The sequence below is a fragment of the Malaya genurostris genome, chromosome 2 (assembly GCF_030247185.1).
Source record: "Malaya genurostris strain Urasoe2022 chromosome 2, Malgen_1.1, whole genome shotgun sequence".
Classification (NCBI taxonomy): domain Eukaryota; kingdom Metazoa; phylum Arthropoda; class Insecta; order Diptera; family Culicidae; genus Malaya; species Malaya genurostris.
The window spans coordinates 244,037,520-244,109,608 of NC_080571.1; the positions used below are offsets into that span (position 1 = coordinate 244,037,520).

Here is a 72,089-nt window from a genome sequence, read left to right on the forward strand (position 1 = left end):
TAATGATTGCCCGTCACACAAAATCGGTAGTGATTTCGAGCTAAAATGATTCTTGACTCTTGTGTAAGTAAATCACATATGAGCAAGATCAAACATGAGTGCCGATTGATTCACGAAGGGTTGAGGGGTGTAAAAATTAGTGACGATAGTAATCCTACAGGAATTTATAACTAAGAATAATGCGTGTCAATGAGACTTGAGTTTGTTGCACCACGTGTTCGATTTCGTAAACGGTTGTTTGATTTGCAATAAAATGAATGCTGAATGCAGGGAAATGAATGCTAGATGAAGGTTTTATGAAAATAATAAATTTGGATTGTAATCACATTGATAATTTGACAGATTTCATTACGCAATAACAATTTTACTTTAATGCTGGTGATGATATTCATGCATTATTTTGATTCAACCAAACAAAACGCTATTTGACTTGATTTTAATTTATAGAAATAACAGAAGCGCAGGATTTGATATTTGCAAACACACTGCAGACGCAGCGTTTGAATGATGAATTTGAATTGGCATAACAAAAACTGCACTCCTGGTCAGAGCTGCAAATTTTCAGTCATGTCAAATGACCTTGACAGACTGACTAAAATCATCGTCAACTGTAATCGTTACGATCAAAGTGTCTGTCAAATGAGATTCTTGATGGTTCAATGACCAAGTAGAAGTATACTCAGTCAAAGACAGGCGACGCATTTTGTTCTCTCTCTCATTCTCCTATTCCCTGTTGAAGTAAAAAAATTCCATGAGAGTACTAACATAAACATAAATTGATAAAGTTCATTGTTATTTGTAAAAAGTCATCGGATTTCGGAGTTTATTGGTGTACATGAATTTAATTCAATGTTTATGTTGCTTGATTAATATTTAGTCACATCGTAATCAAGCAGTGACAGGAGAAATTAAGATAATATCAATCGCATCGGCAATCAATGAGCGTCCTGGTGAGTATAATATCAAGAGAATTTAAGTTATGACAGATCGGCTATCAGACACTCAATATGTTATATGATGATTGGTAGAGCCTGGTTGGCAGCAGTCCAGTGACATAAACTTTCCAATCTTCGTCGTGCAAAGTTGCTCGTTGATAGTGACATTTAGCAGCTCTGCTCCTAGTACATATGTGTATGATATTCAATCTAAATAGGGTAAATTAATCAGCTGCATAACATGCTTTGTGATTGAACATGACCATTAACATCGATTTTTCTCAATTCCCAGAGATTGGTGCACCCAAGCTCATATAAATTGACTAAAATTATCAGTGTATAAGTTTTGGTCAACTGTGTGAAGGGATTATCTTAGGCGATATTTAATAATTTCGCTAATTTACTCGCCCCTCCGTGCACTTTAGCTGATCGCATCTAAACGATTTTCTGCGTCAATCATTTCCGATCAAATCAGTAGTGATTTTTTTATTAGAATTGAGATCTTTACTGATCTCGACAAAATCATTTAGAAATCAGATCAGTTGTGATTACGCAACGATGATTTTTTCCTTGGTTAAGATCAATTGTGATGAAATCAGTAGTGATTTTTTTAAGCACGCGATCAGTGATCTTAAGATCAGCAGTGATTTTTGATCACCAAAGATTTTTTATTTTTCCCAGCCCTGTTTTACACTGATTTTTTGAATTTGCTTCGTGAAATCCGAAGTCAAGCTTAAAATTTTCATTCTTGAGTTAGATTCGTCTTACTAGTTTTACGTTTTGTAGATTGCATTTATTCCTTTTGTTTATTTGTATCTGTATCATAATAGTATTAATCTGTTTCATCATTCTGGAGATAAATTCTAAATTCTCACTAATCTCACTAAATGTCCGTTCAATCGGTTATAGCTCCACTGCAGTGCCATGAGAAAGCAAGCAAAAATTAAAAATAAGTCACTGCTTCCAGTTTTGAATAAAAATTTATTGAGATTTACAAATTAAAATAATTATATCACCACCAAGTTACATAGTCTGTAAAGTGTTATATACGGACTAAATTCTACGTTTATATTATTCGATACCTAATCGTGCTAGTTTGATTGTATTTTTAAAAGAACCATTTCAATAATATTCAATCATTTTCTTTTTAACAAAACCTGTTTTTATTGTACCAACTTTTTCTTTCTGCCCAAGAACCCCTACTTCGCCAGAAAATCATCACCTAACGAAAACCTGTTGTTGAAAAGGGGCAGTGGTTCGAGTTAAGCGAAAATATCCTACACACCAGTTTTACATGCGATCCTTGTTTTTACTGTGTTTCATCTAATTTGGCATTGGGAATACAATCGTATGCTTTAAAAAGTCTTATAGGTTTTTTCAGCTTATCGCTTTCACAGTAAATACTGTGAAACAAATCGACAATTCAAATAACTAAATTAAGTAACTGCTTTCAAAAAGTAGTTTGTACCTTCTCGTTGGATCATCGCCTATAACTACAAAAAAAGCGCACAGTACGTTCAGAGACTGTGCTCATACAGCAAATAGCTCTGCAGCTCCCTTGGGATGAACAAGCTGGGTACAAACTCTGGCAGATTGCGGCCAAACATTCTCCTGAAATGGGCACGCACGCGAGATTTCAGCGGGACTGGTGTCGTGGCGCGTTCCAGTAAAAACTTTCTTTGATAATCACCGAGGTCTCGATTCCGGCGGATCATACAGGGATCGAACTCCTCCGCCGACTCCAGGATAATGCGGAACGATTGTGACTTAGGGTCCATATTATTAAGGCAGTTAAGGAGACCGTCCGAGTCGCGGAATTGGGTTTTTAGGATCACCTGAAATAGTTAGGAGATGAAACGTTTCAAAGGGTGAGCGTTTTGGTACTGCTTATTTCTAATTAGAAAAAAAAATTGAAATGTAAAATTTAAATTGCAAATTTGAAATGCAATTTTTGATAGTGGAGATTTTCGTTGCATTATTATTAACTTATTGGTAATTTGTCACTTACTCTGGCACCATATCTCAGTAACAGGCGGAGCTCTTCCGGGGTCACAACTTCGTTGCTGGCAATCAGTTCGGCTAACGGAGGTCTCAATATGGCATTTGTAGCTATGTCTCCGACAACGCGGACATTAGGATCGGCCCCATATGATAAGAGCATCTGGAATAAACGCGATTAGTATTGAAAGCATCAATACAGGAATGCCCAGAAGGCGGAAACAAACCTTCATAATTTCAACTCTGTGAGGAATGTTGTCCGCACAGGCCACGTGCAGTGGCGAGCCTATGACGGGACTGCAGCGATTCACATTTGCTCCGTTTTCTAACAGTATTCGTACCAGGGCAGGGTCTCCGCGCAGCACAGCCAAATCTAATGGGCTAGGAGAATCAGGTTCGGGCAGTGGTGCAGGAATATCCACTCGTGCTCCCTGTTTAATAAGCAGCGTTACCAAAGAGGCGTTACCTGTGGAGTGCAGAGAGTTGCAATCGTTTTGTTGTTTGAACATCAAAAAAGTTGATTATTTCAATTGGACCTGACATCCGAATAAATTTCATAACAAAAACCTGTACCTGAAAGAACGGCATAATGAAGTACTGTGCGATAGTCATTTCTGACATCTGTCATGGCATTCACATCCGCCCCGTATTGTAGAAGCAACAAAACGGAGTCAATATTTCCGTTCGTACGGACGGCTCTCATCAGTGGTGTGATTCCGGATCGATCCCGAGCTTCCGTTTTGGCTCCAAACATAAGCAAAAGTTCCAGACTTCCGATATCCGTAGCCAAATTGATTTCCGATCCAAAGAAATATCTCTTATTTGAATCAGCTCCACGCTCCAACAAAAGTCTAGCTACGTCGTAATGACGATTGCGAAGGGCTAAACGAAGCGGCTCGTCACAAAGTGTAGTTCTAGGGTACGGATCATCGGTTGGCTCACGGTAGTCAACCTTGCAACCAGCATCCAGTAAAATTTTTGCCAGGTGATAGTAACTGTTGAAATATGGTATTATGTAAACTTTACAGTAGTAATTTTTCAGCACGTTTATCACATACCCATGCTCCGCCGCTAGGTGGAGCGCACTGTATCCAACCTCATCGATTGCATTTATGTCGGCGTTACGCACCAGAAGCAGATTAACGGCAGCTTCATTGTTTTGCCAGACCGCGTAATGCATGGGACGTAGGCCTTGGGTAACCTGTTCGTTGACCTTAGCTCCGCAAGCTAACAGTATTCGTAGTTCATCCATCGGTACCATGCGAATGATGGCGTCAGCCAAAGCCCTCTGTAGAGGGTTGGCGGCACATTCGGCCGGCATTGGAATAAGACGACCTGTAAGATGTTAATAATTAGTTTTAAAATCCAATATCTTTCATAAGAATAAAATTAGTACATTCGAAAATTTGTCGAGCTATCGTTAAATACCAGAACTGGAACGAACTATCATGAACCCGTTTCAGTTTTCTCATTCATCGCGCACTTCCATAATCACAGTTCCGAAGGAGACGCTTGGTTATTTACGACATCGAAAAGTTTATTTCTGCTGCAGACTGAATATTATCACGAAAACACATACAATGTAAAATTTACAAACATTCATTTCGTTTGTTTTTTTCCTCATGACAATTTACAAAATTACATTTCCTGCCCACTCGAATGAACGGCGTCGATATATTTCGGTATCCACTGCCGAAGCTCTCACGAAAATGTTGCTCGTCAATTGTCGAGTCGAGTATACAAAAGTGTTACAGCTATTATCTAATCGCTTCAACACGTCTGTTTTTTATGACACTTGAAAATAAACCTTCGAGAGTTTCTCTGGAGTGTATCGTCTATTTCTTCATCTTGCTTTCTGATCGTTAATTCCTGGACACATCGTTTCTAATTCACTGACCTCTTTCATCCATGATACTAATGATCCCTTTATTGGATCGTGCCCAATTGAAAATACAGTTTTCCTTCCCGATGCCGGTTGAGGAGTAAACTTTTTGCGTTGTTGCACTCCCGCTACCCTAGGAAAATCACATGTGAATCCAGACGCTACCCGGTACGGCGAAGATTGTTTCAAACAAAGACTTTTCTGTATTGCGTTCTAGGGAAAATATTACTGTACTTTGAAACTGTTCTTATAAGTACACTGTGCGACGCGCGCACGTTTTCACTCGTTACTGATGGTTGTAGAAGATTTACTTATTGGATTCAGCTCCCTAACTGTGCTGCGTGAGCATAGATGATCAGCTTGGTGTGAAACAGAAAATAGGAACGAACGAGATGTCAACGGGGATGTCCCAATAATGCATGTCTGTACGGATGATAGCGGTTACGAGAGGTGTGGAAATCGTGAAAATTGTTCTTCAATTTTGATTTTATTTCCTTTTATGATTAGAAAAGTGTTGCAATCTATTTGAAATTGATTTCATAACCGAAGTATAAAATTTTCATAAAGGATAAATACTTGAAAAAGATAACTGCCATTGATTTTTCTCCTGATAACAAATCCGATACTGGAGTCAGATATTGATAAACTGTTTTACAGTCGTTGTACTGATTATATCGATTCAAATAATAAAATGTAAGGAAATAATAGATTACAAGCCAATCTACTTTAAATTTAGCTTAAGGTACGAAATCTCCAGAAAAAAACTCAACCAGATTTCTTAATAATTTATTTTTATATGACATGTTTTCAAAAACCTGTTTTGATCCTCCAAGTGGAAAAAAGATGCCTTTCTCATACCACTCATATTCTTATACATAATATTGTGGTACTTTTCAAAATGTTGTTTTGTTCATTCTCAAAAGAAAACAAAAACAGTGTGATTGCATCAACTAGTATAACCTACGAAATGAACCAGTTCTCGAATCGGTTAAGCTATCTCTAAGAAAACGAAGTGAGAAACAGTTTGATGGGCCGTCTACTGACAATGACTGCCGATTTTAATAATTTTGAGTCCAGTTTTTTTTACATAGTGACTGAATAAAATTTTCAACACTCTTCATACTGTAATTCAGGAATGCGGTATGCGACCATAAGACCTTTCATTTAAACCTAAGTTTGTAAAAATTGATCAAGAAAACCTAGTGACATTATCTGACACACAGGCTCGACGAACTGAGTCGAATGGTAGAAGATACTTGGCCCTCGGTTCAAAAGTCGGGTTTCACAGTGATTGCATAATCTTTCTATATTAGAAAGGCAGAACATGAAGTTTTGTATGATCACAGTCAAGGATGGCTTTTCTCGTTAAAAAGAACGCTATCTAGCAACTTTTCACACGATTCAATCAGTGTCATCAAAGAGAGGCGGATATCATCGCAGCAACAAAAAACCGGCATTGTTCATTTAACATAGAATGGACTCCAGTGCGAGAGCGAATTTCTCTCGATGACCTGTCTGAGAATCAAATGTTAGCACGCTGCTGTGGGGATTCTCTCTGAAGCAACAAACGGTCGCTGATTCTCGTTTCGCGATCCGATTCTATATGAGCAGTTGATAATTACGATAGAATCATTTTACTATTGCCGCTTATTCTAACTATGTGCATATAACCTTTGTATAAGTTGTGTCTATGAAAATGTATGTGAATGCTCCACACAAGGGCTTTAAAATATTGCAACCCAGTATGAGAATCATCAAGTCGAATCATCGATTCGATTTTCTGCGATAATTGTCAACTTGCAATTCTCTCTTGGTAAGTTCCATACAGCACCGATTATTATCAGACGGTAAAGTTTTTTTAACGGCCGTGAAATACTCAGAGTATGAAGTGGAGCAAAGAGATTTAGAAAAATTCTCTCACGGTTCATGCATTGAGAGACACAAGTTCTTGTAGTATCTTCTACCGGGTTGAAAATGTATACAATATAAAGAAATATCGAGCAGCTTCTGTCGAATTATCGGCAATCACCAACTCTGAATTCACAGTTCTGGCTCTAGATCGACGTAAACCTTTTGTCATAAAGTCAAAGGAATAAATCATTTTTTTCTTTCTCGACGATTCATCTAGCGGGAACTGATGTTCCAACAATGGTTGTTTTCTTTCGTTTTTATGTAGCACCTTGATGTAATAGAGAGATCTATTCCATCTTACTTGGTTTTCGGAGGAGAAAGTACTCAATTTAAATTATTGAGGATACATACGAGAATCAATGGGCCATATGCCAATGCTGTGAGAAATCGAACAAACGAGAATCTGTATTCAAGGACATCGAAAACAGTTCTATACTGGCCCCAAGCAATCCCTGAAAGTTGACAACAATGGAATAAATTTAGCCATAATCCTTCGAAAGAATCTACAATCAATTCAGTAAGTATAAAAAAAAGCAAAGCCTTGGTATTACATTCCTGTAGTGGAGCTCGAACATACGACAACTGGTTTGTAAGTCCAGTGCCCTATGTATTCAACCGCCAACCCGGGACGCAGTAAGTATAGTTACTTCAAATTAATATTGATTATTTATAGAAAACACCTTTCAGATATAGCTTTCACTGTAGGGAAATCATTCTAGGATATGTCGAAGTGCTTCAACGACATGTCAATCAACGATTTCCTCTGACATTTTTAGGCGTTGACCTTGTAATGTTAGAACCGGATGTCAGACTCGGATATATTATGGAACTATAAGACCTGTTAATTTGAGTTTGAATTTATGATAATCTCATATGAGTTTATGGCACTAGAATATCTGCAAAATGCAGAATAGAAAAAAATATTAGCCAATTTAAAGAATTCGCTACTTATCACATGGTACTTATGTAAAAAAATACTCTTGAAATTGACATTTTCTCTCTTAGCAACCTATCTCCGGAACTGGAAGTTGAATTTGAAAAACAATCGGGATATTCAGTCATCTTCGAAAAAAGCATTATTTTTTTTATCATATCACCTTGCAATTCCCGAACCAGAAGTTGGATCAAAATGAAATTAGGGAACTTTATATGAAATCGCAAGTTTCATCTAAGTGTGTGAAAGTTGGTTCAGCCGTCTCCGAGACAGTTGAGTGTCATTATTTTCACTTTTTTGGTTCATATCTGTCACTGTCATTCCGGAACCAGAATTCGGATCCAAAAGAAATTCAGGAGCTTTGTATAAAACCATAAGACTTTCAATTTGAATCTAGGTTTTTTGAAAATTTCATGGTTTTTCCATCTTTAAGAAAATTGAGTGACATTATTTTCACATTTTTGGTGCATATCACCCTGCAATTCGGGAACCAGTCTTCGAACTGTAATGATATTCATAAATTTTGTATGAGACCTTGCGACCTTTATTTGAATCTAAGTTTGTGAAAATCGCCTAAGCTATATTCGAGAAATTGAGTGGCAATATTTCTCACACACACATACATTCGCTCTGTTCGTCGAATATGATTGATATATGACATACGGCCCTTTGGGCTTCGGTTGAAAAATCGGTTTTCACAATGACTACATAGCCTTTCTATATAAGAAAGGTAAAAAATCCGTTTTGACTGTTACGTCACTCAGAGAAATTTGTCGATCTCGTCGAGCTGAGTCGAATGGTGTTAAATAATAGGGACATTGATCAGAGCTTTATCATATATATTTGGTTGGGGTCGGGTAAGTCGATGCCTTTCACGCAGCCCATCTGCACACTAAATTATTCTTGCCAGGTTTCGGCGAAATTTTGCTGAAGTTTGCTGACATTTCAGCTACTCATAGCAGTGAAAATTTCTCTGAAAATTCTGCTGAACATTTCAATGAGCTTGAGCTTGAGCTCGAGCGACCACCCCTGGTTGCTACTCCGTTACTGATCGGGATTAGCTGAAATTGTACAGGGAGTTTCTAGATGATCCATCCTGGGACTGGTAAATCATCCTTCAGTGTACATTTTCTGGTAATCCCAGAATTCATTGATCAGGCCCGAACGTGGATCGTCTAAGGCGCCGGCCAGGCCCGAACGTGGATCGTCTAAGGAATGGGAAGGGATGTTAGTCCAACACTTGTTGTTACTAGAGGCCGTATATACTACTGCGCACTCCACAAGTGTCACGGGAGAAGGATATTTGTTAGTAAAAATTTCAGTATTGGTATTATTCGCGCGCGACTCAGTATGTTCCGGTTTCAAGATGCTCGGATGCACCACTAAACTCGCTGATTTCCCGAGTGAACGTTTCAACAATATTCTATATTGAAGTCCCGGAAAGTCTTGATCCACAGCTCTTATTCGAGTAAATTGAAGAAAGATTTGAAATACTATCACGTAACGAATAAAAACTTACCAATTTTTTATAAATGAAATTACGTGTTACAAAATAAACAAGTGAATAGGATTTAGACAAAATAGTTGATTCATTGCATTGACATATTCTAAACAGTTGTTATAAAATCATTATTTATTATTCTTTATTATTTCCGCTTTATCATTTTAATTACTTATTAAAATTAATAATTGGTTATATTGGTTGATCTGGGCAGCCGGCTACCAAGAAAAATCTTAATTTATTGTTTGAAATATTAATATCAAGTGTTTTTTTACTACGTGTTCAATATATCGATATATGTTATCTCTGTTATTAACTTTGTAATATCAACGGATTTGCGCAATAGTTTTAGATTATTTATTTTTTTATCATTCAATTTATAATCCTGACAGACAATCAATAACATGGAAGAAGAAAACATTCCAAACAAACCTTTTTTTCGAAGTTAGACGGAAATTGACAGGTTGAATGAAGAGATAATTTAGTAAAATAGAGTAATCAGAAGTGAAACATTGAAAATATCTGATAACTGAAAGGAAAAAGAAACTCCTGCAATTGTCGCCTTTTACGACATGGAAGCAGGAACCCAGTGGATCTATTCTTGGTTCATTTTTTCCGCCGGATTCCACACGGCATCTAGGCTGGTACTGTCCGGAGAGAGCTAATAGGTACTATCAATCTCCTAGTGGACCCCAGCCCCTGTCTGCTGAATATTTCAATGAATCAATGCAAAAATTAATGACAGCATTCTACTAAATTTCAGCAATTACGTTGTAATTAATAAACACTTTGGAACTCATTGCTTATTACTGCGTTTACAACAAAGAATGTTTTACTGAATGATATATAGCAAATCATTTTGCTGAAATAAATTACGAAAATTTGGTGTATGGGTTCGATTCCCAGCCCCGTCAGAAAATTTTTCTGGTCCGAATAGGCGAGTGACCGGTTGAAGCTTCTATAATCGAAACGAAAGAAAACAATTTTAGCGCATGTCTGCTGGACAGATAAATGTTACATATAAATACATACCGTGGCACCAGCGCACTAGTAAACATCTGTGTGAGAAATATGTAAAACTTGATCAGTCTTGACAGAAAATCAGTCTCGACAGTTCATTGAAAATATTGGAAATATATCCAGTTGATATGTGATAAAAAATGGAAATTTATGTTACATTCAATGGAAAATCATGTCAAATATAGAGTTTCATCTTCACTTTTAGGTCACCTTACTAATTTCGTTATGTTTAAGTATGTGGTTGAAAATTTTTAACTGAAACAATCAGGGCAGTAACAATTGTCACATTGCAATTTTGTGACTAATGATGTTCGTATATCGTCTGCAAACATATCGGCTTTTAAAAAAATCACCAGACTGCTTGACGGCAACGCCAGTTTTAGAGATAGTAAACAGCTCTAACCGACATGCCGATAATTATACTTGAGGAATCGTCAAACATTTGGAGACTGTCGTGAAGTGGGAAAGCTGCCAGAATAAACCGACTTTTTGCCAACAACACAGGCAGTTATAGTTACTCTCGGTTTCGATCTCGTAAGCCTGAGGTGCGCAATTTGGTTCCTATGAAAATCACATCATCACTCCAGAGAGACACACAGTATGCCGTTTGATAAATTGCTTTCAGTGTAATTGATTTAGATCTACGACAACTAAACAAGATTGACTTCATTCCAAACACTGGGCTAGCCTGGGAAAACGGATACAAAGACATAAATTTCAAAACAGTATATAATATGTCGTAAAGATGATGAAATGCGCGTGTGTTCCACTTTAGTTGTCAAAACATTACGAGAATATACAACAGTAATTTAAGTCTAAAATAGCAATGAACATATGCGAAAAACGCAATATTTCCTGGCTGCGCATTTGCTTACAATGGCTTACAGGAGAAGAGACAAGAAGATGTGTGGAACCGAACGAGGATGGCAGTTTAGAAATGATTCGGGACACACCCGATATCATAGCGTAACTATTAGATTCAATTTATATACCTATGAAATTGGAAACTAATTATAGCTTTGCAGGGTCAATAACAGTAAATGTGATTTGAACATAAGCTAATTTTAGATTCCTTTTTCAAAGAATGGAGAGCTCTGGGAATATATGTATTCAAAAAATCAGTTTATATTTTTTAATGGTTTACTTGATATTATGTGTAAACCGAACTATATTATTTATTAACTACTAGAGTTGAATAAAACTGTGAATAAACGAAATGAAAAGTGCGCTCACCTGATAAATGTCGACAATGAAAAACTAATCTGTAACAGTTATACTTCACAAAAATACTATTTGAAAACCAGCCAAATGCACTATGATCACAATAACATAAACAGTACGAAATAATTTTAATACACCAAACAAGTTTTTAAACCCGTGTTCCAAGAACGCCAAAGTTAATCACTATTCAATTTCGCCCTAATTTTGAGACAAAGAAACTGCTCTCAGAACGGCTTATTCCGCATTACAATTTTTTGATCTATTTTCTCCACAGCGAAAATCAGTTTCCACTTTCTGCTTATTTTTCTCACCCAATCTAAGACTAATAGTAGTAGTTTGTTCACTTCAACTGCTTTCCTCCTCGGAGGATCGATGTTGACTGTTTTCTGTGCTCCAAGATTCAATTGGTCAGGTCTGTTGGCTTTCTCTATAAAAGCGGAAAATCCCTACTCAATACTAACAACTACTGATCATCTGGGTGAGAATGAAAGAGATAGAAAATACGCGCAAATTTAATAAGCCGCAATACTTTTGCCAGAATAAACATAAACAAACATGCAGATATCCAAACGAGTCGCGATTTCCGCTTTTCCCAGACACTGCTTCCTTCGTGCGATGAACCCCTCATGCAGAGTAGCAAGCGTCGCGACGCTCATATTCTTACCGTATACAATTCCGCACGACATTTTGGCACCCATATGATCAGAATGGTCACTGCCTGTTCTATATATTGCACAAAGACGCTTCTGGTATATGGACACGGACTTAGTTATTATCCGGTACAATCTCACTATTGGGGTACCACGCTTAAGCCTATTTCAAATTATCTGCCACCTAGAACAAATCACGATTTATATATAAAAAAAATTGTTGTGCCAAAAAACATGTCTTGTGTTCATACGTATTTTCCTTGCTTTCGCGGTAAACTGTAATTCGGGGAAAACACCGAAAATTGACGTCGCAAAAGAACATACGCTTCAGTATCAGCGCATTTCAGATTGATTGAATCACGTGGTGTCTGGGGCTGGTTCGGAATCAGGGGGATAAATTAATATGCGTCGGTTGCTGCGACGAAACGAAATCAAAACAAAAGTAATGTTTATTCGCCTAAAATTGTGACAATGCGCTCACAAACAGAGAAATATAAACAAAAAAAACATTGCACCAGATTCATGTCCTACTACCATCATGACTTTTCATGGTTCTTATTTTTCGAAGGTCACTGCAGAAAGGAAACGTATTTTTTCATCATCATTATCTGGGTTTCTTCGGCTGAAGATGGCGACTGATTTTCCTGATACGATGACCCTTCTTTCTATTTACGCATTTTCACATTTCCTGCATACAATGGAAGCTGATTTAAACTGACTGAGTTCCGTGACTTGTTGAGTTGAGTTTTCGAGGACTAGGCTTAGCACTAGAAGCAAGCTATTACTCCCAAACTCATTGTGTAATATACCTTCTACACATCATACTGGCTTCCTCTTTGTGTAGTCTCAATCTCGACCTTTTCGAAAAAGACAACTTATTGTTTAGGAGCATGTGTTGAGCTGAAACTCGTGCTTTATTTTTTTCTTCCGTGAGTGTCTCAATTTGTATACATTTTCCATGCGTATAGTCGCGTTTGTATATAGAAATTTATTTACGGTAGTACATTTTACTAAAATGTGGAACAAGAGCTCAACGAACTGTATCGAATTGCAAATATTCGATCAGTGTTCCCGGGCCTTCAATCGTGTTGATGGAACAGGTTAACTGTGCTTTAAAAATAAGTTGTTCCTAACCTTCCTACACGGAGAACCCTTATATCATAAAATTGCGATATCGCAACCAATATGGTTTTTGATTTGCATATATTCAAGTAGTTGAAAAATATGTTGTTTTAAATGCTGTCAAATGCCGGAGACAGTTGAAAGCAAAACAATAATCGCAATGCAAAATCAACAACTTTTTTAGTTGAAATCTGTTCGCGTCGCTTCAAAATGTCAATGAAAACAACATCGATGATTAAAGCGTTTGGTGAAATTCGATTTGAGAAATTTATGATTCCATCACAAGTGTTTATCTAACAGCGGTGTTGTGATAAATTTAACCTTGTTTAAGTTGAAAAAGATTTGGTGACCAATTAGAAAATGTTAATGAATGATCATCTCGTAATCTTTCAGGTATGCGCAAAAATTCGATCATTGATTTACTTCCAGTGAACTGTTTTTCTTCCGGCTGTTTGATACCGATGATGATGTTCATGCATTAGCAATAAAACGCTTATTGACATGAATTTAATTTATAAAAGTAACAGGAGCGAAGGGTTTCAAACACACAGAACGCGCTGCGATTGAATGGCGCGTTTGAATTGCCGTCGCAAAATTCCAATTCCCAGCGGTTGATACACACAAGCTCACATAAATTGACTAAAATTATCAGTGCATAACTTTAGTTCAACCGTTTGAAGGCATCATTTTAGGTAAATTTAATAATTTCGCTAATTTACTCGCCCCTCCGGGCACTTTTGCTGATTAACAACGTTTTTCTACACCAATCATTTCCGATCGAATCAGAAGTATTTTTTTTAGAATTTAGATCTTTACTGATCTCAAAACAAACAAACAAATAAAACCGATTTATTTTTCTATTAACAGAATTTTGTTCCAATAACAACACCAGTTATTTCAACTAAAATATTTGTTGAAATTGAAAGGTATGTGTCCTCACTAATTGACAGCATTTTTTTCAAACAGTTAAATTTTTTGTTTCAACCATCGTTTCTGCTAATCGAAAAACAAAAATGACAGTTTAGTTAAAACAACAGTCGATTAGTTGTACCAAATTTTAACCAATCGAATTCAGAAAATCAACTAATATTCTGGTTGAAATGGGATCGCGGGTGGTTCCGTGTGGAAAAAACCTTTTTCATGCTCAATTTTTCATGAAGGATAGTAAATACACTTCCATATGATATCTGTGTCATCTCAGCAATCTCACGGAGCTTCACTTCACGATCTTTCATTATAATTTTTGTCACTTCACTCACATTTTCCGGTGTAACGGCTTCCACAGGTCTACTCGAGCGTTACGCGTCATTTGTGTCTATACGACCACGTTTAAACTCGGCGAACCATCCACAAATCGTTGCTTTTGATGGACAAGAGTCCGGATAACATTTTTCAATCCATTGTTTCGCTTGCATGGTGTTTTTACCCATTAAAAAACAATGTTTTATCAAAACACGAAACTCGGCTTTTTCCATTTTTTAAACAAACTACAAAACTACTTTACTCCAACCTCGATAACTCAGCTGTTTCTGGTCGGATCGACTTAAAATTTTGACCCGTTTCAAGCAAAGGTTAGTACTCTAGAAAGACGTGATTACTGGTTTACTATGAGCGCCATCTCTACTTTAGTCTCGGGACTTATTGATCCATGTGTTACATACACACATTCACACACAGACATTGGATCAGTTCGGCGAGCTGAATCGAATGGTATATGATATTCGGCCTTTCGGGCCTCGGTTAAAAAGTCGATTTTCACAGTGATTGCATAGCCTTTCTATAAGAGAAAGGAAAAAAGAACTTCGTGTGTTGATCAAATATAGTTGTTTAATTTATTCACCATTTGAAATGAAAAATTGCATAAAAATCGTATTACCTTGAAAATTTCCATTAAAACGGTAAAACTTTGGAAATAAATCGCCTACGAAAGTGGGTAGGTTTTTGACAGTAGAGCAATTTCAGAAATTAGTAGCAAGACATCAGATTTCATATACTTTGATTCGGATGAAACTCTGCACACGTTTTCAGTAGTACAAAACATTTGTTTTGCACGAATGCAGGGATCAATTCGTCACAAGAATGATTTTTAAAAAGGGCGTATGCATTTTTGTATGCACTTTCTTCAAATCGTGGTAACTCGGAAACACTAAATTTTACAAAAATGATGTCTATTGTTTAAAAAGTAGTTGTGCCTTCAGGCAAAAAATATATGGAATTTCATAATGATATCTTATGGTTTTTAGGCACAATAATATCGTATGAGAATCATAAGACCGCCTTATGAAGTCACAAAAATTGGAATTCCAATAACAAACTTTATGAAATTCATACAAAATTAACTTAGGGCCATCGTCCAAGTACCATGCACGCGGGTGGTTTTAGGAATTTTTCGATGGAAATTTTGAAAAATTTGACAAAACCAAAAACATATAGACCTTTGAAATACTTTTATCTATCTACAGGGTGAAAATAGCTGGAAAATTCGGAGGATTTTCCGTGTCTTATCGAAGCACTTAGCACTGAAAAAATGAGCTTTTTTGTAATCTTTCACAATTATTTAAAAAATAATGAATTTCTCGTATACCTACTGTGAAATTCATAAGTTGTTCGTAAGAAAACTCTAATAGTGATAGATGAGATGTATATTGCAGAGTCATAAACATTATAATAGAGGTATATTTTTCTTATCAATCTTTTGAAATGGTGATTTTTGATGCATCATAAGATTTGCCTTATGATTTTCACTACAAGGTGAAATGACCTGAGTGTAGGTAATTAAAAGGGCATTTCTAACAAAATATACAGTATAGAAAAAGTTGAATACTTTTTCAAGAAAAAGAAAAATTTAAATTTATACAAAAAACGTGTCATTAATATTATTTTAAACAATTTCATTTTCAATCTTAACTAAAAATTCACATTTTGTTGCGAATTTGATAAGTATAAAGATAAAATCCGGTAAGGTTATAGAGGGTTGTAAGACCTTTCATGTGAGCCTAAGCTTGTGAAAATTTGATGAGTGGTTTCCGAGAAAATCAAACACACTCTTTTAGTTCATTTTGCACATTTTACCCCGTAAGTTCGGAACCGGCAATCGGATCTAGATAAAGTTCAATTACAACCTTTGGAACTAAATTGAAGGTTAAGCGGTCTCTGAGAAAATCTAGTGCGCTATTTTCTTTAACCGGAATCCCGATACGGGTAAATTTTAATAGCAATCTATGGAACCAAGAAACATTTCATTTGAATCTAAGTTTGTGAAAATCGGTTGTTACATACACAGACACAGACATTTTGCGTTCTCGGCGAACTGAGTCGAATGGTATGTGTCATACTCGGTACCCTGGGCCTCGTTTCAAAAGTCGGTTTTCATGGTGATTACATCAATATGAGAAAGGCAAAAAGAAGTTTTCTGAAAAAAAGATGTGCATCGAATGATGATGTCATCGATAATAGGAAGGAGGTTTTCGAAACTAATGAACTAATGTTGAAGAGAAGATATCTGTTATAATTGAAGCGCACGATAATTCCCGTCACACCTTTAGTGTATCGTTACCGATTAGTAACGCGGGACTTGCATAACTTGGGAATTGATGAGGGTCGATTCAGTACTTTGAAGAATGTTCAAAGTACAAATTGTATTGTATTTTCGGAGAATGTTACAAATGATGATCATGAGTTGGGAAAATATGACTGAGTCTACAGCACATCCGCAACATGGAATTGCTATGTTGATTTTTGTTTTAAAATCCATACCCAAAAAGAGAAATAGTTGAATTTTTCAAAAAGTATTTTTCATTTTAGTTCCGAACAGTCTCAGCACCATCAGTAGAATGGTTTCCAAAGATTGTTTAAATGTATTCAAAGAGGATATGAAACATATGTTATTTTGTTTTCCGAAACAAAAATCCATAAAATAGGTTTAGAAAACGGCCATGCACTAGCTAAGCCCCTTAAATTATAGTTAAGTATTCGAGTGATCAATACTGTAAATCGAGAAATTATTGACCTGAACGCCTATTGTCATGTGGCAATCATAGAGCCATATTGTAATCCGTTTATGGGAATTAAGACGCTTGAAAGATGACGCATATTTTTACTATTGGATAAACGTATTTGTTTCAAGGCCTCAGATACCATTACCAACGTCACCCCTGTCACTCACCGAAAAGCAACACATATGAGAATATTGCGATCACAATATTAGTAAAAGAACTTATTTTTTAAATTTGATGGTCATTGTTTAAATGGTAAATTAGGATAATATTCAAGAAAAATAATTGAACATTCATAATAATTTACTCGGTCCAACGATGACAGCAGTTTGGATTTGTACAGACATAGTAAAGTCTCATTTCTTCTTCAGCTCGTCGGGTTTGGGCCTGAAAAAATACTGCCTCTCGATGCGAACATTTGGGACATGCATGTTCCTCTGTCCGCGGGAGAGTTGGATCTGATATCACATCCGGAACAATATGGGTTAATTCACTGCGGAAAAATTAAAGACATTACTGAAATCTATCATTACTTTTATGATGTAAAATAACTAACTCGATTTCGTGCATAATTTTGTTCACGTAAATACAGTTGGAATCTGCTTCTTGTTTGTAGTCACAATTCCGGCACGCATACAATAGAACTTTGTTTTCCTTGTCTTCTTTTGGGTATAACATGTTATTGCTGTAAGACAATACTTTATTTTGTAAGTGGAACACATCGAAAGATTTTCCATACCATTCTTGGCAAAAACGAATGCCGACAAACCCTGGTCCATCATCGTGAGCAGCGTCGTATGCCATTTTCCTACTTTGATTTCAATTATTTTTACAAACGAATATGTTTGTATCTTTCAGTTGGAAGCAACCAATGAGACCGTCTAAAGAGGATAGAAAATAATGTTCTCCGTTGAAGTTGAAGTTCATATTGTCAGGGTTGTAATAACCGGTTGAATGTTCAGCTTGGGGGTACAATGCGCCCATACAAAATTTGTGTTGCCAAATATACTGATTTAAATCCCAATTAAAAATCTGGAAATCATCACCAATGCTTAGTCCAAAGTTTTTCACTTGAGCCGCATATCGATCGCAAAAGAATTGGGTGTTTATTTATAACGGAATTGGCACATTACTCAAAAACCTGTAGCGACACCTGCAAATGAAAAATGGAACCAAGAAACGGATTCATTCAAAATTTCTATATAATAAGGCACAATGCCTTACCTTTAAGACGCCGAGGGCATTTCTTTAATTTCCAGAGTTATAACAATGTTGTATTTGGTTCTGATTGTCGTATGTTGATCGTCACAAATCTGGGGGATCAAGTCTCCAGTTGATGGTCTGCAGTGGGTACTTCGATGGTTCCTTTTGTTTCTGTGGGTCCACAAGAAACAGCTCCAGGCTACGACGACCCACCAGTTGGCCCGCATATGGATCATTCCGAAAATTTTCATGTCGATAGTAGCGATTTTTTCGATTATTCCATCATACCATGCCATGATTTTTTCGATTATCCAATCATACGAATAGATATCAGTAATAAAAGTAAGCGCGTAGGAAAAAAATGAGTTAAAAGTGATTACTAATATATTTGCTAGAGTAAACTACGATTTAAAAAAGAACATCTTCAGAAATGTGTAAAAATTAGTTAGGTTAGGACGGAACGGAGGAACATTTTTTTGAACAGAAACCAGTGCTATGTTGACATCTCGAGTACTAGAATGTTAGGCGATCGAATACCATTTATTTTAGATACTTGTTATTCCCAGGCATTTAAAAAATGGTATTGCACCAAGCATAATGTCTTATTCTAAATAAACTTTAGTTTTCGCACAATGAATGAAGATCGACATTACCATCTTTGAGTAAAAATGTTTTCATCTACTTCTGTTGTGGTTTTTCTACAAAATTCTCACCATTTTCATCAAAAATCGTTGAAATCAAGAACTTATTTATATTTTGATTCCGATGTGACAGCTCTTGCTGAAAGTATCATCTATAAACAAGCTGCGCTATTCATTTCAACGTCAATGTGCCAACAAATATTCAAGGTGCATTTTCGGTACGGTTTATTTTTTGTTGGAGAGAAGTAAGGTTAATGTTAATAAACCAATTGTCAATATCCACTTTAGAGAAGAATTGGACGCGAACGATTACCAATCGAGTGGTACCAACACCAGATGAATGCAAAGACTTTACATTTCCGTGCACTGCTACGGCAAATAATCAGAAAGCTCCAAATCAATTGGAATTTCTCTTCCAAATGGAAGTTTATGGCATTTATCAGAAAAAGGTGTGATTTGAAGTAAACACTCAAATACGGCAGCACTGCTAGCGAATTAAATTAAGACCAGAGATGCCAGATATTTTCATAGAAAATCTGTATTTTCTTATCTTCAAAATCTGTATTTATCTGTATTCACAACTAAAACGAAATTTTCACAATAATAACACCATTTCACGATTGAAGATGAATATTAGTAGATATCTGCAATCTTTTTAAATATTTTCTCCTTCTATTCTTACTATCAGCAATCCCTCCCTCCAAGTCTTTGAACAGTATAATGAGCTTTGCAAAACTTTTTGAATATGCGCAAAACTCTTTGAGTTATTGAGTCGACATGGCATTTTAGTGCCTAAACTGTAAATTCAAGTCAGGTCATAGTTTCTCAGTTTGATAATTACATCGATTTGCAGTTTAAATCTAAGTTCCATATTTTCATATACCAGATGTGTCAGAGTCGTTTTATTGTCAACATATAGTGATAAAATCTATTCGTTTCGTTTTTTGTTTGAACCCCACTCTTCAATGCGGATATTTTTGTTTATGTGGTTTCGAGAAAAAACTTGCTATTTCTGAATCTGAATTTCGAGCCAAATAAAAGCATTTGTGTGGCAAGCAGGCTTCCCAAATGTACCGCCGCGCGACATTATTATTGAGGATGTCATGCTACTCTTTCCATGACAGCCTTGTGATAGGTTTCATCACGACAGCCCTTAGACAAATAGTTCTGTACAGCCAACGTTGCCGTCATTCACTTCGTTCGACAGTTCATTCCATCTCAAGACATTTTGTCGTGGTCCACGACAGCCGAAGAAGCATGAAGTTCTCGCTATTGCAACAGTTAACTTCGGGTATCAGTCACTGCGTTGTTTCTGTCGAGAGCAAAATATTACTCTCCCTTGACCAGGTCTGCGACAGTAGCCGGTGCGGTCGAATATATTTCTCTAGGTTTGATATGACGATTCGAGGCAACATGGGGGTTTTTAGTTTTGCCTTTGGTGATTGCTTTGCGCAACGGTTGATCATTGCACATAGCAATCACCGTTGTTAGGGCATTGATAACAATATAATTGATAATTAATAATATACGAAACTACTAATACGAAACGGATTGAAGAACGGACTTTGGTTTTAATGAAAGTTAATTTTTATATTTTGGTCGATCTTCTATGAATCGATCGATCGATTAATTAAAGAGCAATATATTTCAATAGCTGAGACAGTTCGGCGTGCTCCTTTCAGGCAGTTTGCGGTCGGTTTGTGGGCTGTAACATTCATAGTGTATGCGCGTACTGATGTGCGTGGAGCATTATTTTCATCCTCTTTATCTCTTCCTTCAGGGTAGTAAAGACGCGATCGTTCCTTATACGAGTGTATAAGCCAATTGAATCAGATTTTAGATTTATATGTTAACGGTAAATAAATGTTGGTAGCGAAAGATATATTCAAATCAAAGATTCCATATTCGATACTCGTTAGTGTTAGCTTTGCAGTCGACTTGTAAGTCTACGGGACTTTTGCATGGCCAGTGCTGCAATACTACGGACACTAAGAATCCTTTCAAGTCAGGACTGAAACATACAAAACCTGGCTCGTTAAGTTCGTTATACATTGAACCACCAATCGAATAAAAACCTTGAGTGTAAATTTTGGAGTCGGAATTTGCAAGGCAAAAATCATTTAGAAACATCTTATTTTCAGGTACCGTACAACAAAGCTTTGAATGCAAAAACTGAATGGAAAATTCCGGTTCTTCCAAAAAATATGTTTCCAAGCGTGGAATGCAGCATGGTTGCCCATAACAGATTCGAATGTTTATTTTGTTTTATTTAGAAAAAAAAAGTTTTAATTCCCCAAGTTATGTAATAATGTCTTTCTTGAGTAATGTGGTCTCAAGCTTTCCAGACATATCAAGTTCTCTTCTATATATGAATAGTATAGTGTTTCTATTACCCTGGAATATATTCCAAAATACATATCGGTACTGTACGGTTACTTATATGATATAAGGTTGTGCTGATAATCTGCTGAATCATTTTCTTCCTGTTATGCATAGAATTATCTTATTTCCAGAAACAGCATATTAACTATTACATTATTTTGGTCATAGCTACCAGAAGTTCGCGACTTTTACACACGTTGAAACTGTCACTTTACATTGTAAAATTTGAATCTCGGTTAAAGCGTATCTTTCATCAAGTAGAAGCTTGTATTCAGTATATTTTGAATTCTTTAACTTAATGTCGTTGTTTGCCACAAAACTTGCTATAAAAGTAACTGAGGCCCAAATTTATATCTACAGTTAAAAGGACAATTTCATGTAAACTTCTAGAGGTATCTCAATCATTTCCTCTATGTGCTTTTACGCTCAATCCAATTTTGGAAATGTAGATGTTGCAATCACGAGCCGCACGCAGAAGAAGATGCGGTGCATTGAAATTTCAAACAGCACATCCAGTTTATATGCGCTTGCTACAATTCTCGTACACATTTTTGGTTTTCTGTTTGAGTAGGCTCTCACGGAAAAGGAAAGTTGTTCGTGAATAGCAAAGCGAACTATTGAATTTAATTCGGATCCGACTTCCGCAGTTACAAGTCTAATAATGTCGAAAATTTTCTAAAATCGAATTGGCTTAGTAGCTTGTGTCTGCATTTAAAAAAAATCAAACGTTTGGAACTATAAATATTGTAACTAAATAGTGAAACATTCTGAGAGCCGAGTTCATTGCACATATTAAACAGTTTTCTTTCTGAAAAGAAATTATGTTCTGAAAAATGTAGGTGTAAATCCCCGGTGAACAATTAAGTTTGAAACCGGGAATAAATAAAAGATATAATAAAAATTATAATAATAATAATCATAATAATAATAATAATAATAATAATAATAATGATAATAATAATAATAATAATAATAATAATAATAATAATAATAATAATAATAATAATAATAATAATAATAATAATAATAATAATAATAATAATAATAATAATAATAATAATAATAATAATAATAATAATAATAATAATAATAATAATAATAATAATAATAATAATAATAATAATAATAATAATAATAATAATAATAATAATAATAATAATAATAATACTAATAATACTAATAATACTAATAATAATAATAATAATAATAATAATAATAATAATAATAATAATAATAATAATAATAATAATAATATTAATAATAATAATAATAAAAATAATAATAATAATAATAATAATATTGTAGCAGTCATTTCCGGCCCTAAGAAACTCATTGTTTTAGTTATCCTAGGAGAAACAGAAGTATATGACACGAATTTGGCTTTCATTTATTTAAAATTCAAAAATTAAATTTTTAAATTCCCAGTTTTGGTACTGATCATCTCTTAATTTCGAAACAAGAAGTTGGATATGGATGAAACTAAATGGAAGGCTTTTAATTAAATGATTTGCGATTTGAAAATTTCTTCTGAACTTTTCTTCACATAAACAACCATCTGTTGAACTACTTTTTATCTGAGGGCTCCCCCAATCAACTTCATGGTTGCGGACCCTGTATTTGTGTAGATGGTATTAAAAGATCTACCATCTCAACGAAAAAGAGCTCAATTACAAGGTCCGGGGAGTACATAGAAACTTGCAATGAGAGCAAAGGGAAAGTCAATTTCAGCCGCAATGAAGCTATATTAATAGGCACTGAATTCCATATAACAAAATTATAAACTTATTTTTCTAGTTTTGTGATATTTATGAAAACAAAAGAGGTTTATTGAAGATCGGTTTTCAAAGGTAGTAACAAATTAAGAACTCAACGTTTTTATATTCTCATTCCTTCAACTGCTGCAAAACCTATGTGAATGTTAAATGAACAACTAAATTTAAGCTATTTTAAATAAATTTAAGCTATTAGTTGATTGATTCCTATGTGAAAAAGAACAATTGAGAATACTAAATTTGTAACAAAGTTTGGGGTAAACCAAAAAATTTGATGCTTTTGGGATAAATGATGGTTTCATCATATATTTCTTTTTAAAACACTTTTATCGAAAATCTGAAAGCACATGTTCACATATAAACATAAAAGTTGCTCATTCAATTTTATGGTCGAAAACTATTCAAAGTGCACCAAACATCTTATTTGGGTTAAGAGTATCATATTCTATAGTTTCAACGAAATCGGTGAGGCACGGGTACCAAAGTGTGCCGACAATTGGTAGAGTAACGTTAAATACACTAAATAATTAAATAGTTGTGAAAAGTAGCTACGATTCGATCCAAAAATCAAACGTCATTATTCAGGATAAGGGTGAATAAGACATTTTCGGAGTATTATTAATGAATGGAAGTGTATCTGTTTCTTTAGGAATAAGAAGGAAGCACTAAGGATGAATATTTTAGAAATTCATATATATGAGCCGTTACACAAAACTCAGTGCTTATCTTTTAATGTAGTTATTAAAATTCATTGCCCTCGCCGACAGTATATATAAATCTAAAACAATTTCTTTATTTCACAATGGTAATGTGTAATGAAACCCTAATGTTTCCTGCAAAGGTAATCCCAACAACGCAATCGTATGTACTAGTCCCGTTTCATTGAGGCAATCGAAATAGTGCGAGCGCACTATGAACCACAGCACGTCTCCAGAAACAGCCGGTTTATTGCTTCAAGAGAAATTGATGAGACAGCCGGCCCGCGACAGCCCTTCGTAACAGTAATTCCCTAAAAATCAAAGGATGTCTTCGATTTTCAAAGGATGTCGCCGTAACAGTTCATGCGAATGAGCTAACATAAAGAAACAGGATACAAACAGCCCGTTCTGTTTGACTACTCTCCGGATAGAATACTCTCATCAATCTGGCGAGTACAAACTGTCTCAGTGACAGCATTCATTTAGGCATGCGAGCGCTGTTGCCATTACAGTTCGGCGTATGCTTCACACATATTGTAGACTGAGCTTTCGACTTTGCGCTCAGACAGTTCATGCTATCTCGTGGCGGATGTCATTGAAGAGCAGTACTGCTGGGAAGCCTGGTGGCAAGATATGATATTATTGTTCATTTAAGTGAAAAGGGTAACGAGTTCTTGTTGAGACTTATGGGGATCTTGTTGCAACTGTCAAAGCTTGTGAGCTTTAGTTTCAACATTTCAAAACAGGTTATTTTTATGTTATTGACTAAGAACTTTAAAATCGACCACAAATGTATGTAGATGACGAACTACAATTATCATTGGACTAAAATGATACAAAAATAAAATAAATTATAGCCTAGCATTTCAATTTCATCCTCAAGTGATGCAGATGCAGATTTCTGATAGTCTAAGCATGCAGATTTCTGATAGTCTAAGAGCCTTGGGAAAATTTTAAAATGATTTGTAAATGGGTTCCACACAAACAGAATGAACATGCAAAAACCCAGTGCGAAATGCTCCTTTCACGCTTCTAAAGAAAACTGCATTGGATTGTAACTGTCGACGAAAGATAAGTATATATGGGAACCCGAAACGCAGAAATCATGGATAACGCCAGGACAATCATCAACATCGAGTTAAAGATCGTATAGTTTTGGTAAAAAAAATTTTAAGTGTCTGATGGGTTTAGGAATAGTGAATTACGAACTTTTTGAACCTAGCGAAACAATTAATACCGTCCACTCCAGGTAAAATACTAATACTGCAAATAAAAAACAATTCGCCATCGTTTTTGAAAAACTCGATTTTTTCTTGAAGAAAAAGACATTTACAATTTTCGCAACTTTAAATCAAATTTTGTTCTTTGGTTACGAAACTTTTATCTCATCTCTAGTACTAAATCCTAAACAATGCCTTAGGCCAAATAAAGAAAAAAAAAATCGTACTTTGTATGAAATCTGCATAAATCTGTATAAATCTGTATTAAACATACGAAATCTGCACAAAATCTGTATTCTGTATAAAATCTGTATGGACATGTAAAAATCTGTATAATACAGATAAATCTGTATAAATGGCATCTCTGATTAAGACAGACATTTGAAACAGTTCTATATGCAAGTGACAGTTTCTTATTGTTTACTCTTTTTCCTCAAACCTCTAAATACTTACATAAAGTAATAACTAAATCGAATTTTCGATCCGGCGAGATGGATCAACCATGTGTTTAGCCAGTCTGTTTACTCCAGACAACACAAAGGAAAAAAAAAGAATTTTCGATCCGCTCCGAATTAATTAATGTAAAACACTCGAATCTACCGTAATAATGGAAATCGAAAGATAAACTGTCATTTGCGCATAGGACCTTTTCTAATGTTGATCGAATAAATAGTCTAGCGCATTCTGGAAAAGTGTGAACTGCTCAAACTTATCCTGGTTAGCTCAAACCGTGTAGACATCACTTGTTCACCTGTTTTGTTTGTGGTCATTATATTACCGAACCATACGAATTCTAATTAGTTACTGAAACAACGCAATCATGGCTAGTGGAGGAAACAATCCAGATCGACCTCGACAACCTCAGAATTTAAAGGTGAATTTTCAGTAGTAAATTTTAAATTTGCAGATTTTTTAAGTTTTACTATTTATAGGGTTTGCTGAAATTTGCTATGGATGCAACCAAATCAGAAGATGCTCCCCAGTCATCCAACATAGAACCAATGGATGAAGAACGCCGGCGATTTTTGGAGGACGCATTGAAATCATTAACTGTAGATGTGGTACAAGAAATAGAGAAGGCCATGCGAACGTTGTTGGAGGGTGCCGAAGAGGACAAACCAGAGGCAATCGAGATAATCATCGATTTTGTTCAGGATATCGATGCAGCCAATGGTGAGTTAAGTATAATATTTCGTTATTTCCTAACTCCTAAACAGTCATGATATTCCAATGGCACATAATTTAAAAATTGGTTTCAGATTTCCTCAAGGTGGGTGGTTCATCAATCATTCAACCCGGCTTAGAGTCGCCCAATACTGCGGTGTGCACTGGAATATTGCGTTTAATTGCAGAACTTACTCAAAATAACCCGTATTGTCAGCAACGCCTACTTGAGGCAAACGTTCTTCCTAAATTAATCGAATTCCTCTCCGGTGAAGCACCGGTTGCTAGTCAAGCGATGCATGCTGTATCTTGCATGGTTCGAAATCATGAACCGTGTTTGGCCGCTTTCATCGACATGGGTGGACTCGAGTGTATGCTTGGATGCATTCAGACCGATAACGAGAAACTGCGAATCAAATCATCATTTCTGATGTCAAACCTATGCACCGAATTTACTGCTGTAAGGGATGAATTTATCAAACTGAACGCTGTAGAACGTGTGGCTGCATCGGTGCGACCTGCTAAAGAATATGATGCAAAACTGGAAACCGCTTTGTCAACACTTTGTGTGCTTACCGAGAGCCCGGAAGCAGTTCGACGCTGTCAGGACGCAAACCTAAAGTTAAAATCTAAACTAGAATCGGTTCTAAAGCTTAACAACGGAAAAGATGAGTGCCAAGTGAGTTTCAATGATCAAAATTTTAATTAGGTTTTGCACGATGACGACACAGATGAACTGCCGATGAATCAAGTTCATCTTTGACAGTTGCCGTGTACTTGTTTTGTTTTGCGACTGCAAGTTAAAAATTGAAAAAATGACGAAAAGGTGCACGTTAAAAACGTATTCCACAGTGAAAATAACTAAAAAGATTGTCCTGTATGTGTTTCCAGCATCAAGGAGCGATATATGTATGAATCTGTTGAATGTGAGGCGACTTTTACATTCGAACGATGAACTTCTGATGAACTTTTAAACTGTAAACAAGTACACGTCGACTGTCAAAAAAAGTTCATTTTGTTCATTTTTGTGAGGTTATGTCATGTTCGTGCAAAACCTAATATACTTAAAAATATATATATATATATATATATATATATATATATATATATATATATATATATATATATATATATATATATATATATATATATATATATATATATATATATATATATATATATATATTTTTTACTTTTAGGAACAAATTGAGTATTCCAACACGTTGCTCAAAAGGTGTTTTGCAAACGATAACGGAGGAACAGATCGGTGATTAAAATAAGGATTGTTTTGTATTTAATGAAGAAAAAATGTTTTTTTATGAAATCTCATAAATAAATATTCTTAAAAAGATAACATTCGCTTTCGCTTCGCTTCGTATTACAGGGTGATATGCTAAAAAAAATGAAAAAAAATATCACTGACTTTTCTCAAAGTTGGTATGCCGATTTTTACAAATTAAGGTACAAATGAAATGAATGAAGGTCTTGAAATTCTGAAATTTCCGCTTTCGAACGCATCGGTAATGGCCAAGAAAAGCTCCAAAAACGGAGCTCACTTCAGTTTCTCAACAACGGTTAAACCGATTTTCACAAATCATTATTCAAATTAAAACACTCAGTGTCCTAGAAGATACTGTGAAATTCCATCCGGTTCCGAAATTATAGGGCAATGAGTATCAAAACTTTCAAACTGTCATACAAAATGATGCAAAATCGGTACGGAAGAAGAAAACGCCACCGTCTAGCACACAGCGTGCTTTGTTCAATTTTGTAAAGCGTGCAGGCTTTAAATTTAAATCTATAATAACTCATTTAAATCTATAATAACTCGACTTAACTTTTTACAATTTTAAAAGGTGATTGTAGTTTATAACAAAGAACGTTTTTGATTTCATTCAAGTTTGAAAAAAAAATTGTGATTAAATAAATAATATGAGAAAGGCACTTGGAAAGGCTTCATTACACCACTAGGTGGATAAAACACAGACTAACAGACATGACAGTATGAGTAAATGCTTATAAAAATAATTTTTCGTGATGCACTAGTTCCACCTATATTGTACTGCGCGAACTATTTACTATCGGTACACCACTTGTGTTATGTAAAAGTTTTTTTACTAGTTGGTTCTCCCTCGTTTGTCAACACCAATCAGCTGCTGCCTGATTTCATCATAATATTTGAAAATGAATCGTCACAATAAATTATTGGATTACGTTGATAATATATTTAACTTTTTAGCGATGTTGGAAGGTAACCATTTGCTTTTCTCAACGTTGTTCATCTAAACTATTTTTGATTGTGTTGGTAATTTTCACCCGAAATTAAGTGACTGCAGACCAGGAGTAAGTAAATATTGTAACAAAACGGGTTCGATTTTGTATTGCGTTGAAGGATGAGAAGTAGGCACAATTCTGTATATAGTTTTGGCAATATGTATTAAATCTGTATCCTGCATGAAATTCGCATGGACGTATACAAATCAATACATTAGAGGTAATTCTGTATGAATGGCAACTCTGTAGGTAAATGAAAAAATAAACACAGTCTAGATTACAGACAGGATGTTTTTGATAGGGTAGCGTGGCGCCATCATGCCATATGCGAGTATAGTCCAAACTGAAGGAATATTCGAAATGATCGTTAAAATGATTAAAGAATCTAATTTGAATGTCCTGTCTGTTAGTCTGTGGATAAAATAAGTTTTTTTAAGGTTATTAGAAAACATCCCTTTCTCAACCCTCTGCTGTCGAGATTATCCAGGATCGCCGAGATTTTCAGTAATTGTACATTTTGTCGAGTCGATTACTGAGTACACGATTGTGTAAATGTCAGCATTTTTCACCGAGATTTAGCATTTAAATTTAGGTCTTTTCATAACTTTGGATCAAAACCTTCAATCTCGATGAAAGATGGAGATTTATGTTCGTTTCTTTTTCCTCGGAGGCGTCTTCTTACTTGAAATGACGCCAATTGATAACACAGCTTTGATATTACACTGTCTGTGGATTTTCGTTTATAGTCAAATTAGCATCACTTTCACAGACTGCCAACAATAGCATTTCGGTGTCGTAACACCGTGTCATTTCAGCACTGATACCCACTTGTACGCGGCGGGCAGATTTCCCCACAGAGGACTGGCTATGTCTCCCAGCCATTTTTGTCGGAATTCCGTCAAAAGTCTGGCAACAATGCAACAACCGTTTCCGGCAGAGAATTTCGCCTAGCGGTTATTAACGGTTCTTTTCTGTCGGATTCTTGCCATACAAGATTGGCAGAACCGTTTTGAATCGGTTCTACATTTTAAGCGTCTTGGTTTTATTTTTTCAATAAAATATACATATGTCATACTAGTCATGGAAAATGTTATTGCCAATAATATTACTTTCTCACTACCAAACATACCCATATTTCAATCTCATTTACCTCGTCTCAAGATTTCGTTTTTTGTACGTATCAAATGAAATCGAATAAAAAAAAACTTGTTTTAATCCACCTAGTGGTGTAATGATGCCTTTCTCATGTACATATAATATTGTGGTATTCTATTCAAAATTTTTCTATTCGATTTTTGAAAGAAACCAAGAGATTGTTTATGCATAACATGTTTGTTGCATCCGAAAATATTTTAAGTGACGGTGTACAATATTGAACACACTTTACCCTATAATTCCGGAGCCGGAAGTTGGATCCGGATGAAATTCAGGAATTCAGTATGGAAATCGGTCAAACCATCGCTGAGAAAAGTGAGTGAGATCTGTTTTTGTATATATGACCACTATTTCTAGTACTTCCGGAACCGGATACCGTGAACCAGGATTGCCGGAATCGGTTTGTTTAGTTGCCTACTGATAATGACTATCGATTTGTGTAGTTTTGAGACCAGTTTAGAAAATTTTTTACGTTTTTTGTTTCGCCGGTTTAAGTGACGGTGTACAATATTGAACACACTTTACCCTACAATTCCGGAACCGGAAGTCGGATCCGGATGAAATTCAGGAATTCCGTATGGGACCAGAAGACCTTTTATTTGAATCTAAGTTTGTGGAAATCGGTCAAACCATTGCTGAGAAAAGTGAGTGATTTTGGTATATATGACCACTATTTCCGGTGCTCAGAGACGAACCAGCCACCGGCTGAAAGTCTCTTTAATAAAGAAAACTAACTAACTAACTATTTCCGGTACTTCCGGAACCGGATACCGTGAACCAGAATAGCCGGAATCGGTTTGTTTAGTTGCCTACTGATAATGACTATCGATTTGTGTAGTTTTGAGACTAGTTTAGAAATTTTTTACGTTTTTTGTTTCGTGACGGTGTACAATATTGAACACACTTTACCCTATAATTCCGCAACCGGAAGTCGGATCCGGATGAAATTCAGGAATTCCGTATGGGACCACGAGACCTTTCATTTGAATTAGAGATGTGCGAAACAGCTCATACCGGTGAGCAGCTCCGAACCGATCAGCTCACTAAAGTGAATCGATTCAATGCATCAGCTCATCAGCTCATTTAGATTGAACTGATGGTTAGCTTTTAGCGCCGTTTTTCTTGCGCCGTTTCTCTTACTCCGTTTTTCTTTCATATGCATGATCGAAATCATTAATGCACAAAGAACAATGCTATGCGAACTAATTTGTGTGCGAATCATTATTATGTCACATTTGTTGGCATCCCTGAATGTACCGTAGCCTACTGCGTGAGAGGTAAAATTTCTTATTGACAATGGCTCATTCAATCTGTTAAAGAAGGATAGATACACATTTGGAAGAACGAACAAAAGCTCATGTACACATTTCTTCTCATTTATAACTCGCTCTTCAAGAGCCGAAGATCCGTTCAGCTCGTAGCTTGTTTCCACCTTACCAGTGCGGTGAACTGGTGAGCTGCGGTTCTTTTAAGAAGAGCTGTGAGCTGTCAGCTCACTTTAAAGATTCGATTCACTGGAGCAGCTCAGGAGCGAATTGCCCATCTCTAATTTGAATCTAAGTTTGTCAAAATCGGCTCAGCCATCTCCGAGAAAACCTAGTGAGATTATTTTACACATACACACGCATACACACACAGACATTGCTCAGCTCGATGAACTGAGTCGAATGGTATATGACACTTGGCGCTCCGGGCCAATTTTCACTAGTCGGTTTTTCAAATGATTGCATAACCTTCCTACATGAGAAAGGCAAAAAGAAAAAAGAAAGAGGAGGGAAATAAACAAGACACGTACGGCGAGATAATGACGCAATTTCGCCTGGACAATTTTGACAGCAGCCGGAATGCAGCCAGCCTTCTGACGGTTGCCAGAATTCCTCACAAGCGGGTATAATTCGTTCTTTCTCGCTCTCAGCATCAAGTCTGAAAATCTATCACTAAGTTTAGGACCTTAATTTTTTTCCAAATCCGCTAAACTGCTATCGTATTCAGCTACCATAAAAATTGTTTTTGGAAGACTTCCTGAAATTTTTTTGTTAAAAAAACAAAAAAGGAGGAAATTTCATTTCATTTCAATTTTCCATTTGTGAAGATCAACATTTTTTTAAGTGACCCCCATTTTTCGCGAGGTAACCGATTTTGCTATATATAATTTTATTTTATAGTTCATGTATCCAAAAACATGTTCGCAAAACATTTCGTCGATATTTATAATATTTTTAGTTGCATGTTCCGACCTTACACAAGAGTTTTCATTAAAATTGCACGAAACTTTGCGAATTATTGAAAACCTATTTTTGTCACAAAATGGAACTTAAATGTATAATTTTACCTAATACTGTTTTACTATTTTTCAAACTAATTGCATTTGAGTATGTTCTAGGAGTGAGGTCTACTTGCTCATGTGCACAGTAATACGATAGTATCGAAAATTGGACATTTATCTTTACTAATTGAAGTTTCTATTACCAGTTAGCTAATATATATAGTTTTATCAAATCGTTAGGTAGACATATTTTTAAGTAATAAGTGTAATGATTGTGGAAATCTATTTAAAATTGGTTTAGCTGTAGATGTTATCAACCTGACCATTGATTGATCGGTGTTATTTTCCGTATTTTGAATTCGCACCCCAATATAGATATCAAAAAATGTAGTTCTACGTTAAAATTCGTTGACTACGTTTCTATTATTTATGAAGAATTTGAAATATTGAAGTAGTTTTGTCATTGATTTAATACAGCGTAAAAAAGATCATTAGGGTATAAAGCACAGACTAACAGACATGACAGTATGAGTAAATTCTTATAAAAAATAATTTTTCGTGGTGCACTAGCTCCACCTATATTGTACTGCGCGAACTATTTACTATCTGTACACTCGTTGTGTTATTTGGCAATATGTATTAAATCTGTATCCTGCATGAAATTCGCATGGACGTATACAAATCATTACATTACAGGTAATTCTGTATGAATGGCAACTCTGTCGGTAAATGAAAAAAATAAACACAGTCTATATGACAGACAGGATGTTTTTGATAGGGTAACGTGGCGCCATCATGACACATGTGAGTACTGTCCCAAATAAAGGAATATTCGAAATGACCGTTAAAATGATTGAAGAATCTAATTTGAGTGTCCTGTCTGTTAGTCTGTGTATAAAGCACGCATTCAAAAACTACTTGGGTTCAGGTATATCTAAAATTATAGGGTGTTTTGCGAAAATTGTATTGATAAATGCAAACAATCATTCGTGCAATGCAAATACAGCGCTGCGCTAAACATTTCGCAAAATAAAGTTGTCTAACAATTTGTCTAAATCAATTTTGTCGGTAATGTCGCGATAAACATGTAAAACATACTGTTTATGGGACAAGCGAGTTCTTTTGTGATGTCGTCTTATAAAACTTTATGCAACGAAAAGAGATAGCAGATAGCTTTCTCTAGCTAATGATTTCAGTATATGAGATGAATGGTGAAGCTGAGATGAATTGAGATACCGTTATTCTGAAGATGATATATCAAATTGATCAGGAGACTCTATCTCAAAATCCATCTCCATGCCATAGTTGAGCAAGATTTTGAAGATGAGAAAGATATCCTGCCGCTGTTTTCCCGTTCATAGTTATTTAGGACTAGAAAGACGAACGCAAGCGCACTTCGAATATATGTATGGCTGGATCCTTTCCTCTTTTTTTCGGTTTTCACGAGTGCTTCCAAATGGCACGAGGCTTCAAAACAGAAATGCAAATCTTAGCGTATAGAACGGAGCGATTAAATAACAAAATCGCTGTGGAATAGCCTTACCTAAAGCATATGAGCAACGCTATCATGTTTAAAATCAACAGTTTAGAGTTCCAATTACTTGCCCCCAAAAAGCAATTTTAGGCTGTGAACCATTTCGTGGTTAATTTTAACTTTTGGTTATAATCTGACATTCGAGCGGTTAATTTGATGTTGTCAAAAATAACCCTGCTCGAGAGCATGGTTATTTTTGACAGATCGATGGTTATTTTCCGACACTGAAAAAATTCTTGCAAAGAAAGTTCTAATATCAATTCTCAAGTGTCAGATTTTAACAAGAAGATAAAATTAACCTCGAAATGGTTCACAGCCTTAGAAGTCGATGAGAGTTTTGGAATTTTAGACCACTACTTACCTGAAACCGAAACCAGTATAACAAAAGTAAGTTTGTATGATCATCATCTAATATGACCTACTTTGTTGAAAATTAACAAAAAGGCCTACCTTAGTCAGCATCGTTCATTCCTCTATCTGGAATGTGTTGAAATGGCGTAAGGCGCCTAACTTTTAAACTAACACATTCATAAAGTGAGCGAAAATTATATGACATTTATAATGTCACTGTCAAACGGGTTTATCGAGCACTCCTTAACGAGCAGTCGAGTAATAATTCATCATTTAGTTCGTCTTTAAGACATTGTTAGTACTTGAAATAAAACAGGCGAAAAAATCGGCTCGACAAATTGACAAAGCAAATGGTTTCAGTTTGGAATGAATTCCGAATCAAATCCGAATGGGTGAAGCATTTTCATTCACAATTCCTTGTGGAATTCAATATGAAATCCGAATCAATGCGGAATCCAGTGCAACAACCGATTTTCACTTCCAACCGATTGGTTCGGAAATCTATCGGAATTGAGTTAGAAGATGCTGTCAATTCGTTTTCTTCTTATTCTTTCCCGATTTTGCTCGTTTTCGTGCTTATTTTTAGTTTATTTCTAAATAACTGAATACATAAATTTAAATCTTCAAGTTTTTCGGATATACACAACCAGTCAATAACCAGTCAGATTCGTGCGCGCCAAAATAGCTGCCCTGCGCACCCATACAATTGACATGATATGATGAATGTGATGCCGTGCGATGGCGTTGCTGAACTGAAGATTGATTTCGCTTCAAGCTGACAGGGTCTGCTTTTACACTAACACGTTCATAAAATGAGCGAAATATCAATGACATTTATAATGTCACTGTGAATCGGCTTGATTGAGCACCCAGAAACGAGCAGTCGATTGAGAATTCATTGCCCATTCCGTCATTTTAATAATGTGGGTTGTATCGCGCAGAAATTGTCATAGCTCCTTGAATATGAGTGGACTATAAGCAAATCGCTTTATTCGAATTAGGCGCCTGGATCTGTCTTAGGCTATCTGAATGATTATAACATAACAAAGCGGATGAATCGCAAAAGCAGCATAATCTCTACTCATGGGACGTTTTGGATAAAGCATATGAAATACATAATGCAAGCTCACTAGGATTGGACAAGCCGAGTGTAACCGTTAATTGGAACACTTTCTGGCATGTGTGTTCCGGAAAGGGGAACGAATAAAGGTTACCGTAGGGTTGTGGGATTAAGATAAAAAGCTACCAGCTATAGTATGGTAGTGGCAGCATGATGCAGCCTAACTAAACCACAATACGTACTAAGGAGCCTGATCTTTTTTTTTTTTTTTCATAAGTACGTTTATTTCTTAAGGCAGTTTACATAAGTTTTTCTTCGCCGTAGCATCACTTTTACATAATATTCGGAGCCTGATCTTATTTTAGGACAACTTTATATGACAAGAGGAGTAATGTCGAGTAATTGAAATGATAAGTTATTTTTAAAAATATTATTTCATAACTATATTGAAAGATATACAATCTTTGAACTTTTCAACTGAGCAAAGGATAATTACACTTCCCCTACCTACATAGAGAGTACGAGAAAAACTCTCCCTGTTGTTTTGATATTGGAGTGTCGAGCAAAGATAAATATGATTGTACATACAGCTGTAACTTGTGGTCCGAAAGTAGGTCGAGCAGTTGGTTGCGTATTGTTACAGTCGTCCGGATGGTTCGGTTTTACATATTCAAATGAAGAAGGTGGTTAAAAATAATGACTGTTTCAATTAGGAATCCGGTTAAACCGGAAGGAGCGATCTACAGTCATTTTTCTCCAAAGTGCAAGCTCCATGTATTAAAACCAAAGCCTATTTATTTATGTTAATGTAGAAATAAGTTGATTGACCCAATCAGAAGCAAAAAAAAGTGTGATTGATGTATCTTAAAGGCGAACTGCCAATACATTTTGACCTCATTATATTGAGTCCTTCAGCAACATCGTGCTTCATCTTTCAATTGATCTATCCAGCAGTTTTGTTGTAATTCTGGCTTTGGATTTTAAAACTTTTCTGGAAAACTGTCGCAGGGTTGAAGATAGTTTTTGCTTCAAAAGGGATTCTTCAAAGTTGTGTGGGATATTGTGTTTCCTGTTTAGAATCCTCATGTACTGATAGATTGAACATTTTAAGAACCATACAAATTCTTGATACGCATGAGCTAAACAAGGATCAGTTTTGCTACTAGGAAAGAAATATTCAAATGAAGCCTTAAAAGTTGAGATATTCGATAAACAAGCGCTGGAGCGATAAACCAAATATATTATAGATCAATATCCCCCTAAGAAATCAAATACTGTTTGAAAAAACCTGTCTTAATCCACCTAGTGGTGTAATTATGCCTTTCTCGAATTACTTATATTTCAAAAAATTTCACTGGAAAATTCTGTCAAGAATTTTCTTTTCTATCTTGAATAAAAGAAGAAACTTTGTTTGGGTATAAACTAAAACATAACCTTTTCAATTTGTAAACAGTTATGTCAAGTTAATAAGAATTTTACTTTATTTTGCATCGTCGCACTAAATGATTGAACACATTTCGCCCTATAAATCTAGAACCGGAAGTCGACCCGGATGAAATTAAACAGCAACCTATGAGACTATAGGAACATTTACTTGAGCCTACGTTTATGGGAATCGATCAAATCATCTCTGAGAAAATTGAGTGAATCTCGTTCTAGAGTTTATGACCACTATTTTCATTACTTGGAACCAGTATAGTCCATTACTTGGAACCAGTAACCAGTATAGTATTTCCATTACTTGGAACCAGTATACCCAGGTCGGTTCGTTTAGTAAGTAATTATCATAATATAGCCTACAAATTGAATCAGTTTTGAGCCATATCCCTTTTTTGTAACGTCGCTCTAAATGACGGTGTGCAATTTTAAACACACTTAAACCTATGAAAGCACGATGAAATTTTCTAGCAACCTTTGGGACTATGAGATTTTTTATTTTATGAGTGATATTATTTGTCACATACTCACACACATACACGCAAAGACACTTACATTGCTTAGCTTGATGAACTGTGTCGAATGATATAGAACACTTAGCCCTCTGGGCTAATTCTCACTAGCCAATTTTTCAAGAGATTGCATAAACTTTCTATATGAGAAAGGTAATAAGTGTACTTTTATAAAAAAGCATCGTTATAACACTAACAAGTAGGTACAAATTGATGAAAAGAATCAGAAAATTTACATATTTTTCACCTGGAAAATATAAATTTTAATGTGGCAAAAAAAGTTCAATGTGCACGCTATACGAAATTGAACAAAGCACGCTGCGAAGGCAGCAAAGCCGCACGTACCGTCGCGCACTAGTTTTGTATCTTCATTGACGTTATGACGTCATGCATCGTCATGACGATTTGAATGTTTTGACACTCATCGCCCTGTAATTTCGGAACCGGAAGTCGGATCAGGATGAAATTAGCCAGCATATTTAAAAACAATGAGAGCTTTACTTTGAATCATGATTCGTCAAAATCGGCATCGCTTGTTTCATTTGAATCTAAGTTTTTAAAAATCGGTTCAGCCATTTCTGAGAAAATTGAGTGGCATTATTTGTCACATACACACATACATACACACGCACACACACGCACACACACACGCACATACACACACACACACACACAGACATTTTGTGATTTCGACGAACTGAGTCGAATTGTATATGACAAAGTTGTAAGTTGGTTTTCACAGCGATTGCATATCCTTTCTATATGAGAAAGGCAAACACATCGCAGTCACACCATCCCGTGACAGATAAGGCGTTACGAATTCAATACACTAAAACCTCAATTTACGCGAACTTAATTTACTCAAATTAAATTTACGCTATCTTTTTATGCGTTCCTTTTTAAATAACGAGATTTTCGATTTAATTTACGCCATAATCGCGTAAAAAATGTTTTTGCAAACAATCCTACATGCTTCAGTGAATTGAATACTATGAAATCTATGTTACGAAAATGTTTGTTAAGAAAATCTAGTTAAGATCGGAAGTCTCCAAGAATTCTCTGGAAAAAAACAGTAAATAAAAGATTGGTGACTTTAGCGTGCTCGTAGTACTACATTCAGCAAAAAAGACTAAATGTGATATTGTCTCTAACCTGTCTAACCTCTTTGGAATATAGGCCTTAAGGTCCACCAACGTAACCAAGTGAACTAACAAGATTCTTGTACACAATCTACGCTTGTGCATTAACGAACTTATTGTTCACGGTCTTTACTCGTGATATCATTTACAATTAGGAGACTTATTTTAGATGCCCTGGGTCACCCAAAAACTACTTGTAGCTTACGCCTTAAGATCTATAAGCATAGGAAACTACATTAATTAATTTATTGTTCTCCAGTTTGCTTTCACATCTCATCCAAGTCAGTCGGTAAAACAAAACCGCTTACGTTCGGGACGGAAGAAACCAAGTACCGTATTGTGTAGTGAACAATAGAACGATCTCGAAATGAGTGAATCAAACGAACAAAAGCTACCGCCGCTACGAAAGAATACAATTATTGTTGACTTCAGGCAGTGAAAAACTCGACCTTCGATACGAGAAGTTGAAGGTTTGCTTAAGGAGCAAATGAATCTTGACATTAAACGTGTGCATTTACTTCAGTGCAATAAGACAAATAATATTGTTAACATCCAGTTTTATAATGAGTTTGGTGCAATTCAATTCGCAAAGGACAATAACATTGTGCACTATGGGGAGCACGAATATTCTATAGATAGTGCTATAGAAGTGCGTGTGCATGATCTACCCTCAAGCGTCACCGATTCTTATATTCGCAAAACTATGTCCCAATACGGAGAGATTCTCTCTATCGAAAAAGAAAAGTGGAAGAACTTTTTCCCCGGTATTCTAAATGGCGTACGTTTATTACGCATACACTTGAAGAGGCCTATACCTTCTTATGTGATTTTCGGTCAAGATACAAGAATTCAATCAGATGGCCACATGTCAATATTGCCAAAAAGCTGTTCACTACGGTAAGCCATGTGATAAACTGGACAAGGAGACAACCACACCAAAGGACAACGGTGCTTCCTTCACACCAACCCCAAGCAACCCCAGCACACCTGGGACAGTCACCATCGACAATGAAGCATCCTCCTCAACGAAACCATCAGTATCCCCTATAGAACAAAGTCCAGCAACAAAAAAATAAATATTTTTTACTGTAAAACGGCCGCGTTAAACTTAAGTGTAAAGAAGCCGAATATTTAAAGCAATTACAGGAACAAAACAGCTACAATAATTCGAATCTTAAAATGGCTAACTACATACTGAAAATGTTACCGCAGAAACCCCTGCATATGAAACCCTGCATATGAAAACACATGAAGAGAAAGTCCAATTGACTGGAAGAAACTAAGCATGCTTCGCTGTACTTAGCCACCACTATTCATTTAAAGTTCCGTATCGACTTTTAAATGCCAGTATCAGCTTTTAAATGCCAGTCCATTTAAAGCCACGTGAAAAGTATTTTGGTAAATATTCTCATATTAAGTATTACAATTTTTGAGTGTAGGTAAATAGTTTGCATTAAGCATGCACCAGAATCTGAAATGTCAAAACTAGTTAGGGATGATGTCCACTTAGAGGTTTGAACTTTTCCTTAATTTATATGTGGTTTTTTCCTGATTAAATATAATACAAATACGACAATCAAAATAACAAATGGTTCAACGTTCTGTGTAGAATTAGAATTAAACTTGTCGTCTTCACGTTCAAATGTTATGGTGTTCAACTTTGCCGACATAAAAAAACGGACGGGAAATTATTAAAAAATAACGTCTTAAACATACTGTCAAGGATAAGTTCTTTCAAAAGCTCAACAATAATATATATAAGAAAGGCTTCATTGTACCATTTGGCGGCCCATCACCACCACAATAAGTCTGTCGAGATTTCGAAATGTTTGTATGTATGTTTGTGTGTATGCTATCAGGTGTACAACTTTGCTTCCGCCGTTTTTTTCCAAAATTAAAAGCTTTATTGCGAAAAAGTGCTTACATTCAAAGTATTGTTCGTTGCTAGCGACAACTTTTTCCCATCTTTCCGGCAATTTTCGGATCCCGGCTCGAAAAAAGGAGTCCTCTTTTAACGATATCCATGAAGCAATCCATTTTTCCAACTCTTCGAAGGATTGAAAATGTTGATCTGCCAGGCCGTGTGCTATCGAACGGAATAGGTGGAAGTCAGAAGGGGCGACATCTGGGGAATACGGTGGGTGGACTTCCTATTTCAGCGTTTCCTGGTACTTTTTGACCACTTTTGCTACGTGAGGCCGTCATATCGCTCTTGATATTGTGGCCGCTTTTCTTTTAGCGCGCGATTAAGGCGCATCAGTTGCTTTCAGTAGCGATCTCCTGTGATTGTTTCACCCGGTTTTCGAAGCTCGTAGTAAATCACACCGAGCTGATCCCACGAAATACAAATCATAACCTTGGCGCCGTGAATATTTGGTTTTGCCTTCGACGAAGTAGCATGCCCGGGCTTTCCCCATGATTTTCTGCGTTAAGGATTATCGTATCGAACCCACTTTTCATCACCTGTTACGATTTGATGTGAAAACCCCTTACGATTTTGCCTTTGAAGCAGTTGCTCACATACAAATAGACGGCGCTCGATGTCCCTCGGTTTCAACTCGTAAGGCACCCAGTTTCCTTCTTTCTGAATCATGCCCAGGGCCTTGAGACGTTTTGAAATGGCTTGCTGACTCACTCCCAACGATTCGGCAAGCTCTTCTTGGGTTTGGCACGAATCTTCATCAAGCAATGCTTCTAGTTGTTCATCTTTGAAGGTTTTTTCTCTTCCACCACCATGTTTGTCTTCGACAGCGAAATCACCATTTTTAAAACGTTGAAACCACTCCCGACACGTTCTTTTACTCAGAGCAGCATCACCGTTAGTTTCTGAGAGCATTCGATGCGCTTCAGTTGCATTTTTTTCGAATTGTAATAGAAAAGTAAAACTTCCCGCAAATGGCGAGAATTGGGCACATAAACAGACATTTTCGAGCGTGAATAATACGAAAACAAGAACAACTGTCACTGAAACGGGGATGACAATTCGTTAGGCACTGTACACACTCACTTTAAAGGCAATATCATCTAAGTATTTTGACCAGCCTCAGCCGACACAGCCACCTATCGGAAAACGGCGGAAGTAAAGTTGTACACCTGATACAAAAATATGCATACACTTTCACTCGCCTCATATATCGTTCTTGATATTTTTTCGATCTGGCTTCCGGTTCCGGAGTGTAGTCGACCAGAAAGAATTGAAAAAATCTGTTACAATCAACCTAGTGGTGTAATGATGCCTTTCTCATAATCGATCATATGAGAAATTTATACAAATTCTATTTTAGAAAATTGACCACAACATTCGGTAATATGGACATCATATAAAAATACCTAATATGTTTCTAGAAACTGGTTAAGTAATCTTTGAGAAATCGGAGTTAGTTCTGTTTGGAATTTTTCTCCCCCAATACCCGGTACTTCCGGTATAAAAAATTGGGATTTTTATTGTTTAGAAACATTTTAAACAAACTGGGAACTGATGTGCCCAAACAAAGTCGTGTTGCTAGATTATCTAGTTCCTCAAATTAGACCGAAATAAAATAATCGATATTAAAATTCTGCGTGTTGCTAGTTTTCTAGCCGTTATGACTGCCCATTCGTCAAAAAACTGCAAACGAAATCACGTAAATAGAAAATCCTTCATAAAAATTGCTTCAGTATTGAAATAATTCGCACTATGAGCAGTTCTGCTGCAGGATGTTCGCAGTGTGAGTTTCGCTTCAAACAGAAGCGATGAAATCATCCCCCAAGTAGCACGTTATATTGCTGTCCTGTATTTTTCCACTGATTGTGCAATTTATCAAATTAGTTTATATTACTATTCTAGTAACTGTTGTGTTATGAAAAAAGCGCAATTTTTCTTTGTTGTGCAACATATCTTTAAGTTCTTCCGTTGTTACGAACATTTATTCACAATTATTGGGCAGCTGATACAAAAACTCATGCATCGATCCCATTACAAATGATGCAATTAAATCAGCGAAAAAACGATTGTGAAACTCATGGAAACTACTACGTAATGTAAACAAGAATTGAATTGATGTTTACAAAAAATAACAAACATAATCTCTAATGAATAAGTTTCACATTTAATTTTCAAAACAACTGCTCGTAACACAAACATGGAACTTTAAAAATATTCTGCACATAAATAAATGGTAATACTACATATTGTAGAATTGGTCTTTCATGTTTTAGTAAATAGAAAATCGACAACGAACTGCATTTTTATGGTGAAACATGTCTTCGTACGCCCGAAATTTTGGAGCGCCTTTGAATGTACGTGTTTTGATGATTGCACATCAATTTCTATGAAAATGCCAATCTATTCTTTTCAATGAATATGATCGCATTAGTGTTCAAAATATGTATAAGAAAGCTATCAAACATTCATACACCTTTTCAGACGATTTTAATCATATTGATGTTTCAATTAGTCTTAAAAATCTTGAAATAAATTTTTCTTCAATATTTTTCAACATGGCATCGAGGGTAACAGTGTGTTGAAAAGAAAATGGTTCACCCAACGTAATGATTTATTTCACCTAAATAAAAGAAAATATAAACATGTAAATATTGAAAAGAGAAATTTTTGTTTTTATTTTTATCAAAATAGTTGTTTTTATTTTTATTAAACTCGTTGACTTAAACAACAATACAATTCAGTCATTCATCTTAGTGAACCCGACTTTTGTGATACGCACTGTAGGTATGCTTTAGTTCAAAAACAAGTTGCTCAAGTGGTAATATATAACTATGAGACTAACTATGATGAACTTAACTTTTATTTCAATATCTTTAAAAAGAGATGTCAGATCTGTTAATTTTTTGCGCGAGATAAAGACCGGATACAAATTATCTCATTGTTTTTTGTTTTCATTGCATATGTAATGCAGCATTCCTGGAACTTTTATGATAATATTCTCACTTTGGCAAGTTTTGCGTTCATTTCAAGCAGATAAACCTGGTACAGCTTATTTGCAAGTTTCGAATTGTGTTTCTAAAAATGAAGAAATCTGCACACACTGACCTAATGTTTCATGAGGCAACCAAGACTATGCGGACTTGGCTGCAAAATTGTGTTTACTGCGAGGTTTTCAATTCGCCTTACCATTTTTTGCCCTGCGGAGAGCATAATTTCACTATTTTTTTTTTCTTCACAAGAGATAAACAGCCATTTCGGCATATATTGAGTCGGATACAATTATGACAGTCATTTGGAAAATTTTTGATAAGTTGAACAATTGTTTTAGTTACTCCGTTTTTACATGACGAAGTGAAAATTTTTGCTAAGCTTCTATAACTGCTAGTGTAACGTGGGCAAGTTGGTGATTTGCTGCACAATTATTTCAGATGTAACTTAAATTGTTCTATAGTGATAAGTTGCACAACCGATTTTAATATATTTGAAAATCTTTCTTAACTTATCTAACATAAAAAAACAATTCTAAAACAATTGTAGAACCTCTTGAAATTTCAATAAGTTACATTTGCTACTTGGGCCAGCTGCTGGTCGTTTGCATTCGAGCAAAATACACGGAAAAGTGAATAACGATGGGAAACATTCTTTAAAATCTGCGTTTCTTAGGACCCTAAGTCTGATCTAAAAAACTATAAAGATTACATCTTTTCAAATCGGAGGGACAAATCATCAGTTTGGTGCAAATCTAAAATAATTTGTCTAGCTTTGAACTGTTTTCGAAGTGTGAACTTTGCACCAAACGAGTGCAAATAAAGCCACAGTGTTTAATATCTTAGAGCAGTCCACAATTTGTTCCTTCTAAAAACCCGAAATGAATCCTGTACAGCCTAAATATGCAAGTCGAAAATGGATTAATCAACATCAAAACTTTGTATGTTGCTATTTATGTGGGCGTAAGAACTGCTTATTTAGCAAAAAGCTGTAAACCAAATCACGTAAAAGGAAAGCCCTTCACAAAAATTATTTCAGTATTGCGTCAATCCGCACTGTAAGCAGCTCTACTGCAGGACGGAAGGAAAAATTGAATCTTTCTGCGCCAGAGAAAAACGAACGATTTTGACCTTTTGATACACTATGTTCACCAATTAATGAAAGTGCTATAAGGCGCAATAACGATTAAATCATTTATCTCCTGGCCATTTTCAGTGCCTCCGTATCGAATCAAGTAAAGAGTCAATTAGATTTTATCAGTTTCATTGATTGGATTTTATGGAATAAAATTTCAATCAGAAAAAGTATCGCCACTAATACATACAATGTTTTTTTTTAATAACTATTTATTGGAATATGAGTTAAAATTAAATTATTAAGATTTAAATTAGGTGTTCAGTCACAAGTGATGACTTTTCAGCCCTATTATATATATGTATATATATATATATATATATATATATATATATATATATATATATATATATATATATATATATATATATATATATATATATATATATATATATATATATATATATATATATATATATATATATATATATATATATATATATATATATATATATATATATATATATATATATATATATATATATATATATATATATATATATATATATATATATATATATATATATATATATATATATATATATATATATATATATATATATATATATATATATATATATATATGATTTGGTTGTTACCATGAGGACATTATTTGCTTCCGCAATTCTGAGATTTTTGTGTAGGGAAAATTCTAAACCTACTTGTATTGTGTAATGGGGAAAAAGAAACTTATATACTAACTTACTAGCTAATACAGAGAGCGAATCGATTCAATTGAAGATTGCATCGATTTTTGTCGAAATTTGCTTATAATATTATGTGACATTACATCTAATGTTTCTATATTTGTGAGTCTGTGTAACTCATTTGTACTAAACCAGGGAGGACGCTTCAGAATCATTTTCAGAATTTTATTCTGAATCCTTTGAAGCGTTTTCTTCCTGGTGGAACAACAACTCGACCAAATTGGTACTGCATAAAGCATGGCTGGTCTGAAAATTTGTTTATAAATTAACAATTTGTTTTTTAAACAAAGCTTAGAATTTCGATTTATAAGAGGATATAAGCATTTAATATATTTATTACACTTTGCCTGGATTCCTTCAATGTGATCCTTGAAAGTGAGTTTTTTGTCATACGTTAAACCTAAGTATTTAGCTTGATCAGACCATGTCAATTCCAAGCCATTCAATTTGAGAATGTGATTATTGTTTGGTTTAAGAAAAGAAGTTCTTGGCTTATGGGGAAAAATAATTAATTGCGTTTTGCTGCATTTGGTTTAATTTTCCATTTTGACAGATAATCACGGAAAATATTTAAACTTCTTTGTAGGCGACTGCAGATCACTCTTAGATTTCTACCTGTGGCTAACAGACTTGTGTCGTCACAGAATAGATTTGGAAGATCAGAAGTGAAAATATTATACAAGATTGGAGCTACGCTCGAACCCTGCGGAACACCGGCTCGTACGGGTAGCAATTCAGATTTACAATTCTGATAGCTAACCTGAAGAGTACGATCAGTTAAATAATTTTGAATCATTTTGATCAAATAAATAGGAAACTGGAAATCAGACATTTTTGCTATTAAACCTTTGTGCCAAACACTGTCGAATGCTTTTTCTATGTCTAGAAGAGCAACACCAGTGGATAACCCAGAAGATTTATTTGCTTTTATCAGGTTCGTTACTCTGACAAGTTGATGAGTAGTTGAATGTTCATGACGAAATCCAAAATGCTCTGGTAAAAAAATTGAATTCTCATTTTTATGAGACACCATTCTCAACAAGATAATTTTTTCAAAAAGTTTACTGATAGAAGAAAGTAAGATAATTGGTCGATAACTTGATGTTTCTGCTGGATTTTTATCAGGTTTCAGGATAGGAATTACTTTAGCGTTTTTCCATCTTTTTGAGAAGTAAGCTAATGAAAAACACTTGTTGAAAATTTTAACCAGGAGTCTCAAGGCAACATCGGGAAGATTTTTAATAAGAATATTAAAAATTCCATCATTACCAGGAGCCTACATGTTTATGAGTTTCCTAATAATTGATTTAATTTCATCAAAATTCGTCTCAATAATGTCATTTGGTAATAACGCTTGAGTTGAAATATTATCATATTTCAGTGAGACTTCATTTTCAATAGGACTCACAACGTTCAAATTAAAATTGTGGACACTCTCGAACTGCTGAGCAAGTTTTGGAGCTTTTTCGCCATTTGTAAGAAGTATATGATTTCCTTCCTTGAGAGCAGGAATTGGTTTCTGAGGTTTCTTAAGAACCTTAGGAAGTTTCCAGAAAGATTTAGAATATGGTTTAATTTGTTCAACTTCATTAGCGAAATTTTCATTTCACAAAAGAGTAAATCTATGTTTAATTTTTTTTTGTAAATCCTTAACTATGTTTTTCATAGCAGGATCACGAGAACGTTGATATTGTCGTCGACGAACATTCTTCAACCGAATGAGCAGTTGAAGATTGTCATCGATGATAGGAGACTTTAATTTAGTTTGAGCTTTACATACAACGTTTAATTCCAGTATGAGTGACGCAATTTGCACTCGGTGCGGTCCGTTAGCGCTGTAGGGAAGGTCGCGCAAGCCAGTGGCAGATTTACTTTGTGCGCCGTTCGATACACGTGAGGTAACTGATTTGTTCGGAATTTCGCTCATGGAAATATTTATCAATTATGTCGGAGAAACCGAACCGAACCGATTCTATGCAGAATTCAAAGCTTTTCACAAAGAACTAATGAGATTTCACTCCAAATGGATGATTTATTAGTAGTGTAATGTACCAAAGTAGATGTGCATTTTGATTATGTGATCTGCCCATTATTGACAGTAGTCCTACGTCAATCTCGCGGATATGTTTCTAACATGCTTATATCCCGGGGAACTCAAAAAGAGTGAACTGAATAGTTTAGGGAGCAAACTGTTATTCATCTACGTCTAACCTGAAGGGAACTATCATCACAATACTCGAAGCACGGCCAAACAACATGCTCAATGTCGTGATAACCGTCACCGTAAACAAAATGACTACGCCGACTGTGATGCGCACTTAATGTAAGCTTTGACATTGTGCGAATAGAGCACTGTTTTACATCTACTGCTAGAACCAAGCATTTAAAAATCTATTTTGATAATATCTGCTATGTTTATTCGAAACAAATTGAATTAAATATTGTCGTCGAAATTAGAAATCAAGTTCAGGTTTGTTAAATGATTATTCTAGTTATTATACTATTAGTATTGTCAATCCTTGACCAAGAAGTTTTTATCGGTAATCCTGAGGTTGTCCTTTTATATTTGATCGACCGTGAAATAGTAGTACGGCTTTGCTTTTTAGTGTATGGCATAACAATGCTTAAAACATAAGTTCTGCAATAGTCAGTCTGTGAGTAATTGATACTGTGTAGTCATAATTTGATGCTCGAATTTATGTTTACACATGCAGCGACAAGGGTGCAATTTATTATATTAAATTCCAGGTAAAATTCCCTCGAATGGCCATAAACGGTTTCATGTCGGGCAGATGTGCACATCTTCGTTTTCCCTGTGCAGACCGGCGCTGGGCCGGGGGCGATAAAAACAACAACAATTACAATTCGCAATTACAAAGTTTAATCGCATGTGCTATTTCCGAGTGTGCACGTATATATACTAACAAGACCGCCCGCCATCGACCACGGCATATTAAATATTGTCTACTGTGAGGTATGTGAGTTCTCATTGTAACAAGCGCCTCATTCAAGCGTGGAGTGCACGGGTGTCGCAATGCACTTCTGTATTTTCTATAATGATGTTGGTACACAAAAAAAACTTCCCGTGTGGAACCTAACGAAGAGTGGTACGTTGGCATTTGTTCTCACACTGAACTGGACACGGTTTAGATGTTTTGTTTTACAGTTGGTCAAATAGAAGTTAGGATTTTTGTAATCAATCAACCCATATGAGACTTCGAAGCTCAATTCTTCTTCTTTCTCCTGGTTCGCGATACCTGACTCTAGATAACGACGATTGGTGGCACAGTAACTAAGGCTACACACTTCTAAAAAGTTACATAAAAGGAGCGTCGCGATTCACTTTCATTCACAATACAAAGCATATAAAGACAAATCATATCATTAACTTCACAGTTAATTTAACTGAAGCTTACATAGATATAGATATTGGGCTGTCTGTCTCACGGATTAAAAAAAAAACACCATTTTAGCGAATATTTTTTGTAAAACAATCGTTCTTGAAAATAAATTCATATGTTTTGCATAATACAAAGCATTTTTGCGCATAAAGTCTAACACTTTCGAAAAATCATATTTTTTTGTATTTTGTTATAATAAAACATTTCAAATGTAATGTTTTGTCAAATTTCGAAGCAGATAAGCAAAGATAAAGACCCCATAACATCGAAAGTTTTGTTTCGATAGGCTTAAACATTTGACAACACATTCTTGAAATATTTTTCGGTAAGTAAAAATAGAAGATTTTTCTGAAGTGTTAACAAACTTGAAGTTGCCAAAAGTTGATTTTGAACGGATTTTTACTTATACACAGCTTTTTTGAAAAAGTTTGTACTAGCTTAGATGTCTGCTCTCTGTGCTTCAAATCTCTCGTATTAAAAAAGCGAAATGATGCTCTTCCTAGGAAAAAGAATCGTAAGCCTGATAGGGAAACATTGTTCATGCTCGGCCAGCATAATTTTGACCCCCTGATAAGTGTTTAAGGGGCAGTTGTTTCGCTCTTTGTGGGGTAAAGTGTTAAAAAATGGCCTCTTAAGAAAATATTGAAATATTTCCAGATATATTCATATATTTTCTTCGACAATAAGGGTATTTCATTGCAATACGGCTGATAAACATAATGAAATAATGATGAAAATTGATTGACAAAAGCATATTTTTCAAAACGATTATATTCTCAGTTTTTCACTGTCTTCAGACATAATTCCCCAGTAGTCGTATGAAATCAACCCGTGGACAACTTGACAGCTCCCATACATCAATAATATAAGTAAAAGTTTTGGTTCTCTGGTTCCACAATGGCGTCGTAAATAGAATAACATTTGGAAATAACGTATCTGTTTTTGGACAAGCTGCGGTTTAAATTTTTATATTCAAATAAGTAAAATAAATTTTGCTAGCATTTCTTGACATTAACAAAATAATTATGATGATACGTTACTATGGTGATGTCCGAGCTCAGCACACGAGCTGCTCTATATCTGCAGTGTGTGCCTATTAAACTCGTGTGCTGTGCTTTTCAAACCAGACTCATTAGCGTGTGCTATTTGTGTAGTCCACCTACTGACAAGAGACAATACAAGAGCGGAAACTGTGTGCTTAAAAATTATATTATATGTATTATTAAATAAAAAAACGGACACTCAACTCAGCTCGTGAGCTAGCACATGAGTCAGCTCACGACCTAGCTCCCAATTCTAGCTCATGAGCCAGCAGTTGAGCCAGCATCGCGAGCTGGTTCTTCGAAGCATACGACTCTTGATCTAGTAGCAACACGGCACACGAGCGTGTGCTTCAGACTTCGTGTGTGTATTTTTGAAAAGGTACAGCACACGGACTGTATGAGAGCTGGCTCGTGCTGGGCCATCACTGAGTATAAGTATAATTTTTCATCAATAGAAGGTTTAAAAGTAGTTCATCACATTTCAATAAATAATAAACGTGAAGTAATGTATTATATTGAATCTTGAAGAACAATACTACTAATTTGAAAACCAAGATTAAATCTATGGTTCCCTTATCTTTATCCGAGTCGTTAGAAGATCATCCAATGATAACAAATACTCCTACAAATGGCTACTAATTCCTTGTGTTTTCGTGGATACGACTAAATATGTTAGGTACTCTTTAGTCACACACCTCATTTAAAAAAACACTTCATTACTAACTCTATCAATTACTATTAATAGTTATCTTTTTAGACCAAAGAGAAGACGTTGGGTAGAGTGAATAAAAAGATAGAAAGATTACAAAATACGCATGTTTGTAGATTTATGACGTGTGTTATTGATGAGTTTGTTGCTATGCAGCGCAGTTAGAAAAATTCGCAATATTGTGAGTCACAATATGAAAATTACGCTCCTTTTAAATATATTGCTGGGCGCATACACAGTGACCGTAAATAACGTAATGAAGTACTAGTTTCTCTTGTAATCTTTTTGTTTCGTAATTCATTGCACCCGTGTTGCTTAGGTACACTAGTGCCGCCCTGAATTCAGTGGAACACATATAAAACAGGCTCATTTCTGTCAGGTTGTGTATGGGTTGTATGAAATGTCTCAGAACAAATCAGAGCTATGCCCCACCACAAAAGACAGTATGCGCTACAACAATAATACATTATGCACCTTGAAATCTCAAGATAGAAAAAAGCGAAAAAAGAAATATTGTTTTCGTCCGAAATTATTTCTGTATAAAATGTTCAAAACGACGAATGTAACAATGAGAGTTTCTCTTTGTTTACTTTCTCTTTCAATTATTGCGAAATATTCCTGCATTTTTCGGCAATTTCTTTAGTGCAGATTAAAAGATGATAGCTTTAAATTCAGCGTTGAATAATTGGAGAGAATGATTGCTAAAAGAATACCGTAATAATCGAAAGAGAAAATAAACAAAGAGCATCTCTGATTGTTACATTCGTCGTTTTGAACATTTGCCTTATCAACTAGTTGCAATTGGTAACCAACATTATTGATCCTACAAATGCTACATTTTGTTTTAATAATCGTAATAAAACTATAAAATAATATTTTAGAACGAAGTACACTGCTGTTATGAAAAAAACTATTATATCAAAGATATGGATTTGTTTCTCTACAAGTTTATGAACAGAGACACTAGCAATGCTTAAATTTAGTTACGAAATAACAACCGACTTTTAGGGTGCTGTCAGAGTGAGCGCGTGAAGTGTCATGACGCGCGTGCGAGCTAGTTCCATTCGATCAAAGCAAACCTGTCAGAGTGAATGCGAAGCGAAAACAGTACATCGCATTGAATTGCTTTGCTTCGGTCCGCGTCCCGCGCTCACTCCGACATTAACCTATCATCAACCTTACACGTTTTATACGTTTTATCAAAAAGCTGCCTAACGATTGTTCCAGTGAACTCATAATTTGCAGCAGACGACAACTGGAAAGAAGGAGGTCGTTTTAGTCAGCAGAGATGTTTTATAGTACTTTCCGCTATAGTGCCCTACTCTCCAGTTCTATTTATAGGAATTTCAACATTATATTTTGTCCGAACAGAGTATAAAAGTATAGTGTAGCAGCAATACCTTCTTAGTAATCTTCGAGTTTCATATGTATATGTGCTACGTACTTGAATAATTATGTATATGTGTTCCTCGTCACATTCAATCTACAATACCTTTGGCTTCCATGGCTATAAACACTTGCTACTCCCTACTCTTTATACAAATTTTTATGACATCATTATTTCCACGTAATTGCTCAAAATTTTCCATCAGATATTGATTATTTTATAAAGAAAGGCTATTTAACATCATAACTACATTCGTACTATAGAATAACTTTTTTATATCATTTATTTTACCAAGGCTTTAACCATTTCGGTCGTTCTTCGGGGAGGAAAACCTATGGAATAACGATTCAGTTAATACAAATGTTGTTGTAAACTTATTTCCATCACCTTGAGTCGATAGTTTATTCAATTTACATAAAAAATCCACATTGATTGTATGATTTCGTCAAATCAGATCAATGTTGAGAATACTTTTCTCTCTCCCTCTTGTGAATATTTTTGTGAACCAATTTTTCGGAAAATCCGACCAATTTTCCCTTACACTTTCCATTCTCGGGGCACTTGCTACACTCCCTCATTCTCAAAATAACCTTATAATTCATTTTGATTTAACTTCCTTTTTGTCAGTGAACTTACTACAGATCTCTTCCATCATAACCCAGAGTAATGTAGGAAGTATCTGTGCTTTTCAAAAAATATCGATTCTCACCTTTGGTACATGTGCCAAACTTGGTGGCGATTCGTTTAGTTGTTGCGTAGTTATGGTGAAACCTCAATACACTCGCGTTCATAGGCAGACAAAGATTATTTTCCATTAGTTCTTTGAATTTCCCGGCAAAATGGAACCAGATCCTTCAAAATTATTTTATGAAAATTGCGTTGTATTCAAATGAACAACAGCAATAGGGGAAAGTCTTATAAAGCGCCCCTGCTAGCCAAAATGCCCCCTTTCCTTTCTTAAGCATTGAAGACTTTTCTTAACCAAAGTTTTATCACTAACACTATCTTTTCGTAGGATCTTTCTGCTATGCAAGTTTGGTGGTTGTCGTTTGCAGAAAAATATGAAAAAACTAAAAATTTCATTTGGCAGCTTTTCGATGTAAGGTTTTGCTTCGACTAAATAGATGTTTTATCCGCCATTTCTTTGACATACTGATTATCTCAAAACAGTAACTTTATGGACATTTCAAGAAGCATAATGCATCATTGTTGTGGGGTAAAATGTCTTTTGTCGTGTGTCATGCCACTGATTTGTTGTGAGACATATTTTACGGCTGCTGGGGCATTATGTCTGAGGCAAGCGAAAAAAACTAATAATGTGGCCGTTTTGGAAAATGTGTTTATATCAATCAATTCTCATCTTTTCTATTGGAGTCATTAAAAATTATGTTCCTCATCCGTATTGCAATGAAATACTTACATTCTCGAAGAAAATATATCAATACACTTGGAAATATCTCAATGTTTTCTTAAGGGGGGCATATTATAACACTTTACCCTACTATCTACTACGACCTTGAAATTCTTGCCACTCTCTTGTTTTACAAAAAATGGAAGATGAAAACTTGTTTTCAACCCCTCCTTCTAGTCTAAATGTCGATTCTCTTCAAATTATATAAATTCCGTCATTGACCCCCTCCCCCCCATGTTAAGCACACTTGCTACACACTCTCCCCCCTGAAAATTCCCTAATGATCATCTCTGAAGAGCAAGAAGTATATGTGCCAAATTTAATAGCAATCCCATCAGTAGTTCCGAAGTTATGCTGTTACAAACATTACACTCCATTTTTAGAGGCACTTAGTACACCCTCCCCCTACAAATATCCTTATAATCATATCTAAGTTGTGCAAAAAGCATCTATGATCTTCAAAAAGTATTGACTCCCGTCAAACTAGATAATTTTTAATGACCCCCTTTGTTAAGGACACTTGATACGCTCCCTCCCCCATAAAAATATTCTTATAACCATCTCTGAAGAGCTAGAAGTACATGTGCCACGTTCGATAACAATCCGTTAAGTAGCTTCGGAGTTATGCCATTACAAACATTACACTACCCTTTTAAAAGGCACTGGCTACATCAATCTCCCATATAATCATATCTAAGGTATGCAAAATGTTTCTAAGGTTTTCAAAAAATATCGATTTTCGTCAAGTTATATGTTTTCATGACCCCCTTTTTGTTAATGACACTTGCTACGCTCCCTCTCCTATTAAAATACACTTATAACCATATCTGAAGAGCTAGCAGTACATGTGCCTAGTTCAATAGCAATCCATTCAATACTTTCGGAGTTATGAGTTCCAAAAACGTGAAAATTGAACCATTCTAGCGTTACCTGGATTACGTTACGTTGATTTCAGATGATCCAACACTAAATTATAAGGGGCACCAAAATTATTCTTTTTTCCGAGATGTGTTGTCGTTCTTTTCATATTTTTATTTGAAAATTTTAAATAATATTATTTGATGTGTTATTAATGTTAATAAAATATTTTGTCGTTCCCAAAAAATCACTAAACCATGCCGTTTTTCGAATACATCAACCTCAGCTTTCCCTTAATAGCACAATTTTCGTCATTTTTAGAAGAAAAAACCTCGACGATTTGTGTTTTAGTCTTTAGTAAGGTGTAGAGCCGTCTTGAGCTAAAACTAGTATAGTACACTGAGGTCTTTTTTTATGCGGTCTTTTTTTATGCGTGTTTTTACGCGACTTTTTCATGCGAATTTTCAGAGTTATGCGGTTTTTTTTATGCGAAGTTTCAGAGTTATGCGGTTTTTTTTAAAGCGAATTTTCAGAGTTATGCGGTTTCCCTTCTGCGGTTTTTTTATGCAAAGTTTCAGAGTTATGCGGTTTTTTTTATGCGAAGTTTCAGAGTTATGCGGTTTTTTATGGGAATTTTCAGAGTAATGTGGTTTTTTATGCGGTACGTAAATTCGCATAAAAAAAGACTTCAGTGTAATCAGTATCTAACGGTAGAAAACAGCTTGGAAATTTGACATGTGAATGCAATTATGAAAATGAAAACCGCGAAAATGTTACCACAGAGACGGTACTCGAACCCGTCGCTAACTCCTAACCGGGGAAATTGTTTAACCAATTGAACTACCCTGCATATGAAAACACATGAAGAGAATTATTCCAATTAACTAGAAGAAACCAAGCATGCTTCGCTGTACTTGGTCATTACGGTATTCACTTTACAGTTCTATATGTACGGAAACTAATTCAACAAAAACATATACATCGTTCATGAGTCTATTTTTTCCCTTCTACTGTGCCGCCGACACTGATTCGAGATATTGTTTTTGTCTATTTTTGCTATCTACGGAATACACACGATAGAGTTTTATACATCTACATAATGATCTCCACTATTGTGTGGTAGCAGCAGTGACGATTGTGATCTCGAACACAGTATATTGAAGATGATTAAACCTTCGGTTGACTTTCAACGATTTGTGTTTTAGTGTTTGTTAAGGCGTAGAGCCACCTTGAGCTAGTTTTAAATATGATCGGTATCTAACGGGAAAACAGATTGTGGCATGTGAATGCAATTATGCAATGAACACCCCGAAAATGTTCTATAGATTGTCCTATAGAGAAAGGCAAAAAGAACATAAATTCAAAAACTAACAATATAAAATATTTTGTCAACATTTATTAAAAATGAACACAAAACTCGTATCAAAATCAACAAGGCCACAAAATTGACAGAAACTCAACATCACATACTCAATGAAAATTGAATTGCACCAGAAAACTTGTATAAAGTTTGCATCTTGCTAAAATGATGCAAATCAGTATCTAATGAAAAAAAAACAGATTTAAAAAATGATATGCGAATACAACTATTTGATGAAAACCGCAAAAAAAAGCTACCGCATAAACGGGACTTGAACCCGTAGCTAGCTACTATCCGGGGAAATCGTTTTGCCAGTTTAGCTACCCTGCATGTGAAACACACGAAAAAACAGACTAATTGATGGCTGGAACAACTGGCGGATTGCTATTAAGAAATGACTACAAATTAAAACCGTGGCGCCCGAGCACAGCTGGACATGCTTGTTTTGTTCAACTAGACTGTTTCTTCGTGTGTTTCACATGCAGGATAGTTTAATTGGAAAAAGGAATTACCTGGATAGAAGCTAACTACGTGTTCGAGTCCCGTCTATGTGGTGGCTTTTTCGTGGTTTTCATTACATAGTTGTATTCGCATGTAATTTCATCAATTTGTTCTCCTCGTAAGATGCTGATCAAATTTGTTTGCTTTTGTTTTTTATTCTATTTCTAGGAAAATGCGTACTGTAACTGTTTTTTCAAAGTCGATGTACTGTGTTTTCTTGATTTTTATGCCAAATGTACTGTATTTTTTTGTCGAAAAAATATACAAACGTTAGTAATAACTATAGAACTTAATGACTTGTTGTATAACCTGAAAAATATGTTTAGTCAATAACGCAATGATTACCAGAAGAGTAATATAAACTCACACAATGTTATAAGCAAATTCCGACAAAATCGATTCGTTTCGGTCTTTGTATTAGTTAGTAAGTTTTTTTATAAGATCATTTCCTCCGTTACATATAACAAGTAGGTTTACAATTTTCTCTACAAAAAATCATAGAATTGCGAAAGCAAACAATGTCCTCATGGTAATAAACAAATTAAGTATTGAATAGGCCTAAAAACTACAAGGATCAGCCCCATAGGGTTGTTCGATCCATTGATGTGGAACAAGGCAACCAACATTTCTAATGAACTACAATCAAACAGTTCAATCAATCGTCACACCTTTGAATCCGCAATTGCACGAGAGTCTGCCTAGATTGATCTTGATTAGGTACCAACACCGAACATTATTTTATAGCCGACGAAATTACACCAATATCCCAAATGTACGCAATTATATCTTTGTACATACCTGCGATACGATTTTGATATTTCGCCAAGCTTGTGTTCAAGTTTTGTATGCAAAGAAGTTATTTTTATAATGTTAAGTTATCTACCATTCTGCGATTTCGGTTGAAGCGATAAACTTTTTCTCATTATCAATCGAGTTCATCTTATATAAATTAAAAATTAATTTTAAGCATTCAAAATTTACCCTGAGGCAGATGTCAATTTCTCAGGCGAAACGACATTGCATAGAATTTCACCCGAGCTTGCATGACACAAGATCAGACCATACCAATTAAAGCTTCAAATCGTTTTATGGCACTTTTTATATTGTTGTCTAGCAACAACTAACCTCTAGCATGCTACGCATAGGACTGAAACGTTAGCTAAAATTTTGCTTCTATTTATAGATTCGCGTGCTTCCAACAGCTTCGCTTTTGCATCGATTGACCAATCAGAGCGGTTCTTTCCAAGTGATATATCGCTTACTCCTTCAAAACCGTCGTTTATGGCAGGGAAATCCGATATGCCGGAGATTTTTAGCAGACAAAATTGGACACTGCTCGCTACTAATCAAAATTTCAATCATTTATAATTGAAAATACGTGACTTGATACATTCAAATCGAATCGTAGAAATATGTCCAATCAAATAATGAAATAATATTAATAATTGATACAAAATATACTGAGCTGTGAGTGTTTAAAACCTGACCACATTTCTACGTGTATTTTTCCTTGCGTTTCTATTTTGCACCCCTATATAGAAAATAAAGATGTGTTCCACATCAAAAGTCACCATTAATTTATATTACAATAAAAAAAAACATTAAAAAACATAGTATAACAAAACAGGACATAACGTTCTACTTGTGAAAATACTATTTCCGTGCATATTAATATAAAACTTCACCAGGAATAGAGACTTTGATGACATTTTACATTTTTAAAAATGGTGTTCCTATTCAACTTTTACTAGATGCCAAATAAATATTTTTATCTTGGGTTATGGTATCCATTCGGTTCTTAGAAGCAATATCACAGAAAAAAGAGTTCGGTTAAAAAACTTCGGTTATGCTGACAGATAATCGTTGCAAATTAAAGCATGTCGGTATAGGTATTAACATTTAAAGAAACTGATCATTTCTGATTCCATAATTATAAAAGAATTGCGCTTGATAAAAGCAAGCTAACTTCATTTAATTTTATTGTATTAGCTTGCCTGAAAACTGCAAGTAGAATCAGTTCATCAATAATATTGATTTTTTCATTGATTTAGTCTACTGTTATCGAAGTTTGAAAAGTAAAGCGGTTATAACGTAATTTTCAGGAGCAAAAAAAAACTACCTCGTTGTGTATCATCTATTCAGACATACACACAATATCGCCATTCAACACGTTAGATAAGTGTTATGATAAGAAACAATGTAGCGAAAATACCCTTTCGGATACGACGGCCGTTTTGAATAATTGCATATTCAAACTGGATTTACAGGTTTTCCATCGCCGGCATGTTAAACGGCACCCAACGGATGCAAAAAGAAAACAACCAAATTGATGGTCTTAGATTGCTAAAAATCATTACGATGCATCTCGTTTCTAATGCATCAAAAATTGCATGCATAAAACTTGTTTCCTAATGCCTTCGCCAGGCCGAGTCAATGCAAGTTCCGCGCGGGGAAAAAAATGGAACAAGAAGAACTCGCGCATCCATCCGGCAATGGATGGGTGCGCGGGGAAAAAATAACAAGATTCTGCAAGCCCAAATGTGCGCGGGAAAAAGGGAGAACACGAAAAGAAACGCACACATTCCGAAAAGGGACGAGTTGCGCTGTTTTGTAATAGAATTTAGACGAATAAAAGTGAATAAAGATATGTTTTTGGAGAGGATTCTGAATGCAGTCTCGATTTGTGTACATACGATCAGATGAAAACCGGCGAATCTTGAAGAAAAACGAACCAAGAAAGAGCAAAAGCATGCAGCGGAAAAAATCCAACTTGCATTCTGATGGTGCACACTGCTGATCCGGGCCGAAGCAGAATTTAGCAACGATACAAACAAATCCTGTAGAAAAAAAAAGTTCTTCAGAGCTCAAATCCCTTTTGCCTAAGCAAAATCGGATGCACTGGATCGAAAAGTCGGCTTACTTATAATTTGTGAATTCATATTGTAGAAATAGGTAACTTAGAAAAACAAAGTAGTAAGAAAATAAAATGTTTCGCTATTGTTTTCCGTTTCAACTATCTTTTTCACAATTTTGGGACATTAAAAGAGCCAATATGAGAGAAATGCACTGATTCCGTGTCCGGTTCCACTGTGTGGGGGTCTGAGGGGCTCCAGCAATAGTGAGGTTCGAGATTTCGTTCGAACTGGAGAAATAGTATAAATAATCTAATGTCGTAACTTTGAAATAAAAGTACAGTAAAGCAATCAATAATGCAACCAAGCAATTATTTAATCGAAAATCACAGGTTTTTGTGCATACCAACCTACTTTTAGTTGGCAATTATGAGCCGATTTCATACCATGAGGCCATCATTTTCATCTGCTGTTGATATTTGGTATTCGAGGAAAGCACAATCCTGGAAGGGTTCTTAGTATCAGTAGGATCCATAATACTAGCCATGCAATGATTCTGTACACTAAGAATCGGCTGCGAAGTCTGTTGAAACAGAAAGGCCAAATTCCTCAAAAGGAATGTAATGCCAAGACTTTGCTTTGAAAAGCACAATCAACTTTGTTAAACATCGAAAATAGGTAAGCAATTTGTCCTTTTTAGGGCCAATAAATCGATCCAAAGTACTAATTGTGACGTTTTCGTCCATTGAAATAAGCTAATTGGCACAGAATAATCAAGCAGAAGCAATTATTTCTATCGATATTCTGTTAATTCGCATTTCTTTGCATTCGATGTAAATACCGTAAACATTGTTAAGGGGGGATTAGTATTTATATTTAGAAGGATTTTCTCATATTAATATTGAAAAATAAGGCGGTAGCAGAACATTCCCCAAAACCTTTTTTGAAAATCACGTTGCGCGGTGAACACGATAACTCGGCGTAGAATTATCTGAAATTAGAAATGTTATTAAATTTACTTAAAGTACTAGTTATTTCTCCCCCTTCTTTTTCAACAGTTCGTGGCATATTTAAACTAAACACGGGATCTTACAGATCGACTTGTCGATTTTGACAGCGACGGTAACTATTCCACAAGGCACTTTTTGTCCCCCCTAAACATTAAGGGGCGGGTAGGGTCTAACACTTTTGAAAAATCATTTTTTTTTATTTTCTAATAGCAAAACATTTAAAGAATATTCTATGAAATTTTCGAGCCTATCGGAACAAAACTCAGCAGATTATGGGCCTTTATCTTTACTTTTCTCATACTGCGAGAAAATAAGAGCTCGACACACAGGCCCAAGATTTCTGCTTCGATCGACTTATAAACTTGACAAAATATTCTTGAAATGTTTCACTATAACAAGTTATAAAAGAAAAAATATGACTTTTTGAAAATGTTAGACCCTACGGGCTCTCTTGAGTAACTAATTGTATCCATTGATTTCATAGACATAAAACTTTAAACGCGTTTTTCTCGAAAGCAGGTTTTGAAAGTCCGTGTCCATCGTCATTCAAAAACTACTGAACCAATTTTTTTTTCTAATTTTGCACACACTTTCTGTATATAAAAAATTAAAGGGTTGTATTCAAGACACGACCGAGCACAATAACATTAAAAATGAAATGTTTCTATGGTTCCCATAATAAATACGAAAATAAAGATGATAATGATGATGATATACTAAACTAAAAACTTATTCAATTGACTAATTACAAACTTGCTCTAGTTTAAGCGCTTAGATTGTTAGCGAATGATAAAATTGACAATTAGATTCCTTTTTGATAATTGATTCTATTCAATTTTGATCCCTTTCCACAAATTTTTACATTGTTCAGTTTTTGAATAACGTCCTTTAACTAGAAGTTAATTAAGATGAATTAAAAGTTACTCGAAATCTCAATTTTAGATACAAACAACCTAAAGTTTTGAACCTGAACAAATAAAACTATTTTATTTTATGATAATAATTTTCGAGAAACATACAAACTTAATAATTTTATAAACAGTTAATCGATCCAAGAGAAGATTTTATATATTTTAACGAAAAATGTTGTGTTGGAGTTTACACTCAGTGTAATTTTATTAATCCTTCTTCAAAATCGTCGATAATCTTCGGAAAGTGTCGGTAAATAATATGGCAACAATACGAGGAAGAAAACATGTGAAACAGTCCGCATAAAATATTTAGTTACTTACATTGATTTTCGCTTCGGCATATTAGGAATATACGGAATGGATACACAACAAAATTCCGAAATTTTGTTCATATTGTAACTTGATGTTATTAACACATGAATGAACATTGTCATAGTTACAACACGTGTAGCCATCAGACGCTTATTGTTTTGAAGCAAATAATAATTAAACTGAACCTGGCGGTTAACCAAATTCTACTAGAGTTTCTATTCAAACAATACATGTAAAATCGCAGCTAAGCTTATCTTGAGTTTATCTTTGATGCTATATGATATTGCATCTAATTCTACTGTATATGTGAGCCTGTGGAACTCATTTATACTACTAAACCGAAGAGGCCGCTTTTAGATAAGTTTCAGAATTTAATTTTGAATCATTTGAAGCGTTTAATTCCTGGTGGGACAACAACTTGTTCAGTCACATTGTCACGCTTTGTTCGTATGGGAATTGAGATTTCAGTATGCAAACCGATCCGTTGGCAAATTAAAACATTTTTAAGTTTACAATATTGAAGCTTTGGAATTATTTAAATTAGGAAAATCCATTAACAAATCATCGAGGAACAAGCGCTGCAAATTAGATCCGAAAAATCAATCGCCGATAATTCTAAATTGGCCTGATAGTTACCAGAGAACCAAAATAAAATACTCAATTCAAACCAATTTTTCAATGGTATTCAATTGAAATATTCAAATGACGTTATCTCAAGGGGAGGACGCCTAGAACACACATTAACACAATGCGTTGGTGAATTTATGAATATTGGAACTTTCGTGTTCATACAGTTGCACCGACGACTTGCACAGTTGCGGCACACGAAGGGCTCAGTTTTGGCAAGTAGCTGTTTCATGGGGCACAGCATGGCACACTTATGTCGTTTTCGCTTGATACCAAACCTAACCCAGTTTCCACCCTAACTGCTGTCAAACCGTTTGTTTGAAGCTAGTTTCGAACCTAGTTTTAACGTTGTTGAACTGAAAATCGAGTCAGTTTCGAACCTGGTTGTTATATCAGGTTTGCTCAAACCGCCGTTGCTAAGCGCGAAAACAACACAGTTTCGTGAAAAGTGTTTGTTTGAAGAAACTACCCTGGGTCAGTTTCAGTGTTCTCAAGCGAAAACGACATTAGACTCACAGTATATCACGTGTTTTTTTAGAGTCACAATATAGTTTGTGTTAAGCGACTCTCCCCTTGCGTTATCTCATGAGTTTAAGATAAATGTTTCCGAATCGATTGGTTGTTGAATTAAATAAATCCATCGACAAATGACTGAGTTATAAGCGTTCAAAATTATGACAGAAAAATGTTACGCGATTAGTTTTGCATGTTTTAATTTGACACCCAGCCTCGGGAAGCGAAGTGTAAGGCATTTTTAATGGAAAAATCGACCAAAAATTTCCTAAATACATGGGACATTTCAAAAGAATCGTCACGCTGATTCGGTTCTTCAATATCTAGATGATATATAAGATACTCAAGCGAACACGGTGTTGCGCAGACAACAAGAAATTTCACCAACGCATAATGTAAAAGCGACAATCCAGCAAGTGAACGCATATACAATTCAGTCATCAGCTCACTGGACGAACTACTTGTTTCATTCACAGTCAAACATCAACTAGGTAAAGAAATATTGTGCAGCCTATATTTATAGATTTCTCTTCATACTACGCATAACGATACGGTGTTTTTTTATGCATGACGCAAAGCCTCCTATGCCGAACAAGAAGTTGACGTCATTTTGTACAACAGGGATTGGTGGATGAAAACATAGGTCTATTCCAACCATTTTTTCAATAGTATGCTATTGAAATACTGAAAAGACGTCGTCATACATGTTTAAGTTCCATCAACAAATGACCGAGTTATTAACGTTCAAAATTATGACACAAAAAGGTTACGCGACTATTTTTGAAACTTTTAATTGACACCCGGCCCCGTATAGTGAAGAGTAAGGCATTTTTAATGCCAAAAACCAGACCCCAACGTTTTCTTTTTCGTTGTTTGTTATTTTGGGGAGATTTTACAGCTATAAAATGGCGGATTTTTTCGTGAAAAATCGTAGTTTTCACTTTGAGCAACCGCACCAAAAATTAAAACTATTTAAAAAAAACTACAAGGATCAGCCCCATGGGGTTGTTCGAGCCATTGATGTGGAACAAGGCAAAAAAATTTTTAATGATCGACATTTTCAATTAATCGTCACACTTTTGAATCCGCAAATGCACGAGAGTCTGCTTAGTCTTTATTATGAACCAACACCGAACACGCGAACCCAAAATATAGAGTATATTTGTCATGATTTGTATTTGCTTTTTAGCCGACGAAATTACATCAATAGCCTAAATGTATGCAATTATATGTTTGCATATGCTTGCGATACAGATATCGATATTTAAGCTTCTTTTAGCAAAGCTTGTGTTCAAATTTTGTATGCAAGTAGTTATTTTTATAGCGTTTCTCTCCCATCCATTACTACCATTCTGCGATTTCAGTTGAAGCGATAAACTTTTTCTCATTATCAATCGAGTTCATCTTATATCAATAAGAAATTAATCTTATGCACTCAAAATTCACCCTGGGGTAGTTGTCGATTTCTCAGGCGAAACGACAGAACATGGGATTTCATCCAATCTTTCATGACACAAGATCAGGGCATACCAATTAAAGTTTCAAATCGTTTTATGGCACTTTTTGTCTTGCTGTGTAGCAACAACCTACCTCTAGCAAGCTACGTGTAGGACTGAAACCTTAGCTATAACTGTGCTTATATTTATAGCTTCGTGTGCTTCCAACAGCTTCGCTTTTGCATCGATTGACCAATCAGAGCGCTGCTTTCCCTTTGATATATCGCTTACTCCTTCAAAACCGTCGACTATGACAGGGAAATCCGGTATGCTGGCGATTTTTTGCAGACAAAATATGACACTACTAGCTATTAATCAACATTTCAATGATATAGAATTAAAAATACATGGCTATGAACACTCAAATCAATACGTAGAAATATTTCCAATCAAATGATGACATGATATTAATAATTGATACAAAGTTGACTGAGCTGTAATTGTTCAAAACCTGACCACATTTCTACATGTACTTTTCAAGAGTTTCTAGTTTGCACCCCTATATAGAAAACAAAAATGTGTTCCACATTAAAATCAAACAGAAACTTTGGGGTCTAGAAAAACACCTATTTTATCTATGCTACTTTAATTTGTTTACTTCTGATAAGTCTGCGCTGAGATACAGTGGACACCGCAAATCATAATTTTTGAAAGGCGTCCTCCAAAATACCTTTTCACCGACTTATTTCTCTATAATTTTCCACGAAGAAATGGCAAAATGTTGTTCGAATGATGCTTTTTATAATGCAAAACATTTTAATTTGTCTTGTTAAACGACAATTCTGAAAAAAATCGCAAAAATGATGATTCTTTCATCGTTTAGACCCTACCCCTCCCTTAAATGGAGGGGCCAAGCCCCCAAAATTTCAGCGACTGGAATAAATATTGCAAATTTGGAGGAGATATTCTAGCACATCAATTTTTTCAATCATTTTGCAACTAATTTACTACAATTTCGGAGTTTTCCAAATTCGAATCGGCTCGTGTGTTTCTCATATTTTTGGACAGGTAAGTACAAGTAGGGATGAGCAATATGATTGGAGAAGGTTGATACGAATGTTCCGATTTATATACGGTTTCGAGTTTTACCCTTCGATTAAGGGCTGAGGTCAATGTGTTTAAGGGTGTTTTAGAAGACTATTTCCAAGCTTTAAATCTAATTGTCTCAGAAACGGTGACGAATATAAAAGAAACCTTTTTTAATCTACCTATATATCTTATATTTTCAAAACTATCACCAGAAGATTCTGTCAAGCATTTTTTTCTTGAAAAAAAAACTTTTTTAATTTGTAAACAGTTATGTCAAATTAATGCGAATTTTTCTTTATTTGGCATCGTTGCACTGAATGATTAAACACACTTTGCTCTATAGCTCTGAAACCGAAAATCCGACCTGAAACTAAACCGGAAGTCGGACCCAAAATTAAATCTATCCCGATCATCAAGCCCTAACAAGTTTATAACAAAAAATTGTTTTCGTAGCAAGTGCTGATATAAGTCTGGTCTCGTTAATAGTTAAAATACTAATATTTTCTAACAAGTATCAAAAAAAAAAAATAATTCAGATACGATATGTTGATCGGGATGAGACTATAGGAACTTTCATTTGAGCCTTAGTTTGTGGAAATCGATCAAATCATCACTGTGGAAATTGGCTGAGTCTCTTTTTAGAGTTTTTGATCACTATTTCCGGTACTTCTATAACCGGGAACTGGGAACCGGCTCGGTTCGTTTAGTAAGTAACTAATATAGCCTACAAATTAATTCAATTTAGAGCAAAATCTAGAACACACATACATACACAGACATTGCGTAGCTCGATGAAGTGTGTCAAACGGAATTTTCACTAGTCAATTTTTCAAGTGATTATATAAACTTTCTATATGAGAAAGGCAATAAGTGTACTTTCATAGAAAAGTATCGTTATCATATTTTGTGATAATATTAATAAGTAGGTTCAAATTGAATATAAGATTTTCAGATTTACACATTTTTCATCTGAAAAATATAGATTGAAATGTGGCAACCTTGCACACTATCCGAAATTGAACAAAGCTCGCTGCGAACGGATCGAAGCAGGAGGTGTTTTCTTCTTTCGTACCGCACGTACCGACGCGAACCAGTTTTGCATCGTCATTTTAAATGCCCATTTGAATGTTTCGACCCCCATTACCCTATAATTTCGGAGCCGGAAGTCGGATCTGGTTGAAATTGTACAGTATTTTTTAAGGCAATGAGGGCCTATGGCTACAATCTTCGGTCATTCATCAAACACTCATGGACAAGGAAAGCCAAATTAATGTTCGGCCGTTTACTGACAATGACTACCGATTGGAATAGTTTTGAGACAAGTTTAGAAATTATTTTACTTTTTATTTCCGGTGTTTCCGGAATCAGAAAACAAGAACCAGCATAGTCGGACTCGAGTTATTTGGTTGTCTATTGACAATGACTTATTGGAATAGTTTCGAGGCATCTGAATTGATCTTTTTCTAAACTTGTCAATTATGAATATGGGACTGAAACGCAAGTATTGGCAGCATTATGCGCAAAAGGAATTGAGTGTGACACGTGGTCGATTCAAAATGACCCTTGAATGACCTTATGTTAAGGTCTTACATTGAATTAAACTTATGGTTATGCAATTACTGTGAAAACCGACTCAGTTCGTCGAGTACGCAAAATGTCTGTGTGTGTATGTGTGTTAGAGATGGTCGGGTCTCGAGTATTTTAATCGAAACCCGACCCGTACCCGACGGGTTTTTGGTCGGGTACGGGTAAAAATTTTTATTTTCAATCGGGTACGGGTAAAAAATTTACTGCTCACTCGGGTACGGGTAATTTTTTTTCTGATCGATTACCGGACCATTTGTACTTCACATAAATATGTTTACACGTTGACGAGAATTTTTTATTGCAAAACAGTTCTTCCGAAAAATAAGCAAATTGATTCAAGGGGTTTTGACATTCGCGCCTAGTAGCAGACCTGACAACTGGCATCTTTTTCCAGAAAAAACATTTCTTTTCTTCATTTAAAAAAAAAACGATCACATCATAGTTACGTGAAAAGTTATGTGAATATTTTCTACCCTACTTTTTTTATAACATATCTAATAAAACACTGCATTAGCTCTAAGATGTTGCGGTCAGACCCTACTGTTCACGTAGGTTCTAATGGACTGCCATTTTAAAGTTGTTTAATGCACAATCCAGAATTCCAATGTTTACTGTTTTGTTTAATGCACAATCCAGTATTTCAATGTAGTGTAGTACTCATATCACATTCAGATACAAGAAAACTGTTATTTTGAATATTGGTTGGAGATTTTCTAAATTTTCATCTAAATCATAAGGATTCTAACCATAAAAATATGAACATTTATTTCACAAAATCTGCATAGAAGTTCTTCTAATTCTTTACTTCTGGGTGGTGTCACCTCACTTGAAATGACATCGATTGATGGCACCGCAAGTTGGGCTATATTGCCAGTAATTTTCGTTTCTTTTCACTGGACTACAAGTGAAAATCTCGATGCGTGACAACGTTGAGTCGCAAAAGTATGGGTGAAAATCTTTTCTCTCGAAATACTCAAGTTTTTACCGTGTTCACTCGTTGAGGGTTCCACCGGAGGTGGCACAGAAGTGCAATGGCTGTAAAAACCACCAGCTACCGTTAACATCGTGGGTTTGTGAGGCTTACAAAACGGGCATAGTTGACAGATTAATTTAAATCAAAATCATAATTCATTTTGCTTTGTAGTAGAAAATTGTAACCAAAAAAAATTTCTCACGAATGTTCAAACTACTTACACTTGAAGGACTCACTGTTCACCATTTTCAAAATTTCAATTTTTCACACCGGGAATACACGTGCATTATTTGATGTTTGGTCAATTCACGTAAACAAACTGATGATACTCTATTAATTTTAGGGGATGTTCGAATAACATTCATTTTCGTCACGTATAATATTCAATTTGACATTTAGACCCATTTTACGTGATTTTTCAAGTGATTCGAATGTGAATTTTTATTTGTGTGTCAAGATAATGACCACGCTCACTTGTGGTTCTAAAGAATTGGATCAAAAGTCGCACTGATTCGTAAAAACCATACCTACCCAAAATTGAATACAACGGGTATTACGACATTTTGGGTAAATATGCTTCTCGAAATTTGAGTAGATATTACTCACTTTTGTTGTTATTTGTAAATGAGTATAAAGTACCAAAGACATTGGAAATCTATTCCTGCTTCACAGTGTATTTATATGTTTAAATGTAAACAAGCATTTAAATGTATTTTACTTACCAACTTTTTCATCCTGAATTTTGGTCGGATACGGGTACAGGTAATTTTTAATCTGGTACGGGTAAAATTTTTTATTTTTTATCGGGTACGGGTAATTTTTTTTATTATTGATCGGGTACGGGTAATTTTTTAAATTTTTAATCGGGTATGGGTCGGGTACGGGTAAATTTTTTTGCTGATCACTCGGGTACGGGTCGGGTTCGGGTATAAGAATTTCTATACCCGACCATCTCTAATGTGTGTGTATGGATGTGAGTAACGTTTTTTTGCACTAACTTTTCTCGGAAATGGCTGAACCGATTTTCACAAACTTAGATTCAAATAAAAGGTCTTGTGGTCCCATACGCAATACCTGAATTTCATCCGGATCCGACTTCCGGATCCGGAAATATAGGGTAAAGTGTGTTAAAAATTTTGTACCAGTAAAAAGTTTTCTAAAATGACCTCAAAACTTCTCCAATTGATAGTTTTTATCAGTAGACGGTCAAACAAACCGATTTCGGTTATTCTTTCAATAATCGAAGAAAATTATTTTGAAGAATACCACAGTATTATATATGATAGTATGATTGATATGAGAAAGGCATTATTACACCACTAGGTGGATAAAACAGGTTTTTTATTTTTTCAACTCGATATTTAGCCTACAGAATTCCTTACTTTTGAAATTTTTCAAATTTCATTACGAACAATATAAAGTTTCTTGAACGCTAATGTATTCTATTCGTATCCATTACGATTACGAAGAGTCTCGAAATAAATTTGTGATCATGATTTATGAATAATTTCGCTACCTTGCGATTGACATGGATTACTTTTTATCGCATAAAATTGAATTTCCTGGTCAGTGCGCTTGCAATATCGTTTGGTCGATGTCACGGGTGTACGGAAGGAGGAAGCAACCCAAGATGTAGTGCAGAGCGTAATAAAAATGACGCGGCGAGAATGAGTTTAATGAACTTTCACGAACCGTTCTGAACCTTTACCGCGCAGAGAGAAGAAAAAAGTAAGCATTCGCAACGAAATGGAGAGCGAAAAAATCGACGAAAAAATACATCCATACCGAAAAGAAGTGCATGGAAAAAATAGCAAACTGCAACAGGAGCAGCAGCAGCAACAGCAGCAACGACCGAAGGCTGCAGAGAGAAAAAAAATTAAAATAAGAAAAGAAATTGACAAAACGAGATTCGCGCGTTCGGTCCTTTTCTACTTGCCGGTATCGTTTTGGTGAAACGGGGTGCGGATGGGATGGAACTCTCGCTTGTAAACTGCAGTTCGTATCAAGGCAGCTTCCTATCCTTAAGAGTTCAGGAAAGTGCAGTACACGGCAGCAGTGCAATGAACCAAAACCCAGCGGACAAAGAAACGAGCCAAACTACATAAATAAGTATAGATGAATCACTAGTTCGACTGAGAATGAAAATGTATTGTCCGAAAGATGATCGTGAACGTAGACGAGATGAACACGAGTCCGATGCAGTTTTCGATGACTTTGCTGGTTGTGGGTTCGAGGAAAGCTACGGTGCAATCGAATCAATACTAAACGGCAAATGGGTTTACTTGGGCTGGCATGGTATGGAGTTTGTGTTTACAATCAATAGTTTTCTTCTTTGAAACAGCATTAGAAAATACATCCCATTATTTGGAAATAAAATGAGTAATCTGTAATAAAGCTATGTAAAGATAGATTAAATTCATAAAAATATTTGTTTTTAATGTCAATGTTGGAAGGTTCATAAATAATCAACCAAGATTAACAGACTTTCTGTTCCGTTGTCAAGTTAGAGTTGCTTCACAGGACTGCGTACAATTGGAATTGAGAAATTTATCAATTTAAGACACACAGGGTCATTATAAAATAGCATAATATATAGCTTCGAGTTTTAGACTAGGTCGATTTTGTAATTTTATTATCGTCGGCTGGAAAATGGTTTCAATGTTAAGTTATTTGTATTTCTATAGGCAGTTCACTTTCGAGTTAGAGTCATCGCATTATGAATAGCCGAGAAAATGTAATCTCGCACACATTTGTACGAACGCGCCATCAGCGGACGCGGGATGCGACCACGCGCGGTTTCGACTTATAAGCAAGGGTGAGCGAGATTTTATTTCATACATTTTTCTCCATTTCATTATTCTTAATCCTGCTGCTCACGGGGTCATTCAACTTCGAACGCAAAGGTAGAGGCAGACTTTTATCCAACGCGTTTCTTGGTTTCCCAACCTCTTTCTCGCTCTATCTGTATCTCTCTCTCTCTCGGCTGGCCCATTTGACGGTACCCATCAGTTTACCACTTTCGCAAATGTGTATGCCATTCTGTGAAATCTGGCCGGTCCACGAAGAAGCCAGTCAGTAGAGACTCATCATTGTATGCAAGTGGGATCCTTTCACGGTGTAAACGATAGGGTGGTACTGAAAGTATTCGAATGATAATGTTTGACGATGGAGTAGAAGAAAAAACAAATAGTATCCGCATAGCGGTTTATGTTGGACTGCTAGGTGGCATAACAGCTCAACGTAAACTGTTATTCATTGACGAGTCTAGGACGAAACGTAAGGAAAAGTAACAAATTACTGTCAAATTGTTACTAGCTTGCCTTTTGATAAGGCGTACTTTTGAAGATTATGCTGTGTCACAACAGCGGAAAAACATCACCGTTTTAGCACCGCCTTAGCTGGAAGCAACTGCCTGATATCCAACCCAGCATCATACGACTGGACGATTAGGCGAAAAAGCAGCGCACCTCTCCTAAGATAGCTCCGGGATGCTGCGGCGAGACTTTCCCCCTTTGGTTTGCACGTCACGCTGCCCGTTGACGGAACGGGGCACGGCTGCACTTGGGTTCCATTGTGCTGGCGGCCGGACCAGAGACGACCTGAAGAGGACCGGGGAGGCTCGCTGCGATTTGAATAGAAGTCGGACAGGGGCGATGCGTTTTTCGCGAAGTCCTGTCTGTGTGTAAAATATGCTAATGTTCTGTCGCCTGCAACGGAATGCACACGCCACATTTTGTGCGTTTAGACGATAAAACAACCTTTAGCATAACCGGTTTTTTTTTCGGACAACCTTAGTACTGAACGGTTTGTCTTTTACAGCTCGGTCCATGATGGAACGGGATGGTTTAGATGTGAAGGTTCTGTCAAGGAATGTCCAGTAGCGCTTCCCAAAGCTATTGGACTCCGTTGAGTAAGAGCAGATGGCTAGAAATCAAATACTTCGTGTGTAAAATGTAATAATTGATCTCTCACGCAGCATGACCAGTTTGCTGCTGCTCGGCTCATGGGAATTTGATATTTTTCGCAGCTTGCAACAAGAGCATATTGTACAATGACCCCTATTTGCGAGATTGCTCCGTAAGAAAGTCATCATTTAAGTGGAACAAGGAAATATTTCGATCAATTTGCATCTCTATGCTAACGAAAGGTTGCAAAAGTTTTTCAGCTTGTGGAAGCCGGCCTATGATTTTCTCTTTTGTTTTTCAGATGACAGTCAGCGTTACGATTCGTCGCAGTCATAGCATTCTTTCCAAAAGTTTCTATATACTTTGAAAAAAAAAATCTTCTAAATTCATTCAAGCAAAATGAATTAATAAGAAATTTCCGTTTTGATCAATAAGATAAATCCAATCATAAATCGTTTGAATGTGTTCCATTTGGAAAACTCACTAATTATGTGTTGAATATGCCCCCCCCCCCCTCCTGCGCACGGGCCTGATCACAAACCAATTATGCAAAAAAAACTGATTTAACCCACCTAGCGATGCTTCTTTCATTGACGTTGAAATGAGAAATTGTGGTCTGCAGAAAATAATAATGAATTTTACAGGTGACATAATTCTACAAACGATACAATTCATAACCACTTAACTTTTCAAATGATGCTATATTCCATTCGTATCGGCTACCAAGTGCCGCTGTATGGATTGATCGTCGATTAACTGACTGGCTTTGTGATCTAATGTTTCTCGGTTCAAGTCGCGCTATTGCTATCGACTTTTTGTTTTTTATTTCATCCGATTTCAAGCCATGTAGTTTTCAAATCACACAATTTCACACGTTCTACAATATAATTTTGTGTGAAATACGACGCTTCGTTGATGTGCATCTTATAAAATGTAAAATCACAAGTTTTCTTCGAACTGTGTCAGGTTATTTCGTTGCTTTTTGAGTTCTACCATCCGGTGTTTGCGAAATCAGAAATCGAGGCCCGACATAGCTGACGAAACGATAATGAGATTTAGAAAGTTTTAAAATTAGCTTTTGACGTTTTGGTACTTTTTTATCGTTTTAAATATAACGGTTTCAAAACTTAAAAGCTAAATACTGTATAATTTTAAAATTTTTAAAACTAACTGTAGTATAATGTTTGCATTTTTAAGTGGAACTTTTGAGAAAATGTACAAAAATTTCCGATTTTCCATAGATTTACTTTCACCCGTACTGACGAAATTACAAATGCAGCATCAATCATAGTAACCCATTAGTCAGCAGACAAAATTTAACAGTTATATCCATCAAACTCCAAATGTGATGGAAAAAAACAGTGAAGTAACTCCGTTCAGAAGTGTGCGCGTTCAAAGAACGACACCTCGCTCCGTCGAAAACGGACATTGTGCGGCACTTTGTGGACGCCAGATATGCCCGCTCCGCCATCTA

The 72,089-nt window shown here is 35.6% G+C and overlaps 3 protein-coding genes across 6 annotated transcripts; 1 reads left to right on the plus strand and 2 right to left on the minus strand.

Annotated features, from left to right (window-relative positions):
* Window positions 1-1,896: 1,896 nt before the first annotated feature.
* On the minus strand, window positions 1,897-11,807 carry LOC131428452 (putative ankyrin repeat protein RF_0381). Of its 4 annotated transcripts, none has more exons than XM_058592409.1 (6): window positions 11,415-11,807; window positions 3,992-4,268; window positions 3,507-3,928; window positions 3,161-3,399; window positions 2,944-3,096; window positions 1,897-2,770 (listed from the first exon to the last, which is right to left on the minus strand). In XM_058592409.1, exons 2-6 carry the CDS (start codon window positions 4,252-4,254, stop codon window positions 2,453-2,455), a joined length of 1,395 nt encoding a protein of 464 aa, XP_058448392.1. In that variant the 5' UTR covers window positions 4,255-4,268; window positions 11,415-11,807; the 3' UTR covers window positions 1,897-2,452. The 4 variants fall into 4 exon arrangements, with proteins under 4 accessions (XP_058448392.1, XP_058448394.1, XP_058448391.1 ...); XM_058592411.1 differs by having other exon boundaries at window positions 11,714-11,790; XM_058592408.1 differs by lacking the exon at window positions 11,415-11,807 and adding an exon at window positions 4,831-5,143.
* A 5,647-nt stretch (window positions 11,808-17,454) lies between these two features.
* Window positions 17,455-18,110, minus strand: LOC131428453 (DNA-directed RNA polymerase II subunit RPB9). The gene is made up of 3 exons (XM_058592412.1): window positions 17,909-18,110; window positions 17,726-17,854; window positions 17,455-17,662 (listed from the first exon to the last, which is right to left on the minus strand). Exons 1-3 carry the CDS (start codon window positions 17,971-17,973, stop codon window positions 17,473-17,475), a joined length of 384 nt encoding a protein of 127 aa, XP_058448395.1. The 5' UTR covers window positions 17,974-18,110; the 3' UTR covers window positions 17,455-17,472.
* Window positions 18,111-25,363: 7,253 nt separating this feature from the next.
* On the plus strand, window positions 25,364-27,603 carry LOC131428454 (hsp70-binding protein 1). The gene is made up of 4 exons (XM_058592413.1): window positions 25,364-25,959; window positions 26,018-26,258; window positions 26,345-26,928; window positions 27,449-27,603. The coding sequence occupies exons 1-4, from the start codon at window positions 25,906-25,908 to the stop codon at window positions 27,518-27,520; spliced, it is 951 nt and encodes a 316-aa protein (XP_058448396.1). The 5' UTR covers window positions 25,364-25,905; the 3' UTR covers window positions 27,521-27,603.
* Window positions 27,604-72,089: the final 44,486 nt, after the last annotated feature.

What these genes read in the sequence shown, in the direction of transcription:
- LOC131428454 (XM_058592413.1), top strand. Translation starts at nt 25,906, where the DNA reads ATGGCTAGTGGAGGAAACAATCCAGATCGACCTCGACAACCTCAGAAT. An exon ending in GACAACCTCAGAATTTAAAG is followed by an intron (nt 25,960 to 26,017) that starts GTGAATTTTCAG and finishes TACTATTTATAG; the next exon opens with GGTTTGCTGAAATTTGCTAT. An exon ending in ACGGAAAAGATGAGTGCCAA is followed by an intron (nt 26,929 to 27,448) that starts GTGAGTTTCAAT and finishes TTTTACTTTTAG; the next exon opens with GAACAAATTGAGTATTCCAA.
- LOC131428452 (XM_058592407.1), bottom strand. Translation starts at nt 4,405, where the DNA reads ATGAGAAAACTGAAACGGGTTCATGATAGTTCGTTCCAGTTCTGGTAT. An exon ending in TCATTATGCCGTTCTTTCAG is followed by an intron (nt 3,400 to 3,506) that starts GTACAGGTTTTT and finishes TGCACTCCACAG; the next exon opens with GTAACGCCTCTTTGGTAACG. An exon ending in ACAGAGTTGAAATTATGAAG is followed by an intron (nt 3,097 to 3,160) that starts GTTTGTTTCCGC and finishes CGTTTATTCCAG; the next exon opens with ATGCTCTTATCATATGGGGC.
- LOC131428453 (XM_058592412.1), bottom strand. Translation starts at nt 17,973, where the DNA reads ATGGCATACGACGCTGCTCACGATGATGGACCAGGGTTTGTCGGCATT. An exon ending in ATTCGTTTTTGCCAAGAATG is followed by an intron (nt 17,855 to 17,908) that starts GTATGGAAAATC and finishes ATTGTCTTACAG; the next exon opens with CAATAACATGTTATACCCAA. An exon ending in AAAATTATGCACGAAATCGA is followed by an intron (nt 17,663 to 17,725) that starts GTTAGTTATTTT and finishes ATTTTTCCGCAG; the next exon opens with TGAATTAACCCATATTGTTC.